The following is a 67,815-nucleotide window of genomic DNA, read 5'->3' as shown; positions in this document are numbered from 1 at the left end:
AGCTTCCAAACATGTAGGCGCGTCCTGCGCCTAACGAAAAAGATTAACATTGGTTAGCCGCTGAAAATTAAACATGTACACGTGTAAATATCCCCGCCCCCCTTTAAAAAGCACCGTCCCGATGCTACGACCACGAAAGTGAAAACAAGACCAGGCGTAATAAAGAAAAATAACAATAACAAAGCAAAAGGGACCTAAGTTCGTCAGCGGGCGTAAAATATCATCAGACACAACAAGTGGATGACTTCAGGTCCAGGCGCGGCGCCGCTGTGATGGCGAAATGCCACCTGGCACGGCCTCATAGTCCAGTGCGCGAATAGGTCGGATGTTATTATAGGGTCAGAAATACGCGTAGCGTCGTAACAGTTTCTCGCTAAGTCCTCGTCGGCGTATGGGAGTCCAGACCCAAAACACGGTCGCCGGGCTGGTACTCGACGTAGCGTCGTCGAATATTGTAGTGTCGGCGGTCGGTCCTTTGCTGGTTCTTGATTCACAGGTGGGCGAGCTGTCGGCCTTCTTCGGCAGGCTGCAAGTTGTCGCAACGTCGACATTGTCTTCGTCGGTGACGCCCGGTAGCACGGCGTAAAGCGTCATTGTCGGGTCCCTTCCGTACACCAGGTTGAACGGCGCCATGTGCGTCATTTTTTTGCACGGCCTTGTTGTATGCGAAGGTCACGTACGGAAGGATAGCATCTCACGTCTTGTGTCTGACGTCGACGTACATTGCCAGCATGTCGGCGATGATCTTATTTAGGGGCTCAGTGAAGGCCATTCGTCTGCGGGTGATAGGCGGTGGTCCGGCGATGGCTTGTCTGGCTGTATTGCATGATGGCTTGAGTTAGATCTGCCGTAAAGGCCGATGAGGACGTCTGCGGCACCGTGACGCAGGAGGATGTTCTCAGCAAAGAATCTGGCCACCTCGGGGGCACTGCCTTTGGGCAAGGCTTTTGTTTCGGCGTAGCGGGTGAGGTAGTCCGTAGCTGCGACGATCCATTTATTTCTGGACGTCGATATCGGGAAAGGCCACAGTAAGTCCATCCCGATCTCCTGGAACGGTCGGCAAGGATGTTCGATCGGCTGTAGAAGTCCGGCTGGCCTTGTCGGCGGTGTTTCGCGTCGCTGAGTCTCGGCATTTCTTTAAGTAAAGGGCGACGTCGGCAGTGAGGCGAAGCAAGTAGTACTTTTCTTGCATACTCGCGAGCATGCGGGAAAAACCGAGGTGTCCAGCCGTTGGGATGTCATGGAGAGCTTGCAGAACCTCTGGGCGCAATGCTGAAGGTACCACGAAGAAGTAGTTGGCTCAGAGTGGCGAGATGTTCTTCTTTAGGAGAATGTCGTTTTGCAAAAAGGCGGCGCCCATCCTGACCTGAACACCTTCGGCGCAACGACAGTCTTGCCTTCCAGGTAGTTCACAAGGCTCCTTAGTTCCTCAGGAAGCCGGGGTGGAACAGGTCCCATGTTGTGAAGGTCGACTGCCTATTCTCTTCCAATAAGAAGAAGATATGGCGCAACTTGTCGTCGCTGTTTCAGTTGTTGAGTACAGCGATCCTTTCATACGTCTCCAGCCAGCTTTCCGGATCCTGAAATGTTGATCCGCGGAGCGTTGGTGGCTCCCGTGGGTGTGGTAACACGATCAATTGGTGTAGGCGGCACTGGTGCTGTCTCTATTGATGCGGTCGCCGCCGAGCACTTCCTGGTCTTCTAGAGAAGAAGTCCGTACATCGGGGGCTGGTTTCGTAGCCTGAGACTAGCTCGATGGTCTGGGACAACGTAGGTAATGTCTTCGAGGTTCGGGCTTGGATCACAGCTTTTCAGGGGCGTCCGGTGCATCAACACAAAAGCTCCTTCACCAGATGTCACATAGAAGTGACGGTGAAGGAAAACAGTCGTAAAACTGTGTATGACGAAACTGGTTCTTTATTGGGCGAACTTGTGCCCACAAAAGCAAACTACACTCCAAACACAACGATAGCGGCGAACACAGTCGGCGATCCTTGAAATCAAAGCAGCGGCGAAACGCGTCGGCTTTTGTACAGGATTCATCGAAGGTTCCAGAGTAATCCCTCCAGAGAGCTCCAGAGGCAAGCTTGCCGTTACGGTGTCCAAAGACGGGCCCTATCACCAGCGTTCAAGTGGGCATCATGGTGGCGGGCATCATAGAAGAGCCGTTGCTTGTCCTGCGAAGCGGTAAGGCGTAGGCGTGCAATTTGGCGTGCCTCTACAGCTCTGAAGGTGGCGTCACGGGCGTATTCTGACAATGAGTTGAGAACGGCGAGAAGAAGGGTGTCAAATGACAGCGTGTGATTTCTTCCGTACAAGAGGCAAAACGGAGAAAAACCAGCAGAGTCATGTAGGGAGGAAATATAAGCAAATGTTACGAAGGGCAGAGGGGGTCCCAGTCATGATGGTCGGCTGAAACAAACATTACAAGCATGTCTTTGATAGTTCTATTAAGACGCTCTGTGAGGCCGTTGTTCTGAGGGTGGTACGCCGTTGTAAACTTGTGCTTTTAGCGCAGGAGTGCAAGATGTCCTGGACAACCTTTGAGATGAAAAAGCGGCGCCGGTATGTGAGGAGCTGTCGAGGAGCGCCGTGGTAAAGTATAACGTCTTCGAGCATGAAGTCGGCTACGTCGGTTGCACAGCTGGTTGCAAGCACCCGAGTGATCGTGTGCAGGGTCGTTTAGTCGCTAGCGACTGCTATCCACCTATTTCGGCAGGCAGATATCGGGAAAGGGCCAATAAGGTCAAGACCAACCATAAAGAATGGCTCCGATGGCACGTCAAGGGGTTGAAGACGGCCAGCTGGGAGTACTGTTGGTTTCTTATGGCGCTGGCACTGCTCACAGGAAGCGACCTAACGGCAGACGGAACGGTAAATACCGGGCCAAAAGAAGCGATGCCGAACATGGCCATACGTCCTAGTGACTCCGAGGGGACCCGCAGCAGGAACATCGTGGAGCTGTGCGAGGACGGTTTGACGCTTATGTGTGGTAATTACCAAGAGCAGCTGAAAAGACCGTCAGGATGTATGCTGTAACGGGGCAAGACGCCATCCTGCAGCACAAACATATGCAGAGACGGGGAAATTGTCTCAGAAGTGAGCCGCAGAATGACTTCTCGCATGTAGGGGTCACGGCGGTGCTGGTCTTCGGTGTACTGAAACGCAGTAGGTGACAGCACGCCGGTATTCTCGCAACTGTCAGGAAGCTCCCGTTGGTCTACTGGATGGCGCGACAAGCAATCAGCATCTTCGTGCAATGGGCCGCTTTCTTGCACAACTGTGTATGAGTACTCCTGGAGTCGTAGAATCCATGGACCGAGATGTCCAGTAGGATTATTTAGGGATGAAAGCCAGCAAAAGGCACGATGGTCGATGATATTTTTGAACAGCCGGCCGTACAAGTAGGGGCAAAATTTACCCGCTGTCCAAACGAGGGCAAGGCACCCGCGTTCAGCAATGGAGTAATTACGCTGCGCTTGGGACAGAAGACTGCTTGCGTACGCAGTAACACGGTCGCAACCTTTCTGGCGCTGAGCCAAAACAGCGCCGATTCCATAACCACTCGCATTGATTCGAACTTCCGTTGGAGCGGTCACGTCAAAATGGCCTAGAACTGGTGGTGAAGTAAGCCGCACGGTATGCTCAGCGAGCGCAGTAGCTTGGTCAGGACCCCAAACAAAAACCGCGTCTTTCTAGAGAAGTTCTGTGAGACGGCGCGCCACGTTAGCGAAATTGCGTACGAGCCGGCGGAAGTATGAGCAGAGACCCACAAAGCTTCGAACGTCGTTGGCACGGGTCGGTACGGGGAAATTCTTGACGGCGCGAACTTTCTCAGGATCGGGGCAGACAAAGGAAGAATCGACGAGGTGTCCGAGCAGAGTAAGGTGCCGACGGCCGAAGCTGAATTCAGCTGAAGCCCAGCCTTGCGGAAAAGAGAAATAATTGTTGAAAGACGCTCTAGGTGCGCGGCGGAAGTTGGTGAAAAGACAATGACATCATCGAGGTAGCACAGGCAGATTGACCACTTAAAACCGTGAAGGAGAGCGTCCATCAAACGTTCAAATGTAGCCGGGGCATTTCATAACCCGCACGGCATCACTTTAAACTGATAGAGGACATCAGGTGTAATAAATGCAGTCTTTTCAGGGTTCATGTCGTCGACTGCAATCTTCCAGTACCTTGAGCGAAGGTCTATCGAAGAAAAATATTTCGCTGCTATGTAAACAATCGAGGGCGTCATCTATCCGCGGCAGGGGATACAAGTCTTTTTGTTACTTTGTTGATATGGCGATAGCCGACACAGAAGCGCCAGCTGTCATCCTTCTTTCTCACGAGCACGACTGGGGAAGAAGGGCTACAAGAAGGCTCAATGATATCTCGGGCAAACATCTTGTCGACTTGCTTCTGTATGACTTGGCGCTCAGTAGGGGAGACGCGGTAGTGCCGTCGGTGGATCAGGCTGGCGTCGCCGGTGTGTGTGCGATTTTTAACAACGGACGTTTGACCCAGTGGCCGGTCATCGAGATCGAAAATGTCCCGGTACGAGGCGAGAATTCAATGAAGTGAATCCGCATGGTGGACCGGAAGGTAAGCAGCGATCATTTTCGAGAAATGTTCTAATACTCGGGTTGTAGTGCCCAAAGCAGCAGAGGTGGAGTACGCAGTATCACCAATCAAGGCAGAAGTATGCTAGTCGGAAGCTGGGGTCAAGGTTGTAAGAGATATGCCCTGAGGTAGCACTTGAGGACAGAAGCCGAAATTCACCACAGGAAGACAGGTGGTATTATCTTTTATGCGGACTGCCGTGTGGGGGAATGCGGCGTTCTTTGATAGGAGGACGGTGGCTTTGGGCGACACGACGTAATCGCCGTCGGTGACAGGTGGATCGGGTGAAATGGCAATATAGGTTACGGCTCGGTGAGGTAGGCGAATGTAATCGGTGTAGCATAGTCGACTCGGCGTAGGATCAGGAGGGTCAACGCGCACGGTAGGGCGAGTTGGACAACACCCCTAGAGCAGTCAATAACAGCCGAATGTACCCACAGAAAATTGATGATTTCGTTTGGGAACTGGTTCAAGACGAAAACAAAACTGAAATATGGTGTCGGCCTACAGTGACATGGGCGACACACATCCCAGTGACAGCTGGAGCTCCACCGTCGGCTACACGGATGACAGTGAGTGGGGCAGAAGTGAGGATTTTCTTTAGGCGTGTACGGAGGTTCGAGTTCATAACCGATATGTGTGCCCCTGTGTCAATCAGTGGTGTCACAGCTATACCGTCCCCGCCCACATTGATAAGGTTGTGATGGCCAGGCAGTGTAAGCAGAGGAATTTCGGGTCGGCTCTTCATGGCAGGCTCACCTCTCGGAGCTGCGCCCATTTTACGAGGAGCGGCGGGAGTAAGGAGACGGCGAGCGACGAGGCAGAGGCGAGAGATAACGACGTGAGCGTGGCGAAGGTGAACGGTTTTGCCGTGCAGGCCGAGATGTTGGAGCGGTGCCTTCTTCAATGCGTGGCGGCGGGCTGGGGCAGCCAGGTGGGCGTCGGGCATTGCGATAGCTCTGCCAAGGCTTCGTGTTCCAAGAGCTGCGACAATGGCGAGAAATATGTCCAACGCGTCCACAGCATAAGCAGATAGGCCTATTATCATAAGTGCACCATTCCTTCGGGTTTCGATAACAAAAAACAATAATGTCCGTGTACAGTGCACTGGGCGTGTGTTAAAGAACCCCAGGTGCTCAAAATAAATCCGGAGTCTCCCACTACGGCGTGCCTCAGAATGAGATTGTGGTTTTGGCACGCAAAAACCGCACAACATATATACTGTGGGCGTTTATTACGCACGTCTTCTTCATCTGTATATTATCATCATCATTATACGTTGCGCGATCCTCATCTTCAGTTATGTGTGAATCATCATCATCGGGTGTGTGCTTTTGCTGGTTCGCTGCCGAGTACTCGGGCCGAATAAACGTCGTGCCAACAGAGACATCATAAGTGGTGGAGTTGCTCTTCGATCCTCAGTCCTCTGCCCGCTCAGTCTACCTCCTGGAGCTACGTTCAGGCTGCCGCTTGGGCGCACTGTCCGCTAGCATGTCTGAGGACGCACCACCTTCCACTTCTACCGCTACCGTTCTGACACCACCAGCCACCCCTTACATCCTCAGCAGCCACCAGCGTGACCCCCATCTCTTCGCTGGTCTTCGTGAAGAAGATGTGGAGGACTGGCTCGACGACTACGAGCGAGTCAGTTCCGCTAATCGTTGGGACGACCTTAACAAGCTCCGCCACGTCTCCTTCTACCTGACGGGTGTGGCGAAGACATGGTTCTTCAACCACGAGATCGACTTTACTGACTGGGCTGCCTTCAAGCAGCGGCTGCGCCAAGTATTTGGTACACCGGCCGTTCGTTCTACCATCGCAAAGAAAACCCTCGATACTCGCCAACAACAGCCAGGCGAGTCTTACACATCGTACATAGAGGATGTTCTTGCGCTTTGCCGCCGTATGAGTTCATCTATGCCAGAGTCAGACAAAGTGCGCGACATTCTGAAAGGCATTAGATCAGTCGCCTTCAATGCCCTTGCCATCAAGAACCCCGCTACAATCGCTGACGTTGTCACAACGTGTCAGCGCCTGGACGAACTCGAGTCTGTTCGCCTTCAGCCGGACGTTGGTGACTATTCTTCTACGGCGGACCCACATCTGCGTGTCATGATACGAGCTATGATACGCGAAGAATTACAATCAATGGGCTTGTCGTCACCGTCCGTGTGCCCCAGCGCGCCTTCTAGCGCAGCCTTGCGTGACATCATCAGGGATGAAGTGGCGTCCTTGACCTGCTCCACGCGCGTGCAACACTCCGTCTCTCGTGCCCTGCCAACGTACGCGGAAGTTGCTGCCACGCCTCCAGGCAACGTCAACTCCACGGTGCCGCTACCCACGTCCGCGTCGGTTGCTGCCGCGCCTCCAGTAAACATTTCGTCGATGCCGCCCGAGCTTTCATCAGCCCATTTGACTGCACTGACTCCCGGATCACCTAGCCCCCTGTACTATCCGCCATGGCGTCCGTCACGTCCCACGTGCTATTACTGCGGCTATCGCGGCCATATTTCACGTTTCTGCCGCAAGTGCCAGCAGGACGAGCGTCGGGGATACGACATCTCCGAACGCAACTTTTCCGGTGGAGTCTCTTCCGAACGCCGGCGTTTCTCTTCACCTCCGCTCCGCTCTACTTCTCCGCCCGCATCGACTGAAGACCGAAGCACTTACCGTTCATGCCAGACGCCGCTCCCCTTCGCCGTTCCGCCGCTCCACGTCACCACTACGGCCCGTCTCCCTCAACTCTAACATTCATCCGGAAAACTAAGCGATGCAGTTTTTGGAGGACAAACTGCATACGACACCAGCACTGATATTGCTCCAGCGCGCCCGTTCAGTATGCTCTCGGTGTTTGTCCAAGGAGTGCCCGTCGATGCTTTGGTGGACACAGGTGCGACAATTTCTGTTATTCACGCTGATTTATGTTCCCGTCTAAGGAAAGTCACGACGCCATACGATGGTCCGACGCTAGTTGCAGCCCAAGGCGACCCTGTTCGACCTTCCGCTCTTTGCACTGCCCGTGTCCTGACCGATGATATCCTGCACCATGTACAATTAGCTTTGCTGTCCCCGTGCGCTCATCAACTTATTTTAGGGTGGGATTTTCTCTCTTCTGCTTCCGCGGCCATGTGTTGTGGCCAACGCGTCGTCCATCTTACGGACACCGACTACTTACTTGGGGAAGACAGGTACACGCCGTTGCGCCTGATCGCTGCGGAAGGTACCGAACTGCCTCCCGGCTGACAGCGCATTATTACCATTATGTCGACCGATATCGACCATGGTGACGCCTTGTTCTTGCCCTCTTCCCGTTGCCTTCATAAAGGCATCGCTTTTGCGCCAGGTGTGGTTCGATTTTACAATAGCTCGGCGCTTGTAACCGCCACGAACGCGACATCGGAGAAAATTCTCCTTCCGCAAAGCACCACAGTGGTTTGCGCGGCCGACCGAGGGCCTGTATGCGTCGTGCCCCTTACGAGTATGTCTTCCAAAGACCCTTCTACTTGTGCTACTGCTTCTCCCTCCGCCCTTACTGCCGCCATAAGCAGTGACTTGCCACCTTCACAAATGCAGCAGCGGCTTGCTTTTTGAACAAGCACGCAAATTTATCTGATGTCCATTCGTCGACTCTGGGCCAAACCAGAGCTGCAGCGCATCGTATCCACACAGACGAAGCGTCGATAGTGCGCCGTCGCCCGTACCGCGTGTCCCTAGCCGAGCGGGAAATCATAGAATAAAATGTCGCGGACATGTTACAACAGAAGGTCATCCGGCCCTCAGCTAGCCCTTGGTCATCTCCGGTTGCTTTGGTGCGAAAAAAAGACGGTTCCGTGCGTTTTTGCGTCGATTACCGGGCCCTCAACAAGATCACGCGAAAGGACGTATACCCTATGCCTCGCATTGACGACGCCCTTGATTCACTACAAGGTGCAGAATACTTTTCGAGCCTCGATCTGCGTTCCGGCTATTGGCAAATTCCCATGCACGAAGACGATAAAGAAAAAACAGCGTTTGCCACCCCTGATGGACTTTACGAATTCAACGTCATGCCTTTCGGGCTATGCAATGCACCTGCGACTTTTGAACGCATGATTGATACCGTGCTGCGTGGCCTGAAATGGAAAACTTGCCTCTGCTACCTGGATGACATTGTCGTCTTTTCATCCACATTTCCTCAGCACCTGCAACGCTTAGATGAAGTTTTGACGTGCCTTGCCGACGCTGGTCTTCAGCTCAACACGAAGAAATGCCATTTCGCCAGCAGATCTATTAAGGTCCTGGGGCATGTCGTGAGCAAGGAGGGCATACGTCCTGACCCTGACAAGATTGCTGCAGTCCTTCGCTTCCCTCGCCCAGAAAAGCCTAAAGACTTGCGAAGCTTCCTTGGCCTCGCTTCTTATTTCCGTCGCTTTATACGGAACTTTGCTTCCATCGCTGCGCCACTACACAGGCTACTTGCTTCCGGTGTACCCTTTCACTGGTCTCAAGATTGTGAAGCAGCCTTTGGCATGTTGAAGGGCGCCCTCACCTCTGAACCTGTGCTTTGCCATTTTGATGAGAGTGCACCGACTCTCTTGCACACAGAAGCCAGCGGCCACGGCATCGGTGCCATTCTTCTGCAACGCAACAACTCTTCGCACGAGAGAGTCGTTGCATACGCCAGCCGCGTACTCACCGATGCCGAGAAGAACTATACAATAACTGAGCAGGAATGCCTGGCGGTTGTTTGGTCCGTACAGAAGTTTCGTCCCTATTTGCACGGGCGTCATTTTACAATTGTTACGGACCACCACGCATTATGCTGGCTCTCCACTCTCAAGAACTTGACTGGACGACTGGGTCGCTGGGTTCTCCGCCTGCAAGAATATGACTTTGACATTATTCATAAGTCAGGCAAAAAACACCAAGATGCTGACGCTCTTTCTCGTTGCCTGGTTCCTGCGCACCCACTTGACACCTCGGCAACTGCGTCGGAAAGCAGCTCTTCGGATGTCACTTCTGCGCCGGTTTCCTCTCTAGCCACCATAGACCGCCTTTCTCCGGACGACGATCAAACATTTGCATTTCGCCAAAGGGCTGACCCATATTGTCGGCGTATGATAGACCACCTCTCTGGCGCTTCTCGCCCACCTAACGCGCGGCTTCGACGCCAACTCGCACAATTCAAGCTGGACAATCACGTGCTGTATCGGCGCATTTACCACCTTGACGGTCAACGCTGGGCGCCCGTTCTACCGCGCTCTCTTCGAGCCCACGTCCTCAGAGCATTCCACGATGACATGACTGCTGGCCATTTCGGTTTCCACAAAACCTACGATCGCATTAGAAGCCGTTACTATTGGCCTGGCCTTTCTACTAGTGTGGCGAGATACGTCGGTTCCTGTTCTCCGTGTCAGCGTCGCAAACTCCCAACCTCTGCTCCTGCCGGCGAATTACTGCCTATTCCATGTCCTGACGCACCATTTGAGGTTCTTGGTATCGACCTTTACGGGCCCCTTCCTGTTACTGCAGCTGGAAATCGGTGGATAGCGACCGCCATCGACCACCTGACGCGCTACGCTGAGACGACATCAGTGATCACTGGCTCAGCTTCGCAGGTTGCCGACTTCGTCCTTCAAGCTATAATTCTGCGCCATGGTGCTCCTCGAGTACTGCTCAGCGACCGTGGAAAGGTCTTTCTCTCGCAACGTTTAAACGAAGTCCTACGTGCCTATGGTACCACCCACAAAACAGCGTCGAGTTACTATCCACAGACTAACGGCTTGACAGAGCGCTTTCATCGCACGCTTGCCGACATGATCGCCGTATATATTCAGCCTGATCACAAGAATTGGGACAAGCTTCTACCGTTCGTCACTTTCGCCTACAACACGGCCGTTCAGCGTACCACCGGCTACTCGCCATTTTACTTAGTTTACGGACGGTCGCCTACTTCCCTTCTAGACGTTTCTTTCTTCGATGCTCCTGTCAATCCATCTGCATCGTCTAGCGAAGAATTCCTTTCACGACTCGCCCAGTGTCGCCAGCGTGCTCGCGTCAACACGGCGGCCAGGCAACATGACCGGAAGATCATTTATGACACCCTCCATCGCGTTGTGTCCTTCCGACCTGGTGACGAAATACTACTATTGACGCCCCTTGGTTTGTGCGACAAGTTCCAGCCGCGTTTCATCGGGCCCTACATCGTCCTGGAGCAGACATCTCCCTTCAATCATCGCGTGACTCCTGTTGTCGCCACCACAGACCGCCGTTGTCGCAGCACCGAGGTCGTTCATGTCTCCCGCATGAAACCCTTCACGCGGCGGTCTTCGTCGCCTTGACTTGCGGCCAGGATGGCCGCTTCCACGTGGGGGGGAAATTAGTGTGGGCGTTTATTACGCACGTCTTCTTCATCTGTATATTATTATCATCATCATCCTACGTTGCGCGATCCTCATCTGCAGTTATGTGTGATCATCATCATCGGGTGTGTGCTTTTGCTGATTCGCTGCCGAGTACTCGGGCCGAATAAACGTCGTGCCAACAGAGAGATCATAATACTTTTATCTACGCTTCTTGTGTCATTTCGTGGAAGTTCTGTCCTTGTATCTCTTCCTATACGACGTCATGCCACCACCGTCGCTTTCTGCGTAGCCTATGGACCTTACCAGCTGCACCTTCAGATTCGTGCTTACCAATTAGGAAGAAAACTATATTTTACATCAACTACAAACAGAGAAAAACGCAGCTTTTTTAATGAAATGCAGAGAATTTTGCCAGAGTATATGTAGGCGCTTACCTGCTACTCTGCAGGCAGAAGGGGATCTTGGGCCAGAAAGGCCCTATGAGGAGCAGGTTGGAAATAAAATAAAGCAACAGAGCATATGAGCGTGGCATGTCCTGGTACAACGAAAGTGATGGTGTTGATCTAAAGACACTTGCACATTAAATAGCCTCGGGTAATCGAAATTTATCCAGTGAGCCCTGCTACTTGCTAATGTTAGTTAAGTATAAAAGAAATAAATTATCTTTTTGACACTATGTGGTCGTCGTCGTATATGTCTCACGCGAATAACTAATGTAAAAATTTACGCCAAATATATTGCTTTTTTCTGAACTGTATTTCTGTACCTTCTTTCTAAAGCTATCGCCTCCTCAAAGCAAAGCACTATTTTCAAGCAGTCGGAGGGCGCCGGCCATCAATGATGTGTTTAAGAACTGGAAGTCAGCCATCGCAAATCAGATTTCAGGACGCACAAATGGCAATGATATTATCATAATACTAACAAGGTAAGTAAGCCATGCAATAATTAGTCCTTAGTTATAATCCAGATGAAGCTTTTTCTAGGTTTCGGCTGGCATACGACACAATGCTAACAGAATGTTCAATTTATTTCGCAGACGTCCCCTTACGGATGCCAGTGGAAATGAAGCGTCTGGTAAGTATTGCATAAATCACTTGTATGAAGCGAGAAGACTAAAGGAAGGTACAGGGTCGGATACTTTTAAAAATGGTGTAGAGAGAGAGAGAGAGAGAGAGAGCAGATTTTAATGAAGAGAAGGGAGGAGAGGTCGGCCTGGAGAGCGTGTCTCTAGCCTGCTACTCCTCACTGGGGTAAGGGGAAGTGGGAAATACAGAGAGGGGTAGGTCGCAGGTGATTATGATATCGTACAATGAGCTACTATTTACACACGTTGTCCAATACGCGGTTGTGCACTTTTCACACACTACACGCAGGAGTAGTGTTGTCCACACAAAACGTCATCGCACAAACACATTTCGCGCACTGCACACTGCACAGGTCCTAGAGACGACCGTCTAAGCCCGTCTCACACATAAAGTTCAAAAGTGATCTTCTGGTGCGTTGGGCATGATAAACGCTCCTCCATGCGCCTAAAACCTTGGCTTCCGAAAAGGGCGGGAGTCCAAACAATCAACACTACGCTTTAGTGGCATATCATCCCTACGCGGCCGCATATTGAGGGCACACGCAAAGGATGTATTCTACTGTCTCGAGAGTGTGACAGACGCTACAATCAGGGTCCCGTTTTCGTCCAATCCAAAATGGTGTAGTTTTAACGAAACCTGCGTCACAAGTACAAACTGTCTGACAGGTTCGCAGAAAGGTAATACATTAAAAACAGTGAAAGAGTTCGCGTAGCAATAATGAAGGCGTCCGCCTCGTAGTTAATGATCCTTGGAGTGACCGATTTCTGCGAGAAACGCTTCAGCAGTCACCGTCTGACTCACCGCTTCCACAATTCCGTCGATTCCTAGACAATCCTTCGGTTGGCTGCATACAACCGACTTCAACGTGAATCAAGACGGTTTCACCAACGGCATCAAATCATCGTTTGTCGAGGCAAGGCATTGAGGCAACACCGAATCGTGGACCCAATATAAAGAGCATCTCGGCAGATCATGGTTAGAATGGTCAGCACCGGTGATCAAGGTTTCCTTCTGCACATGTAAGGACCAATTTATACGTATCCTCGCATGGTGCCAAGCCCATTTGAAGATGTCGTCGCCGATATTTACGCAAAGGTGAAGCTTTAATGCGCATGCAACCTGAAGCGGCCTTCTGCGACTCGGCGGCACGCACCGGAAGGATTCCTCGAAACAATTCATCCTCACATTTTGGCAGTCCGACATTATATAGAACGATTGCTTTACCTTTGCCTAAAAGCTGAAACACGCCAGATCCAACATTTTAGCAAGCACTTAAAGTAGCCCATCAGCAGATACGCCAAATTTGCAGCAGCTTTGATAATATTGCGCATAATGCCCCATCCCGCGTATGCACTAGGCTGATGAGTGCTACTTTTCTATCTGTTCTGCCGTTGTTGTCATTGTATTGTGCATACGTATAACGAGTCTTTCTGCTTCCAGTATTTGGTGCTGAAATGAACACTATGCACTTGCCTTCTTTGAGGTGTCGCGCGAGGCAACGTCTGGCGCTATTGGCGAATGGCAGCGTCGCTGCGGAGATACGAGCCTTTTCTGCGAAGGCAGTCATGACGACGAATGGCAGCGGTGTAGGAGATCGCTTACAGCTGCTGTTTCAGCAATGCTGAGCTCACAGGGTACTCCTAGTGGCCACTGACTTTATTTTTGATAATGTATAGTGGCTACATGGAGCTTTTTCCCTGGTACCATCTGATAACCTCTTAAGGACCCCCGCAGGTCCTTGGAACTTGGCGCTTCTAATTCGCAGTTTGGCGTCAGCATCAGGTGGCTATATCTCATCACGCGCATTTCCAGTGTCTTGTGGATTGCCGGGGCCTCCAACAAATGTTCCGTGTCGGTCTTAGGCGGATTCCAGCGTAAAGCATTTGGTTTACGCCCTGCATCAGGAAATGAACCTTCTTTCCCCTTGATATTGTTAAGCAGCGATACTTTCATGGATGAACGCGACGCTTGGCAGAGCGACGAAGACAAGGACGTAGACGCTTGCACGTGGGACGCTTGCACGTCACACTTTGGTGGTGTTCCGGGGTCCGTCATGCCTCTCAACGGAACTCCGCAGCGACGGTCGTTTCAAACATCTGTCTGCAATGACGGAAGACGCCGCCCCTACATCAGCGCCAGTCATTTCAACGGTCGCGCTTGTACAACTCCAGGATCCTGGCACGTTCTGCGGTTCCGGTGAAGCGGATGTTGAGGACTGGCAGGCGAAGTACAAGCGCGTGAGTGCGAACAACCGATGTGACTCTACCCTGATGTTGGCAAATATAAGGTTATATCTGAAAGGCACTGCGAAAGTATGGTTCGATAACCACGACACTGAGATCGGGAGCTGGGACACCTGCAATGAAAAACTACGACAATTGCTTGCTAAGCTTGTTGGCCGGAAGATCGCCGGGAAATAGATGCTCGCGTTACGTGCGCAGATGGCTACATAATCTTACGTGGCGTACATAGAAGACGTGTTATCTCTATGCCGCAAAGCCGATGCCGAGATGCCGGAGGACGACAAGGTTGGGCACATCTTGAAAGGGATCGCCGACGATGCCTTCAACATTTTAATGCGCAAAAATTTGTCTACAGTAAACGCTATTATAAAGCAGTGCCGGCGCTTTGAGCAAGCTAAAAGCCGGCGAATTGGCCACGTGTTTGCCTGGCTTCCCAACACGGCGGCAACGTCCTCTTGCGAAGACCGCACGGCAGCACAGTGGTCAGTCCCACCAGATCAGCTGGCACGGTTTATGCGGCGCGAACTGGAGGCCATACCCCTGCTCCCGTTTACGCCGGTGACTCAAGCTCAATTACCGCTCCATTTGTCCAAGCGATTGTCCGGCAGGAGATCGCCAACATGGGCATTCACTCTGTGTGCACTGTGGCAAGCCCAACACCAACTTCGTGGCGTCCGTCCTGCTCCTATCAAAGAGGCAATTCCTTACATGATATGCCGACCCTGCTGCATGGCAAACCCCTGACGATCGACCGATATGCTTGAAATGTCACCGTATCGGGCACGTCGCCCGCCACTGCGCCAACCGCTGGTCCTCGGCGCCTCGAACGCCATCTACCCCTTACCGCCGTCCGGAGAGCAACCGCCTCCCACCTTCAACACAGTCGTATTTCGCCAACGCCGATGCTCCCACAAGGATAAATAGCCGTTCCCCGTCGCCGCGTGGTCACCAGTCACACTCGCCTCCAGACCGTTGACCGTCATCTCGCAGACCGCCGTCTCGCCAACCATCGTACCCCTTTAGCCCTACACGTTCCTATCAGGAAAACCAAACTGTGCAGCGCCCGGAGGTGACGCTGCATTGACGGCTGCCACCACAAATCCTCTTCTGACGCTGCCGACGAGACGAAGCTTTTTAGGCATTGATGTTGATGCCGTCACTATTTGTGCGCTCATCGACACTGGGGCGCACACCTCTGTAATGAGTGCAGATGTTCGTCGTCGCCTTCCTGAAGAGCTCACGCCTGCCGCCTCCCGCATCTTCCGCGTCGCTGATAGAGGGACTCCTGCCGTTCTTGGGATGAGCACCGCCCGCGTCTGCATTGCTGGTCACCCCACGTCAGGCCCATTTTCTATTATTAAGCAGTGCGCCCATGATCTAATCCTCGGCTTAGGTATGTCGGCTGCCCCATCTTCCCTAAAGTCCAGCCGACATACCTCCACGCGTATGCTCCCGCCATCACGTTGGTATGTCGCGTGAAGATGCTATATATGTTACTTTGACGTCTTCACGCGATATTCCCGATGACTACGTATTGCCGCTTTGCACCCAGATGTTTCGCCGCCTTCGTGGTCCGCTACCTTCAGCTCCTTCGTCTCGTGACGATATTAACAAGATGATTGCTCCCGATCTGACCTAGGCGCAAGCTCAAGATCTATATCGGTCCCTGGCGTCTTTTCGTGACATCTTTGATTTTGACGGCCGCCCTTGGTGACGTGAAGGCTAGGCCAAACATCTGTCGTGGCTCATCGAATTAACACTGGTGACACCCATCCTATACGCCGACATCCATATCGCGGATCCCAATCACGAACGTCAAGTCATCCAGAACGAGGTAGACAAAATGATTACAAAAGACGTCATCCAACCTCCCTATAGCCCGTGGGCCTGCCCTGTTGTTCTCATGAAAAAGAAGGACGGCATCTGGAGTTTCTGCATTGATTATCGAAATTTGCACAAAGTCACTCGTAAAGACGTGTACCCTTTGCCTCGCATCGATGATGCCCTCGACTGCCTTAGTGGAGCTCAATATAACCGCAAAAATAACAGCAAGACATTTCTGCTCAGTCACCGTGCAGTTACGCTCGTGTTTCCTTAATGACCGACTTGCGTAGGCGATGACGTGTTCTTTGTCATCCAAGCGTTGAACCAGAACAGCACCAAAACCTACACCACTCGCATCGGTGTGGACCTCTTTTGGCGTGGAAGGATTGAAGTGTCGGATGATCGATCGCGACGTCAGCAGAAACTTCAGCTGTGGAAAGGAAGCAGAACAATCAGGCGTCCACTCGAAAGCGGCATTCTTGTGCAGGAGGCTTGTCAAGGGATAAACGACGTCAGCAAATCGAGGGATGAACCGCCTAAATAAGAGCAGAGCCCTAGAAAGCTGCGAAGTGGTTTTACAGACTGAGGTGGTTCAAATGCTTCAACAGCCTCTGCCTTCGCAAGGTCAGGCGTAACGCTGTCTTTGTCCACAAGATGTCCCAACACCAAGGCTTGGCGCTCACCAAAATGGCACTATTTAGAGTTGAGCACAAGACAAGCCTTCGGTATGCTGCTGAGGACAATGCCGAGACGCGTGTTGTGTTCCTGAAATGCGCGCCCAAACATAATAACATCGTCAAGGTAGCCCAGACATATCTCCCACTTTAAACCTCGCAGAATAGTATCCATGAATCGTTCGAAGGTGGCGGGTGCGTTGCACAAGCCGAACGGCATGAGATTGAATTCAAAAAATGTCACAGTTTCGCCCTAAGGGCGAAGCAATGAATGCGATAGCAACACAGTAATGTCATACGAAGCAAGGTGAGCGGCTTTGGTAGCAATATGAATTGTAGTAAACATGAGCTGATTAAGTAAGCAGGTGTGCTGCGGCGTAAGTAGACCGACATGAAGAGAGACTCGATGACCACGAGAAGGCGCGTGTGAAACGGTGGTGTTGATGAGAAGCGCTTCCCGTGGGCAGCGCGTGCGAAGGGACACACCTGTAGCGCTGCACTGCCGACCCGGGCAGCATTGCATGTGTAGCGTGCGTTGGAAAATGTGGCCCGACTATTACTAACTGATTGAACAAGCGTGGTGTGAGCGCCCACAAACAAACACTGAATGACGGCAGACAACGACTGTCAAAACGCTGGCAGCAAGCGCATACGCCGCACCAACGGGCGAAGGTACGTGCGGTCTATCGCTTCAACGGAAACTGAGCGGCGAATGCACGGCACATAAAGGACAGAGCCGTGTGGAGATAAGCGACGGTGCGAGCGAGCGACGAGCGCGGTTGTTGGCAGAGAGGAAGTGCGCCCCCCCCCCCCTCCGCTCCCTCCTGCGCTGGCTTCCCGCTTCCTTGCTTGCGCGTGGGAGATTGAGTGCGTTCGCTCTCCGTGATAGCGCGCGTCCCCGCACGCTTCCGCTCGGGCATACGGCGCGCGGCAAAGATTTTATCTATAGGGAAACTCACGGCGACGGCGACGGCGATGACGACGGCGACGGCAGAAATCCGGTTGAAGTGTCCATATAATTGCTATCGCAATAAAAGTCCATCGGGTGTTAGGAACGCAGTGTTTTCCTTATCCTCGGCATGCATCGAGATTTGCCAGTAGCCGGATCTCAAGTCTATACAAGAAAAGTAAGAAGCCGAATGAAGGCAGTCTAAGGCATCATCTATTCGCTGAAGTGGGTAGACATCTTTCTTGGTAACGCTGTTTAGCCACCGAATAATCCACACAGAATAACCAACTGCCATCTTTCTTTTTCACGAGAATGACATGTGCCGCACAGGGACTCGTGAACTCCTGAATAATCCCCTTGTGCAGGATTTCCTGAAGTAGCTCGCTAATTATCTTGCGCTCAGTCGGGGATACTCTGTACGGCTTCTGTCGTATAGGGTGCGCTCATCAGGTATTTATACGATGGCGTATTCGAGACGTCGGAATTTCGGACGTCTTGTCAGTCTCTGAAAAGACAAACAAGTTGCGAGTGCTTGGATAGAACATCCAATAATGTGTAGCGCTCACTCGTTCCGAGCGACTTGCTCACTATCTGAAGTAGTTTCGAGTCCGATGGGCAGGTATGGAGGGACTCGTCTGCAGCTTAGAGTACAGCCAGTAATGCCAGTGTCTCTTTGAAGAGAGCGAGCGTCATGCCAGAAGGGAAGAAGTATCGGCTGGGCCGCGTAGTTCATTGCCCCTAATCCAGAGTGCCCTGTCAACTGCCGACACTAAACAATGCGGAACCAAAACGCTCTTCTTTACACAGGCCGAATGAAGAGGCTCCGTTGCGGCATCACATGTGGCGGGGTTGGTACCAGTGCAAATGACTGGAACGCATACTGCGCATAGTGGGGGAATGACGATGTCCTCCGAAACACAAAATGCACTTTCTTGACGTGGCGAGTTCTCCATGAGTCCTGTAATAACCTCGTGTTGTGCCGAAAGCTCCCCACATCGACAGTCAACCGTCGCACCACACTGCTGCAAGAAATCGATGCCTAAAATAACATCGATTCGTCGATCGAGGAATAACTGCGAATTTAGTGGTAAATACTTTGCCACACAAACACACATCCGCATTACAAACCTTGACCGGGCACACCGTGTCACCACTAAGACCAGGAAACGTAGAAATATTCTTCCAAGACAACATCACTTTTTGTCCCAGTAGGGCTTTAAAATTTACACTCATCTTGGAAACTGTTGCCCCAGTACCAACAAGAGCCATTGTAGGTATATCGTCAACGAGCACATGAACTTTGTTTTGCAGCATGAAAACTGGCGGAGGAATGTCTGTTGGCAGCGAAGTCGCCTTCATCGGCCGCACTGCCTAGTTTTCCAGTGGTGGGGATAGCAGGTGTAGCCGCGGCGATGGAGACAGCGGAGCACGTGGAGCAGGAGGTGGCGTTAAGCGGTGATCGGAGGCTCGTGCAGGGTTCTGGAAGCTACCTTCACGAATTCCGCGATTGGCTCGCAGGCGTTGAGGCCATGACGTGGGAAAGGCTCAATAATTTGACTGGCACGTCGCTTGTGAAGGTTCTTCTCGGAAAGGTCGGCGGCGGTCGCAAAACCTGGCGATGTGGCCAGGGACACCGCAATTATAGCCCACACTAGAATACCGAAATTCACGGTGCTGCTCAAAGCCTTCAGTTCCGCCAGTGAGCATGGGGTGTCTATCATGTTCATCATATTCTGTGCACCCGGAATAAGTGGTACGGTACCACTGCGCCGGATAAGAAGTGCGGCGCTGCTGCCTGTTGTTGAAGCGAGGCCGGTTCGTGGGTTCAGACTGAAGCACAGCTCTAATAGCCGTCCTCGTTCGCTGCATTAATAGAGAGTTGCCACGACGCAGGTGGTAGTCCGGGCTCGTTGCCTCGCGAGTCGCCGCTACCACAACGCCCGATTTCGTGGCACCGGAGGAGCTCTTCCCGAACTATCTGTAGTATCACCGACGACAGATCGGGTAGTGTGCTCGCGTCAACACAGGCCAATGTCGGCACACTAGCAAAACGGCCCAATTTCGGTGCCACGCGACGCATAATCAGTGCTTCAAGCGTGCGGCAACGTTGGATTACGTCGGCCACATATGTCAGGTTTTCTTTAGCAATCAAGAACTGGTATACATCTTCAACTATGCCCTTAAGATGACCCACTTTATCTTCAGAGGACATGCTGGAATCCACGAGTCTACATAGCTTGAGGACCACTTCTATGTACATAGTACAAGTCTCGCAAGAGAGTTGGGCCCTTTGGGACAGAGTCTGTTCAGCTCGCTTCTTGCTCGCTGCGGAGTCCCGAAAGCACTTCTTCAATTCTTGGACAAACGTATCCCAGGTCGTAAGCGTATTCTCCTGGTTGTCGTACCACATGAGAGCAGTGTTCGTTAACGAGAACACAACATTTGACAGCGGCTGAGTCCCAGCCATTATGTTTGCTCACCCGTCGGTACTGCTTCAGCCACTCGTCCACGTCCTCATTGCCAGTCGTGGCAAAGCTTGGTGGCTCCTTGTACAGCTGCGATGAGCTCGTCAGCCTCGGAGCTTCAGTTTCTCGGGACATGCCTGCTCTTAAGAATGGTGGAAGTCCCGACAGTCGACGACTGCGATGAGATTCAGGTGGTACTGATTCCGTCGTTGGAAGCTTAGATACCTAGCACCTTCCACCACTCTGTTACGGTGTGTGTAGAAGGTGTTTATTTCAGGGAGCCGTAGGGACAAGTGGGTGCCGGTACTGCACGTCGTCCTTCTCTTATTATCATAATTTACTATATTGAGCGTCTTCGGCATGATCGTCAAAGGTCACCCGGCGTTTTGTTTGCGCCCGGCGCGATGGCCGAGTAGTGCGTTTGTTGCTCCAAATCTGACCCATCGTCATAGACTAGCGTATGGGCCACAACGTTCATAGCCGCGGCACATTGCTTGGCTTCGTCAGGATCCTGACCTAAGGATCCTGGAATATGTGGTTAAACGAGCATCCGTCCTATAGTGAGTCCAAAGGGAAACTAGTGATAACAGCGCTAGCGCGATCTCTACGTCACGAGACACAGGGGCACAACGATTGGAGGGACATGCCGCCACCGAGTATCCCAGCACTTGTGAAAGAGGCATCAGCGGTGCCGAGAGGTACAAGAATGTGCCATCCATCATCCGTTTTGACACCTGTGTTAAGGCACAGCTGGCGGCAAACCTCCACGCGCGGCGAGCCAAACCACCACGCACATGGAGCCGGAAATTGGTGATCTACACCCGGTGCATCTATCTACTTCGGTTGCCGGACGCGATCTCCTGGAACCTAGCCTATAACAGCTTCGCTGTAAAAACATCACGGCAAGGAACGTGTCGTAACCTACGCCACTCGCCTTCTTATATTGTCCGAACGGAACTTTTCGATGACTGAACGCAAGTGCCTGGCGTTAGTGCGGACTGTCAACAAATTTAGACGTTACTGGTTGGGCTGAACTTTTTCGGTGATTACAGACCATCATGCCTTCTGCTGGCTCTTGTCGCTGAAGGATCCGTCTGGATGTCTCGGCGCTTGGCACTACGGCTTCAAGAATACTCGTTTGTTGTGCACTACAAGTCTGGACGTCTGCACCAAGAGGTAGATTGCTTGTCACGGCACCCTGTAGAGGCTCCCGACCTCATTGACCCTGAGTCAGACGCCTGCGTACTGTCCATCCTTGCTTTAAATGACATCCGCACCGAACAGCGACGAGACGCGTCTTTGCGGCTCATCATCGACCGTCTAACCTCTCCGTCACCAGAACATTCTGTTCGCCTGTTTGAGCTACACGACAACGTTCGCTATCGTCGTAATCTCAGCTCAGATGGCCCAGAGCTTCTGCTTGTCCTACCTCCCCATATACGCTGCAGTGGTCTTCACCAGCTTCACGACGTACCGAATGCCGGTCACCTAGGTGTATAGCGTCCTTACCCTAGACCGACGTTGGTTTTACTGGCCTGGCATGTACCATTCTGTGCTCCGCTACATCGCTGCTTGCAAACGCCGTCAACGCCGCAAGGGCCCTTCAACGCTGCCTGTAGGCCGGCCAGAACCTATTGACATCCCTGCACAGCCATTCTTCCGCGTCGGCCTCGAGTTTCTAGGCCCTTTCCCTACGTCCATCTCGGGAAACCAATAGCTTGCGGTTGCGACAGACTACGCCACGCCCTTCGCAATCACCAGCCATTGCCTACAAGCTGGGCGATACACGTCTTTGACTTTCTCCTGCACGACGTATTTCTACATAAAAGCGCGCTCAACAGCTGCTCACCGATCACGGGAGGTACTTCCTTTCAAGAGTGGTGGATCGCATCCTTCGTGCCTGTTCCACTGAACATAAGCTCTCCACCGCTTATCATTCATAGAATAATGAATCAACCGAGCGCCTGAACAGAACGCTCATTGAGATGCTGACCATGCGTGTTTCACCAGACCACCGTGACTATAACTGCGCACTATCATTCGTTACCTTTACGTACAATTCGTCGCGGCATAGCACCGCTGCATATTCACCGTTTTATTTACTGTCTAGCCAAAACCATGCATTGGCCTTCGAGACTCTCCTTCCTTCGGCTCCTCACTGGCCTACTGAATAGGCCAGTGACATCGCAGCTCGAGCACGTGCAGCTCGTAAACTTGCCCGCGACCGACTTCTGTTTGGTAAGAGGCCCAACAGTACCGTTGCGACAGCCTACCCAGAAGCGTGCACTCCACGCCTGGCTCTCTGGTCCTCCTTTAGTCGCCAGGCCACCGCGTTGGCCTATCAGAGAAGCTGCCCTCACGTTACATCGGCCCTTTCAAGGTGGCGCGTCAACTCAGTGACGTCAATTACAAGATTGTACCCCTGGGCCCTGCTTCTTTGACCTCCGCGCTACCAACCGATGGTGTTCACGTTTAGCGCCTGAAGCCACATTGCTCTTGTAGCTCCTTGCCTTCCTAGCAAACGCCAGGACGGCGCTTCGGCCGCTGGAGAAGGATGTTATGCAGCGATTCTTAGAAGAACGCGATGCTTGGCAGAGCGACGAAGACGACGACAAAGACGCTTGCACGTGGGCTGGATCAGATATCTTCTTTTGCTGTAGCCCTTCTTTGTGTATATTCTGTAAATATATCCTTCGCCTACATCTCGCTTCTGTCACAATATGTCAAGGTCTGGGGGCTAAATCATCTTGACTAATGAAGATTACGACGCTCTCTTTTCTATATCTGCACATTTGCTTCAGCACAGCATTGAGACTCTCTTCAGATGACACTCGCTAAGGTTCTTACAAAGCTGCTGCGAAACAAATTACGCGTTGTCAGGATGGACTCTTGATTGTCAAACAAAGTACAGATGACGTCTTCGAAGTTTTTGAATAGAAAGTATTTCGAATGTCTCAAGCCAGTTTTGAAGGTTTTCTGGCCGTTGACTTGGCCATGTTTTAACGCAATAGCGTCAGAACGACAGACAACCGCTCAGAACATGAATTTAGATAACCGCGCTGATGGAAAGATTGTCTATCGTATTGGCAGAACGGCCCTGTTGGATTTATATTTTTAATTCTTCATTAAAAGGACTCGCGGCCAGGGGGCCGAGGAGAACAGACGTGTCTCACATGGGCTCCCGCTTTTCGTGCTTCTCACCCCGGAAGAAGGCCAGTGGCGAATGTAAGTTTTGCACCGGTGAAACCGGCAAGACGAGAGAAATCGCCGGACAATAGCCTATTTCGGGTAAGTGCACCGTATTTCAAGATATCAAGTCTACCGCACACCCACCCGGTTAAGCCTAACTCCAAAGCAGCTCCCGCAATCCCATCGGAGGAAACGCCGTCGCGCCGCACGCCGCGTGAGCACGAGCGCACGAGCCCTCACCCACGCCGCGGCTAAGAGCCCCTACGATGAGCCGAGAGGCAGCTGCAGCAAGCGAAATGTCAAATGTGCAGAAAGAAGACGAAGCAAATGCAATGCAAACGGACACTACGATGAGCCGAGAGGATGCTGCAGCAAGCGAAATGTCAGAGAACCAGAAAGAAGAGGAAACAAATGCAATGCAAACGGACCGGAGGGAAGAAAACACCGGGGAACATAGGTGGAACTCTGATGCAGAAAGCGGCAGAACAATCGAAGCGGAAAGCGCCTGGCTCACGAAGGGCAAGAAGGACACCACAAATATAAAGACGCCGGCAACAAAACCAACTAATGAGCAGACCTCCAATCCAGCACCGCCACAGCAACAACGCAGACCTAGAATGCCGCCCCTGCCACTAGACGACTTTAAGATCGTCTACCGCCCGCAAGAAGGTCTCGACCTCGCCAAATGGAACACCGTTGCAGTTATGCACGCCATCGGCCGAGCGAGTGGACTATCGCAGCAAGACTTCAATGGCAAAGTTCGCCTGCAAGTACAGATAATCGAAAATTTAATCATCGCAAGCACGGCCGACAAGGAAGACGCCAAGATGCTGGTCAGCATCAACGAAATACAGCTTGGAGGCACTTATCACAGCGTCATGGGCAACATACGAACCCCTGATGACGTCTCCAGAGGCGTCATCAATGGCCTCATACCAGGAACGAGCACCGCAAAACTCATGGCAGGAATCCGAGCGCCGGCAAGATACACCGTTCTTCACGCCAGAATGCTGGGGCAGTCGACCGCGGCAGTCGTATTCTTCGAAGGACCGCTCGTTCCCTATTACATCATCTTCCAGAGCAGTTGATTTCCGCTGCAGACCATATCGAAAGTCCGTGCAGTACTGCCGCACCTGTGGCACTACCGGACACCGTCAAGACGTCTGCCCAAGACCGGGTCCTGGATTTCTGCTACTAATGCGGCAAGACCGGACAACCACAAAACCACGATTGCAAACCAACCTGCAAGCTCTGCGGAGAAGGGCACGAAACTGCAAGTACAGAGTGCAAGAAGAGACTGAAGCCAAGCCCACCACCCTAAAATATACGGCAACAGCGCCTCAGTAGGCTCCAAGAAAGAGACAACCGCTGGAGCTCCAGCAGTGAAGAGTTCCCGGAGCTGAGCACCTCGGCCACCAGCTCGAGCAGTAACAGTGCGGGCAGCTCCCCAAGGCGCAACAGGTCCAAGTCAATACTGCGAAATGCCTCGCGCTCCCGCTCTCGCTCTCGCTCCCACTCGGTCAAGCGCGCGAGCTACGCCGACGTGGCAAGTGGCTCGAGCGCCTCCAGTGGTACGATCAGCTTGGACTCCTCGTCGACCGAAGCCACAGCCATACGGGTCCTCGAAAACAAACAGCAGAACCAGCAGTGCAAACTGCAGAAGCAGCACAGCCAATTGCAAAGCCAGCAAAACCTCATCGACAAACTACTCCGCAGTCAACAGAGACAGCAAGAGCTCACCGGCAAACTGCTCCAAAAATGCAAGGAACAGCAAGAACTCACAGACAAGCTGCATCAAAAATGCCAGGAGCTCGAAAACATTAACAGACAGTCGGGAACGACGCTGACCAAGGCAGGTGTCGAAGCCATAGTAGATGCAAGGTGCCTGATATTTCAAGAAGACTTTATGTACAACATTCACGCCACGATGGAAAAAATCGTCCAATAAGCAGTCGAAAAAATAGCCGCAACCTTCGAAAAGAAGATTGCCACGCTAAACGCAAAGATCGATGGGATCGCGCCACAGCTAAACAATTTAATTGCGCATGTAAAGAAAAACTACGTCACCAATGCACAGCTGACAATTCGCGCCACACGACTCGGAAGAAAGCTCGGGCGAACAGCCACAGCGACTCTCCCTCCATCTCGCCCACTCGCGATCGCCGACGCGAATTCGAATCCATCGGCAATGGCGACCACTAACCACAAGGCGAAGAACCAGCATTCAACTATACGTATATGGCAATGGAACTGTCGATCGTACCGCCCTCGACACGGAAGCCTGCAAGAATTCATCAAGCTGAATCAACCCGACGTCATAGGACTACAGGAAACCAAGACACGGAATGTCCGACTGCAAGGATACACCACTTATGCGCAAACCCAACACACTGCCATACTGGTCAAGAAAACTCTCACGGCGCAAGAACGCGACATAGAGAACACCCAGACAGAACACACCCTAATCAAGGTTTTACCCGAACGAAAGACGCAGAAAAGCCTATTCGTGGCCAGCATGTACAGCCCCCTCGGGACCAGTTACCGGAATTCGATCATTTCGTACGAAAAATCAAGAAGTCCACGAATGGCCACCAAGTCATAATAGTGGGGGACTTCAATGCCTCGCACACGGCATGGAGCTATCATACCACCACGAGGAAGGGTGCTAGAGTGCACGATGCCGCCCAACACCTACTCACGCTCTGGAATGATCCTCTCCAGACCACGAGAATTGGAAACAGCGTCTCCAGGGACACAAACCCCGATCTTACTTTTACGGCGGACGTCCCCTGGGCAGAGTGGAGTCGACTTCCGGAAACCCTAGGGAGCGATCACGATATCCTCCAATTAGATGTAACACACACCCGTAGACAGAGCAAGACCGGAATTGCACGACCAACTGACTGGAAATCCTTTAGGGACAACCTAGATTCCCGAGCAACTATAACCGACATTGACAAGTGGCTCAAAATGTCCTAGATATAGCAGAACGTCACACCAAGGTCATACAACTCGATGCCGATACGCCCGCGGTCGACGCGCATCTTCTCCACCTCTGGGAAGCCAGAAGTGCCCTCCTCAAGAGATGGAAACGACAAAAGCTCAACAGAAAGCTAAAGACACGCGTCGCTTTCCTTACCAAGCATGCTCAAGAATATGCAGACCAACTCGCCAGGCATAACTGGCATGCTTTCCGTGACAAGCTACAGGGGACTCTGAGCAACAAAAGGACATGGCACCTCCTACGCGCACTCCTAGCTACGGAACCTACCAAAGCGGTACAGAAGCAACATCTCCACAGACTTATCCACAACCACGACGGATCAGAAGAACATCTCCTCCGAGAAATACAAAAGAAGCTCTGCGGAGATGCACCTTCTCGCGCATCAACTAGCAGCAAAGTATACGCTGTGAAACCGAATCCAGAACTCGACCCACCCTTCAAGCAGGCCGAATTCCACGTAGCACTATCCAAGCTGACTAGAAATACCAGCCCCGGCAAAGTCCGGACTGCCAACAAGCATCTACGCAACCTACCGCAGCTGGCCACTGTGGCTCTACTCCGGTACTACAACGAGTGCTGGGAGAAAGGAGAACTGCCTGATGTATGGAAGCACTCGGAGATCACTATGATACCCAAGCCCAACAAACATCTCAGCTTGGAGAACCTACGCCCAATCTCCCTCACCTCGTGCGTGGGAAAGCTCTTCGAACATATGGTGCACTACAGCATTACCCAGTACCTCGAAGATAACGGCCACCTACCGGACACCATGTTCGGCTTCAGGCAGCATCTTTCAACGCAGGATGTACTCTTACATCTGAGAGAAGAGCTCCTGGATCACCTTAACAATCGAAGCAAGTACTGCATACTGGCAGTAGACGTCAAGGGAGCCTTTGATAACGTCAGTCACGACGCGATCCTCAACAACCTCGAAGGCACCGGCTCCGGCACTAGGACCTACGCGTACGTCAGAAACATTCTGACAGACCGCACGGCAACCGTCGGGATCTGTAACATCCGCAGCGGAAGCTTCGAACTTCCAGAGGCACCCCGCAAGGGTCGGTCATCTCACTGCTACCCTTCAACGTGGCTACGATCAAGTTACCCAAACTTCTCGAGACCATACCAGATCTGCATTACGCGATGTACGCTGATGACATCACGCTCTGGACCAGAGCTGAGAACATTGGAAGGCAAGAAAGCGCCCTACAAGAAGCCGTAAACACCATCGAAAGTTATCTCCAAAACTGTGGCCTCCGCTGCGCCCCCGAGAAATCTGAGCATCTCGTCCTCAAATCAAGAACGAGAGGCAGGCCACCCAGCTACGAAGAGCCCGACCCCGGCGTCACCCTCAATGGGACGCCAATCCCGAAAGTCGACAAGTTACGAATACTGGGACTCCTTATTCACAAGGACGGATCCGGAGCGGCCTGCCTACCAAGACTACAACGCACCCTTTCGCAACTCACGCACCTCGTCAAGAGGATCTCAAGCGAAAGAAGCGGCCTCAGGGAGCAGACACCCTCAGAATAACACAAGCGCTGCTCACCAGCCGCATCACATACGGCATGCCGTACCTGGCTTTAAAGAACGCAGAGATCGAAAAGATCAACATCATGATAAGGAAGGCAATCAAAGTCGCCCTGGGACTCCCCCCCCCCCCCCATGGCGTCTACTACACGTCTCCTTAAGATGGGCGTCCACAACACGCGGCAAGATTCGCTGAAGCGCACGAGAACAGCCAACTCGAACGACTCAAGCTTACACCCACCGGGAGATCAGTACTCCGACACCTGAACTACAGTGAGACGTACGTCGCAGACACGGACAAGAAATAACGAATCCCATCGAACTTTCGAGAGTCCCTCTGCATTGCACCCATCCCGCGCAACATGCATCCCATATACCCCAAGAGTAGAAGGCAAGCTAGAGCCAACGCGATCAAACGAAGGTTCAAGCAAGACCCAGACGCCCGCTACACCGACGCGGCCAAGTATCCGCATCGAAACGCGTACGCTCTCAGCGTCGTAGACTCCCGAGGCCGCGAGTTAGCATCGGCAACCGTCAAGGCACGCAACCCGGAAACGGCGGAAGAAGCGGCAATCGCTCTCGCCACCACCACATGCACAGATGCAGCAGTCATTTTCACCGACTCTCAGGCCGCCTGTAGAAATTTCTCGAGGGGCCGCATCTCGGATGATGGACTCAAGTTACTAAAACGACGTAGCACTCCGCTCCCGTACACCTGCGTAACGTGGGTACCCGGACACGAGGGACTAGAGGGGAACGAAGCGGCCCACGCCGCTGCCCGCGAGCACATCAGCCGGGCTCCCCTCGCCCCACACGCCCTCCAACCCGCGGCAGAAGAGGTGGAAGCCGTACCCAACAACTATTCGGCGATATTGCAACACTACAGGCTCGAGCGCCGCGTGTACCCTCCACCGCACCCAAACCTCGGCAAAGAAGAAAGCGTGTTCGTCAGACGCCTACAAAGTAGTACTTACACTCACGGAACTATAATGAACCGCCTCTACCCGACGCTCCACAGCTACCTCTGCCCACTCTGCAACGTTCCCGACACCCTGGCACACTTGCTCTTGGAATGCCCGTGGCATGAAGATAGCGAAATGCAGCCGGAAATGGACGCTAACCGAGCACCACAAGCAAACGAAGACCACCTATTCGAAACGTAGGAGGTCAAGCTTGCCCTCGGGGACCTGCAATACCAACGACAACTCGTCGCCAGGGCCAAGAGGGCAGCCGAAGCCAGAGGGTTCCTGGACTAAGGAACCTTCCCACCTCAGGGTGATACCGGACCTCGCTCGGGACACTGTTTCACTAATAAACGTTTCTCTCTCTCTCACACACACACACACTAAAAGTCGCGGGAAATGACATTTGATGCCCCATGTGACAGGACATGAACGTATTTATGAGGTCTAACACGTGACCTACTACTGTACGCTGTTCCTGGTCTTTATATTAATATTGAAATGCAGTAACATCCTTTCTATTATAACATTTTTCTAACTTAAAATGTGCAGATAAGCCTTCGTTTGTGAGTAGAAAAGTGGCGCTGCCTTCGCCTTGGATGACTTGGCTTGGCTCGTCTATCGACGGAATAACGACGACGGGGGCTAGCCAGCCATGACGTAGGCGTGTACTTGGAAAAACAACGCGGTACAACTATAAGAAAGGTCTTTACAACAACTCAAACGCATTGTACCAGTGTATTTACCTTTAAAAATGGGTGGAAAGGTGACAATATAGGTGGTTAACCTCAGTTGCACTCACTCCAGTGAAAGCACGGCGATGGGCGGCTTTTTTTTACAATTTGCGAGACGGACAATCGGCATCACTATCACTTCTCAGCGTTGTGGGAGGAGGGACTCTTATTTTCTTAGAGGCTGCTGAGATAGAAAAAAAATAGTATAACGTGGCATGAAGACGCCGAAATGCAGACGGAAATGGACACGAACCGAGCATCACATGCAAACGAAGACCATGTATTCGAAACGTGGGAGGCCAAGCTCGCCCTCGAGGAACTGGAAGACCAACGACAACTCGTCGCCAGGGCCAAGAGGGCAATCGAAGCTAGAGGGTACCTTGAATCAGGAACGTTCACACCTCAGGGTGATGCCGGGCCTCGCTCGGCACACTGTTTCACCAATAAACGTTTCTTTCTCTCTATCTTGCACTGGAGGCGCTATGCTAAAGAGACAGCGGAAGCTGATGGGCACCTAGCTACTCGTGGCTTTTGGGCTAGGCTTAAGTACTGCGAAGTCATCCGGAGCATTTTCAGGAATTGAATGATTATTGATCGATTATCGATTAGCTATTGATTGTCTATCGCAAGATATTGGCCATGTATTTGGGCTAGGCTAAGCACTAACAAGTCATCCCCAGCATTCCCCGGAATGTATTGCTTATTGATCGATTATTAATTAGCTATTGATTGGATATCAATGACTGACTAAGCTTAAGTAGAACCAACCATGCTTAGCTAGACCTACCCAGGCTCAGCTTCGCTAGTTCGCAGGGGTATGTGCCATTGCGCTTGCACCCTATCTGCAGTACCACCAGGATCTGCCAAGATTTTTTTGTGGACAACTAACGGCCGGTTTAAACAGCTCCGCTGTTGAAATTCCGCTTACAAAATATACACGCACTTTTGGAAGTACCCGCTGCAGGTGTAAACACTGCCGAGGGTGAGCTTTTCGAGGCGTCATCATAAACTGGGTTCATAAATATCGGTTGTCAGTACCATTAAGGGCCCCGTGCCGCAGTAAATCCGGCTTTGGCGTAAGCATCGGCGTCCATGCTATCCGTGGCGTACAAATTTCTCCTGAACCACCCCGACCACACAGGTCCTCCACGTGGCGCAAGGGGTTAGCGAACAAAAATTGAACTTGTCAAAGTAAAATCCGCGAGAGAAATCCAAAAGTACAACCTCACTACGACCTAAATACATACATACCTAAATACATCGAATTTTATTTGAATATATGAGTAATAATCCTGATAAGCAGCTAGAGATCTTTGAATGCTATCGCATTCCACTCTTAAAGGCGAAGCTTAAGCGTTCGACAATTCTGATTGTGCGCGGATCAAGCAAGCAACGCTCACGCAATTGTTGTCCTCGTAATGGGGAGGCCGCGTTTAGGGGGTATTTGCCATTCATTGTCTTACGTGAGGCACATATGTTCTTGAAGCAATTTAATTTTGAATAATCGCAAGCGACAATGCGACAACGGCGGACCTTGGGCATACCATCAGTGACGTCGTTTCCTCCGTCGCAGTCGAACGTGTCTGTAACCTCATTAAGAAAGACAAAGACGTAACCAATAGTTGAGAAAGACCTTAATGTAGCGTCCGCATTAACCCAGTGATAAACACCGGGGCCGCACATTTCAGCTTCACTGGTTAAGCATCTGCGCGGAGTGCTTAGACAGTGACTTTTTCTTGGTGTTGTCGCGTAGGGTTCCTTATTCCGGTAGTAGGCCTTGATGGCTGATGCAAACTCTTCGGCCCGTGATGACGTTAATCATTTTTTTACTGCTAGGGCTTCGTTCACGGCTTGGCGGTAGCGTGTTGTACACAACAAAGTAGCACCTTCACGAGATGTCACGTTTTGCCGGTGAAAAAGCAAACGCTGCCTCAATTATGCGTAACTCCTTAGTTAGATCAGCTACTCAAATTGATCACTACTAACCGGTAATTTTCTTGAGCGAAATTGTGATTTTTGGTGCACCTTTTGTAATCTGACACTTGCACATATTGGCGGAAATTTTCGAGGCAGTGAAGCATGCCGAGTGAAGCCCTTCGCCGAGTGAAGAAAAAGACCGTACCACTCGTGATAACGGTTGATCAACAACGGAAATTTTTATGAGAGCACCATCAGCATGTCACCGTTCAAAATTACATGGCATTCTGAAGGATGAGCGTTAAAAGAAAATTGTGTCACTCTCCATTGGTATGATTTAAAGTTTGTATGGCTTTGTTTCTCAGAAACGCAGTGAAAAAGGTCTTCCGTCAGTTTTACTTGCAAGGCATAACCTCTTATTTTCATGATGCCTAAAACAATATGTTTTTTATATCTGCGGTGGGAACGTCTCCAGTGGTGCTACATTGAGCAGCCATTTTTCAGTATTGAACTAGTCTCACAGCTGCTGGGTGCTTGAGAGTGATCACGAGTCACAACATAAATATTGGTATTGCCGCAAGAGTGGATTTGAAAACTATGCTACTGCGTTAGGCTTGATGGTAGTTTTTCTAGAACAGTTCTCATTTGAATGTGGCATTTGTATTGCAGGCTTTGCGATTAAAGGAAGTATATGTACAAAAAACAATGTTGTCCTCGTGACAGATGACGGAGTGTACTCAGCTGTGAACAAGCTTGCCAAGGTCATTGTGCACGCGTAAGCCTCCCTTTGTGTTTTCTCACCAGTACTGTGCCCTTAAAATTTTCGAAAAGTATTCTCGCACTATTGGTGCGGTTCAATTTACACTCGTTTCAGCCTTTGTGATATTTGTACACTAATATGAATACAGGAGAAGAGAACAGCAGTTAGCGTGTCTCAACCAGAGCAGCTCAGGCGATCTCGAGCTCGCGCCTCCCGGACGACTGGCGATGTGGCTGCAGCGCTGGGTATTCCTCTTCACTACAATCGCCCCCCATCGGAAAAGGAGCCATCCTGGCGACTTATGGTGAACATAGAATCATTGGGTCGTAATACGTCTTCAGGCGTTGTACGTGGACGGTTTCACGCCCACGACAGCATTGGTCCGTAGGTGGCCTGACATGCTCGACATATAGTTCGCAGACAATGTCTGTGCTACAACACAGTAGGGTCCTTGATGTTTGGAAACAAGCTTGGATGAGAGTCCAGCAGGAACGGCAGGAACCCAAAGCCACACAAGGTAGTCCGGAAGAAAGTGACAACGCGGGTGACCATCGTCACGTCGAGATTATTGATGCCGTTGGTCGACGGCTGTAAAAGAACGGCCGAGATGACGGTATTCTTCTGCGCGGCGGGCAGCTTCAGAGATGGGCGTACATTCGGATGAGTCGGGTCTGTACGGAAGAATGGTGTCGAGGGTAGTCGAAGGTTCGCGGCCATATAAGAGGAAGAATGGGGAGAAGTTTGTGGTCGCCTGTGGTGCAGAGTTGTAGGCGAACGTGATGAATGGCAAAAAGAGGTCCCAATCAGTGTGATCAGAGGCGACGTACTTGGAGAGCATGTCGCCAAGGGTGCAGTTAAATCTTTCCGTCAAACCATTAGTTTGAGGATGGTAGGCGGTGGTGGTGCGATGAACGATGCGACATTCAGCAAGGAGCGCGTTTACGACTTCGGAGAGGAAGACACGTCCTCTATCACTCAAAAGCTCGCGAGGTGCACCGTGACGGAGAATAAAGTTTTTCAAGACGAAGCATGCTATTTCACGAGCGGTGGCAGCAGGCAGAGCGGCTGTTTCTGCGTAGCGCGTCAAATGGTCGATGGCGACGACTATCCAGCAGTTTCCTGAAGCCGTGCTCATAAGGGGTCCATACAGGTCAATGCCAATGCGATCGAAGGGCCTGGCCGGACACGGGATTGGCTGGAGCGGACCAGAGGCATGCTGAGCAGGAACTTTGTGGCGTTGGCACTGAGGGCACGACCGAATGTACTTGCACACAAAGGTGTAAATGCCGCGCCAATAAAACCTGGAGCGAAGCCGGGTGTACGTCTTGAAGACACCCGCATGTGCACACTGCGGGTCAGTATGGAAGGCAGAACATATTTTACCACGAAGATGTCGAGGTATTACCAGCAACCACTTGCGGACCTCAGAGGCGTAATTCCGGCGATAGAGAAGTCCATCCCGAATTTCGAAGTGAGAGGCTTGACGGCGCAAAGCTCGAGAAGGTGCAGGAACAGTCAAAGGGTTTGAAAGCAAGCGGATAAGAGCACTAATCCAGGTATCCTTGCTTTCCTCCGGAGCCATGTCGCAGCCTGCTGGGAACGAAAGCACCTGGTCAACGGCAGAGAGGCAGCTATCGCTTTCGGTTGACACGGGCGAACGGGAAAGCGCGTCGGCATCGGTGTGGCGGCGGCCAGACCTGTAGACAACGCGCACGTCGAAATCTTGCAACCGCAAAGCCCAGCGAGTTAATCGTCCTGAGGGGTCCTTCAACGTGGACAGCCAACAAAGTGCATGGGGATCTGTAATCACGTAGAAGGGGTGGCCATAAAGGTAGGGTCGAAATTTACCAAGCGCCCAGATTATGGCCAAACGTTCCTGCTCCGTAACGGAATAATTCTTCTCGGCTTTGGAGAGGGTGCGGCTTGCGTATGCAACGACGTACTCGTCGAATCCAGATTTGCGCTGCGCGAGCACACCGCCGAGTCCAACACCGCTGGCGTCGGTGTCTACTTCGGTCGGAGCTGTCGGGTCGAAGTGACGCAGTATAGGCGGCGAGGTCAGAGAACGACGCAACTCTTGGAAGGCATCGTCACAAGCGGACGACCAGGCGTAATCGTTCAAGTCGCTCCGTAGAAGCTGATTCAAGGGAGCGGTGATGGATGCAAAATACATAAAGAAGCGGCGAAAGTAAGAACGCAGGCGAAGGAAGCTGCGAAGTTCTCGTACGGAGGAAGGTTTGGGAAAATCAGCAACCGCACGGAGCTTGGCGGCGTCAGGAAGAATGCCGTGTTTAGATACCACATGGCCAAGGATGGTGAGCTGACTTGCGCCAAAGTGGCATTTCTTCATGTTGAGCTGAACACCAGCTGAAGTTAGGCACCGTAACACTTCCTCCAACCTACAGACATGGGTGGGAAATCGGGCGAAAAAATAACCACATCATCTAAGTAGCACAGGCACGTTTTCTACTTGAGACCACGCAAAAGGTTATCCATCATACGCTCAAATGTTGCGGGGGCGTTGCAAAGCCCTAAAGGCCATCTGGTGTTACAAAGGCCGTTTTATGTTGGTCTTCGGGTGCCATGGGGACTTGACAATAGCCGCTGCGTAAGTCTATAGAAGAGAAGAACTCCGCGCCTTGGAGACAGTCACGGACGTCGTCAATTCTCGGAAGAGGGTAAACATCGTTATGAGTTATTTTGATAAGACGACGGTAATCAACACATAATCGAATGGATCCATCCTTCCTCTTAACAAGAACAACGGCAGATGCCCAGGGACAATCCGAAGGCTGAATGACGCCGCGCTTGAGCATGTCAGCTACTCGGTCATCGATAACACGGCGCTCTGTCGCGGATACACGATATGGTCTTTGTCGCAGTGGCGCACTAGTACCCGTGTCGATGCGATGACAAACAGTTGACGTGCGGCCCAAGGGAACATGCTGGCAGTCAAAAGACGAACGGAACTTGTAGAGAAGGTGTAGAAGCTTGGCGCGTTGGGAAACAGTCAACGCGTCGGCGATGGAGCCATGTAAAAAATCGTATGAAGTCGGCTCCTGCGCGGAGTTACAGGTCACTCCGGCGACCTCATGAGTGGCGATGGAACCAGTTGGCATGTCAATGATGGCAGCAGAGTCGACACACTCGACGCGGCCAACGCACTCCCCACGAAGCAACCTGAGAGGACAGGACAATCGCTTGGCGACGAGCAGTCTGCTGACGCCGGCATGAACGTCCAAAAGAGCGAAAGGCAGCGGGGAACATTTGCGACGAGCGAAAATGGCAGATGGCGTAAAAAGTGCCGTGGCCCCATCAACAATGTTGCGTGACACTGTGGCAAGGGCAGATGAGTGCGGTGGAATTGTAACGTCTTCGGCAACAAATACTTTATCTTCAGGTTCACAAGCGTCAAGGAGTGGGGCATGACACAGCGTTTGAAATTCCACTTCAGTACGAGAACAGTCGATGACGGCCTTACTAGCGGAAAGGAAGTCCCAGCCCAAAATAAGATCGTGGGAACAAGAACACAGCACCAAAAATTCGACGATGTAGAGGAGGCTGTTGATCACAACGCGAGCAGTACACGCAGCTGCAGGCGTGATGCGTTCCGCGCTTGCAGTACGAAGTGAATAGTTCGACAGGGGCGTCGTAACTTTACTGAGCGAACGGCAAAGTTTGGCACTAATAATTGAAACTCCGGCACCAGTGTCAACGAGAGCGAGTGCAGCGACGCCGTCGATATATACGTCAATAACATCAGTCGGAGAAGAGAGACGCCTTGGTCTGTTCGTGGGTGACGGAGTTCTTGCCTCTGGAACTGCGGCGATTAGTTTTCCCGTTCAGGCATAGAAGGACAACGACGCATCGGCGAAAGCGAGCGGCGTCGAGGTGATGGCGAACGGCCGTCAACAAGAGGGCGGTGGTCGGAATAGGAAGACATCGGGCCAAGGTTCTCAGATGGGGAGGATGACGGGTATAGGGAAATGTGTGGTTCGGTGGCGAAGCGACGGCGGTAGGATGGTGCGCGGCGACAGCAAAATCGTGCAATGTGGCCAGGTAGACCACACTCAAAACATATTGGTCGGTTGTCAGGAGTGCGCCATTGTCCACTGCTGTGTGGATACCGCGGCTGAACGAATTCAGGAGCTGGACGCAGTGGCACGGCTGATGGGAATGGCTCAAAGGCCTGAGGTGGGGGGCGCGCGAGAGCCTCGGCATATCTGAGAGCTGCAGTCACCTCGGGAAAAGCAACGGGAGTGGGCACCGGCGGAGTCTCGCGGGCAGAAGGGAGAGCTGCGCAAACTTGCTCTTGGAAGACCTGGTGAAGGTTGGCCGGCAGAGGCGAGGGTGGTGACGTGGCTGAGGACAACAGCGAAAGCTGGTGAGCGACCTCAGCACGGACGAACTCTTCAATCTGGCAAAGCGGGGAGTCCATGTCAGGAGCCACGGCCACGCTCGCGAGGTTTTCATCGGACGCAGGTGGGCGCCGTGTGAGAAGACGCTGTCTGCAAAGCTCGTCGAAACTCTGGCAAAGCTCAATAACCTGAGAAACAGTGCCTGGATTTTTGGACAGCAGCATATGAAAGGCATCGTCGGAAATGCCCTTCATGATGTCACGTACCTTGTCCGCCTCCGCCATCGTCGGGTTGACACGCCGGCAAAGGTGGACGATGTCCTCAATGTAGCTGGTGAACGTTTCACCAGTTGGCTGGGATCGGCTTCGTAGGCGTTGTTCAGCGCGAAGTTTGCGCATGCCAGGGCGACCGATAACGTCCGCGATGCTGGTTTTTAATCTAGCCCACGTGCGGAGATCGGCTTCGTGCTTTTTGAACCAGAGCTTGGCGACGCCCGATAAATAGAACATCGCGTTGCTGAGCTTGAAGGGATCGTCCCATTTGTTGGTGTTGCTGGCACGTTCGTATGATTCCAGCCAATATTCAACGTCTTTCTCATCGGTGCCGCACAAGATGTCAGGATCCCGCTGACGCTGGGCACCAGCACATATGATGGCTGGAGTAACCGGCAGGCATGTCGGGCTGGGGTCGTCAGGCATGACGCACGGCAGAATTCGGGTGCGTAATTCCAGGTTGGGGGAAACCCGCAAGACCTCCAGAATCTCCAGCACCTTCACCAGAATCTAATATGAATACAGGACAAGACAACAGCAGGCAGCGTGTCTCAACCAGAGCAGCTCAGGCAATCTCGAGCTCGCGCCTCTCAGACGACTGGCGATGTGGCTGCAGCGCCGGTATCCCTCTTCACTACAATCCACATGTTCACATGATTATTAATCACGTACATTTTAATACAAATGCCGAAAAAACGGACGTAACTGCACAGTTAGTCCTAATATGAACACTTTCGTCCCGCAAGAGAGTAACCGCAGGAGCACGGTGTAAGAATATAGATGCTCCGACGGCGCTCCCGCGCTGGGGCGTGAGAGCGGCCACTTCGTGTGACCGGAAGTGAGCGCCGCCGCAAGGGGCAGCACGTGTTCAGCGGGCCTTGGAGAAGCGGCACAACAGTGGATAATTTACGACCTCCGTCAGCATTTAAACACCCATACCCAAAGATATGCAATTTTTCGTTATTTAGACTCCAAATCGTGAGCAGGTAGAAGGTTTCATGCCACTTACAGTCAAAATACCGTCATTTCGAACACGAGAGAGACGCGTCGTCTGCTCGAGCAGACGGCGCGCTGCGCGTACCGCTGCTCGCCGCGTTGGAGTCAATCGGAATGTCGGCAGAAATATAAAGGGACGTTCCTCCAACGAAGTAGAGTCGTTTTAAGCAGGCGAACGACATACAGGGTGTTTCAGCGAACACTTTCAAAAAATCCTAAAGCTAGGTTTTTTGAGAAAAATAGGAAATACTTTAAGGAGCAAGATTTCAGGTTCGGCGGACGTCAGAAATTATGAGAAACATGCGAATTACATAGTAATTAACTAAAATTGCCTAACGAACTTTTTAATTAGCGACGTTTGGTGTTTATTGCCAATGGCGAGTTTGTAGCTACGGAGACGACGATGCCGTACAAGTTTTTAAAGCAAAGAAAAAGTCATTCTGTAAAGCCCTACAGTCCGCGAAAATCAAGTATTTTTTCCCTCGTGAAACCGAAACGCGGCGAACATGGTGCGCCGGAAATCGAGTGCAAACGCAACGTCCGCTGATGACGTGTTGCGGTGACTGCGGCGCCCAATTCGAAATGTCTGTGATGATTCCCCAGGCTAGGGAGCCTCAACGCTCAGCTTAGACCACGGCTGGCGTTATCTTTTATTTCGTTGGTAGGCGCAAGAAAACGAAAGAAAAGATAACGCCAGCCGTGGTCTAAGCTGAGCGTTGAGGCTCCCTAGCCTGGGGAATCATCACAGACATTTCGAATTGGGCGCCGCAGTCACCGCAACACGTCATCAGCGGACGTTGCGTTTGCACTCGATTTCCGGCGCACCATGTTCGCCGCGTTTCGGTTTCACGAGGGAAAAAATACTTGATTTTCGCGGACTGTAGGGCTTTACAGAGTGACTTTTTCTTTGCTTTAAAAACTTGTACGGCATCGTCGTCTCCGTAGCTACAAACTCGCCATTGGCAATAAACACCAAACGTCGCTAATTAAAAAGTTCGTTAGGTAATTTTAGTTAATTACCATGTAATTCGCATGTTTCTCATAATTTCTGACGTCCGCCGAACCTGAAATCTTGCTCCTTAAAGTATTTCCTATTTTTCTCAAAAAACCAAGCTTTAGGATTTTTTGAAAGTGTTCGCTGAAACACCCTGTATATTCATCGAAATAAAGTACTTCTGCCACTCGTGCCCATAAAAGCGCCAGCAAAGCGAGCGAAAAAGTGTCCCCCAGAACAGGTGCGGCCCCTTGCGGCAGCGGCGTGCGTAGAGTCACACTAAGTGGCCGCGCCTCGCGCCGCCGTCGGATCACCTTTCTTTTTACACCGTGCCCAGGAGTATACACGCCGTGTGTAAATATGGCAAGGTAAGTGTTTATCCTGTGGCCATAAAGAGAGCAATGAATGCATGAACGGCAACGGGTAGCCCCCATGCTCTCCGCTGTTTTAACCGGTGTCGACGAATGAAACGGCGGAAATCAGGTTGTCGTTTTAAATAAATAAAAACACGTAAATAAGTTCAAGTTTAGGGCCAGTCTATTGAAATATATGCAGGGCAGCACTTAATATCTTCGGGAGAAATTTCGTGGGATTTAAAAGGCGGAATAAGACGCGCGATGCCATTCTTGTTCAAAGTGAAATAAATGGACAATACCCATTAAACCCGCAAGTCATTGAGGCAGTGACAGAAGTTATTGGTCAAGGTTCTGTTCTGAGATTGCAGACTTAAGTGAAGGCAGTACCGCGCAAACGTGGTACGTTTACCAAACGATAAGTTGGCCTCTTCTGTCGTCTTGCATGCCATGTTTGCACTACATGCACATCACGCCAGGTGTCTGAGGTTTATACATCATAATATGAATCAGTCATCTTTCTTTTTGTAGTCACATATGGTTGCCAGTAGACGCTTCCCGCATAGCATACGCATCGTGATGCGTCTATCGGTTTAGTTCACGCAGTTACACTTTTAATAAATATTTAGTAATGACCACATAAGCGACACTGAAAACGTGCACTGAATTACACAGAGCAAACTTATCAGTTGATAGCCATGGTAGCCATGTATTGTACGGTCAGTGGTTCTGTTGTAAGGTGGTATGGAGTAAAATGTGGGTTGGGGAGCAATTTGCCAATTACATGTCAAGCCCCCCGCCCCCGATGCAGTCTACAATAAATCAATAATGGTCGTAACATTGGAGCAAAAAGAGTAATGTGAAATGGTAAAGAGGAATAAAACTCCCTTGAAATTCGCGTTTTATTCCGGAATCCGTTTCAGGGAGCTGCAGAGGTGCGGCTCGGTGAAATAAAGAAGGAATCTCGGTTATTCATGGTAGCAAAAAGTGTGAATCACGAAACTACCCAGAAAATAGGCGACACGCAAAGCACAACGGTCGTTGAAAATCTGTATCGCACGTCAAGCGCGTTGGCTTTCGTACATGACTCGGCGAAGGTTGCAGCGTAGTCATTGGTGCCCGCGTGTCACCCATAAAGCACTGAACAATTCGCGTCGCGCATACAATCTGGTTACACAAGGTTCGGTGACATAGCGGACTCTAGAGATAGATTCAACGACAACCGTCGAGTAAGTTCCTGGTCATGCGGGTGCGTCTTGTGCTGAGCGGTAATTTCAAGTTGTTAGCGGGTGATATGCAGCCCCGGGGAAAAAGGCCAATATAGTGGAATTAAGATGTTGTGGTTGATGTACAGGCGATGCTCGAACAGTAGGGGTCAATTATGACTTTTTCAATAAATTACGTATGCAAACGCTACTGAGCCGTATGCTTGTGTTTTGCGACGGACGCAGCATTTGGTTCATTCCCCTGGGAAAATTGTAACTGCCATAAAAGCGATCTGGACTTTGCGCGCTGGAAGTTGAATGTGTGTGAATGATATACGGTATAGGCGTGGGCAAAAATGGTCTTCAGTAACTGCTTGAAAGCGTTGCGCGGCCAGTATGCGCTGTTTTCGAGTGTACTATGTTTTGTGAAAATTGAAGGCTTGTTAAGTGTAATATCCCCACGATTTAACGCCATTGGCCTCATGTACATCTTTGCAAATTATAATTGAATGTCGGTTTTCTCCCCATTTTATCGTTTCAAATGACACGCCGTCGTTAGTATTTCTTGGAAATGTGGGTAGAATATGGAATATATATAAGAAATGTTGAGAGTAGGTGGCTTAATTAGAGGTATCTTTAATCAATCACTTATTCAAGGTTTCAGGGATATATAAATGTGTTTTACAAACGGCATAGCGTTTCACCAGTTGTACTAGAATGAGGGTGACATTATGGTGCATCGGAATACGTGGTTACAATTTAGTGAGCGAAGTACAGCCTTTGCTGAAAATTATTTAAATATGTCCTGGAAGCGTTTTATGGGGGCTACATTTCAAATGGGCGAGACATATGGGGCCAACGTTTCAAGTTTGTAATTTATTTTAGGGACAACTGAAAGTAATAATACAACTGTTCGAAACATCATCGCTCAAATTTGGGCTTTCGTACTGCGAGTCATGCGTTTCAGTGCCTCGAGCGGCCAGTCGCGCGGCAATTTTTCGTGTACTCACGGCCACCTTTCACGCTCGGAAAAACTTTTATCTAGCACGCATTGAGCAACAGAAAGCTGTATCGGGGGTTTCTCATGTTGCTCTACAATTTCCTTATTGACACTTCTCATCTAATTATAATTATTGCGAAGTTGATTCTAATTGTGCAATTAAGCGGGACGCAAAAAATAATCTGAGCATCTCCAAGCGACAGCAAACAACATTACCTTGGCTCCGTCGAGCAAGGTAACATTTGCATATATTTAAAGTTTGCTCTATGTTAACCGAAACACCCTGTATATGTGCTGTATTCTTTTTTCATCATTCACATTCGATTACATTGTGAAGAGTTCGTTCCTTGCGAGCTTTTTGTTCCAGCTTTTGATTCTGCTAATGCCCTTGGCAGTCTTGCATAACCGAAAGCTTTGACAAATATTTAACTTCTGCCATCTACAAATTTTATTTATTTGACAAACACTGAAATCAGCGAACGCTTTCCTAACCAATACTACTTCTGACAAGGAATTTAAGAAATGCTTTGTGGCAGGTTCTTTCAAATGAACGTGCCACACACACATATTGACACCATATTCTACTGGGAGCCTCACTACTGGGAGCCTCACGCTCATACATGTCTGCTGCGGATGCGTGATACAAGTGCAAGCAGAAACTTGTTTTATCCTGACAAAATACAGGATATTATGCAAATACAAGCTATTTGTGTCCCAGCTTGCGTGTCTGCCTATCTCAAGCCGATTGCTTGCTTGAGGCCATCCTAACAGATGTCTTTTTTTTTTCAAAATACATTTCCTCCTTTAATGTTTGCACCAAAGAATTTTCGCCTGTATTGTAGATGTGTTTCGACTTAACCATACTGCTTCGGATACCTAATATAATGAGACCATGTATTCGAAACCTCTTTTACAGAATTGGCGTAGATGTCGACGGCTCTGGCGCCGCTATCGGGTGTCCAGCCCATGATGGACACCTCATGGGGAAAGGAAACCTGAAGCTTCCTTTGGACTTTTCAAGATGTACCAAGAACCTTTTCGCTGGAGCTTTAAGGTGACATATATGGAAAGCATGCTCAATCTAGATCATAGAGGAAAAAAAGTACGCTTTATCCACTTTATCGTTGTAAAAAAGTGGTCTTTGTCAAGCTGAGCTGCGCTAGTGCTCGCCACGTCCACCTTCATAGTGATTATAATCCCGCTGTATGCGTTGTTGGCCACGCAATCAGTGTTAGGCGATAACCAACAGGCTATACTCTCAAGGCAAGTGCGTCTTAGACCATCTTGCAGACGGAAAGCTTACGATAGATTTCCGTGGGCTTCGAATACAGCTGCATTTTGTCCCTGTATCTCCCTGTCAAAACAAAACGAGATTCTCAGTGTACCGAGAGGCATGAGCGATCATAAAAAATAGGTTAGTTTTTTTTTCTTATCAGTTACTTGCGCAGCGTAAGACAAGAATATGGTGCCGCTTTTGTACATTGTTGAGTTTATAGCAAACGAATCCAGATAATCAGATATTCAGCTTAATTTTATATTCCCTATTCAATTATGTAGTTTACTAGATGCCCTGACTCTGCCACATGCAAGACAACTGAAGTCAAGCATGCTGACCACATGTAGCTATAACAATTTGCGTCGCAGCTTGCGTGTATGCCATTTTGACCACCAGGGGATCTTTAACGTGTCCCCAATGGACGGGACACGGGCGTTTTTGAACTTCGCCCCCATGGAAATGCGGCCGCCGCGGCCGGGATATGGTGGCTTAGCAGCGCACCACCATAAGCTCTAAGCTACCGCAGCGGGAATGGCTATAGTCATGCATGTGTAAATGTGTATGCACTCGTGTATATTTGTTCGTACACGATTGTGCTGCCAAAATAAATATTACTTACACTGCTATCATTACTATTACGATGTGTTGCACATAAATAATTCGTTATGTAAAGCTCGGTGAGAGGGCAGTCAAGTGAAAATAACTACAATAAATAGTTTAGTTCTGTTCTGGCCGAAATAAATTGTGAATTTGCAAACTTTTAATCGTTGCGCAACCTTTCTTTTCCACAGTTGCTTGTAGAAGCACCTTCATATGAAAATGAATCCTTAAATAATATACGGGAAGAGCTATGTGCAGAGTTATGCACTGATAGACTTTCAGAACAATTTTTGCCAGTATCATGCTTCGCGTAAATGCTAAATTTTTTGTGGCACGACGTGTGACGAGAACATTCAAATCGGACAATATGTTTTGGGAAATGACTGTGCAAGCCAGTGAGCAGCCTTTTTTCATCCAAAAAATATGGGATGGCCATAGCGCCATCTCACGTGGGTGAATCTTCCTGCGCACTATTGCTAGGTTGTGTAAAACGGAGAATACGTTGTCCACAATAACATCCAGAAATCACCAGATTTTATGTTTTCTCGGACACTTGAGGAAGAGCTGCCTAGACAGATGGGCTACTACGCAAATGAGCAGCACGAAGGAAACCTCTACGCCAAATGCTTTCATTTATACCTACATTTGCCATCCGCTTGAGTTGTGTCACTCACAATGAAGGAAACATACATATGAGCTGTGACATATAAGAATATATCTGTCGCATGCCCGGCCTGCGTCACAAAACACCTCACTCCCTGGAACACATTGACTTTGAACCAACGGTGAACATTCGGTAGGTGTCAGCCTGGTTGGGGACAATTCAGTAAAAGAGAAGGAAAACCTAAACCAATACTTATTTTAAAAACCCGACGTTTCAGAGCCAGACCGGCTCTTTCTTCAAGGGTAAGATGGCGTGAGGCGTAGCAATGCTTATTTGCGTTTTTGGCGCTTTGACAGCTACACAGAAGGTCTACGAAGAAGGTCTGCGACGTTTGTAAATTTTTAGAGACACTGTGGTTATTCGGACACGAAAGAATAGAAAGCTTCAAAAATGTGTAATAGATTCAGTCAAAACTTGATTTGAACTGCCAGACCTGTCTTCAAGAACGATACTCGCCCGGTTATCTGTCTTTCATAAAATGAATTCCACGAACTCTAAATTAAAACATGACTTCCTTATACCGCCTCATTGCCTATCGCCACGAGTCGACCACAAGGCACAATGTCAAGTTGCCATACAAGCCTTTTCCACCGTTCATTCTTGCCGAAGACATCTGAGTGAATGATTGCCCACCAACAAATGTCATGAAACACAACAGCGACAGTACATGTCTTTTATGTTAAATCTTCTCAGACTGAAATATTAAACATGCTAAACAATGACAGAAATCTGAAAATGGTGCAACTTTTATGGCGTGACTGTGCACTACCTCAGGGATCAGCCCACGTAAGAGCCAGTGTTTTATACCAGAAAACTCGCATTCGTGCGTAGCCTTCGCCGCCAGCGTCTCCCGGTGAACATAACGATTACATAAGCTGCAGTTGCCCGGAAGCGTGAGAGGCAATCAGGGATCTTTGAATGTTATGGCGTTCCACTCTTATAGTCAAGCGGTTTTCAAGATTTTTTTTGCTATTAGCGATTTTCAAGTTTTTTTTTTCTATTAGTTTCCTTCCTTTTTGTGAGAGCCCTTATTGCGGCCTTGTGCACCTGGTCCGCAATAGTCTTCTTCTTTCTGGGGTTTTACGTGCCGAAACCAGTTATGATTATGAGGCACGCCGTAGTGGAGGGCTCCGGATTGATTTTGACCACCTGGGGTTCTTGAACAGTGCACTACAATGCAAGCACACGGGCGTTTTTGCATTTCGCCTTCATCGAAATGCGGCCGCCGCGGCCTGGATTCGAATCCCACTGACCTCGTGCTCAGCAGCGCAACGCCTTAGCTGACTGAGCTACGCCGGCGGGTTGCGCAATTAGTCACTTATGTATTCACGACATGCAAACCCCGACAAATGAGATTCTTTGGGTTATTGATATGGCGATAGCAATTATAATGCGTGATGGAGGAGGCTAGGGAGGGTGGAGGCCACGTACTGCGCCGCGCGCTCTCGCCCGGTTGGCTGTATCTTGAAAGCCATCTGTGGCGGGGGCAGAGTCATTCCTCCCTGCGCTGTGCTTTCCCCGCTTAGGTCGCATTCATGTGAGCGGTGGACGAAACTAAATTCACTCCCTGCTGCTGCGGCGCTTACTCATTACAGCGTTTTGACAGCGAGTTTCCACGGTCATCGAGTGCGATGCGTTCATGTTTGCTTGTGCGGGCGTGACACCATGCTTGTTGATTTAGTCAGTATGCCTATGTTTACAAGTTTATACGGCCGATAAAACTAGTGTCCTCACATCGTATAGCTGTCCTCTAGTTTGCTATCGCAGTCAATGCTTCCCTTTCGGGCGAAACTTCGACTTTTTATTGGCGTATTCATTATTCAACTATGAATTAATAACAGTAGTTAGTTAAAGATCGAATATTATAGTGTGCCCTGTTAAACTTACTTTCATCCATGCATTCTGTTCAATGAAGGAGGGCAAATGTAGCGAGGAGTGCACTGCTTTATCTGGCTCTTTCTTATTAAGTTACAGACCAAATTACCTGGTTGAAAATTGCAGCTTACGCTTGCGTCTGCGCAAGCACAAAACATTATGCTAATATGTATGTGGTTTGCCACAATTGTGCTAGAATTTATCATTTTTTTATCTTTCAGGAAGCTCCACTGTCTGAAAAGCAGGATCGCCCACAAGGCGGGAAAGAACATACCGATGCCAGCAAAGATTAAACGATCAGCCTATTGCTCAGCGTTCGGCTCAACTGACTGTGACGTAAGCCGATGCTAAGCCAGCTCAGTTTATTTGCAACTGAGCAAAACCGTCTCAATGTCCTATGCTGTAGTGAAATTTCAAATACAGGATATATTTAAGGTCATTGGTGTTTGTAAATTTCGTAGAACCCGACGACGTAAATTGTGCGTGCCCCCTACCGAATATGCTACTTGTATTTCACCACCAGGAATCATAAAATAATGTTTCGACACGAGACTTGACGTTTTACGCGATTAGACTTCTCGATTGCCTAAAAACAAGTGGTGCCGAATTCGCCATCACTATTTGTATACCAATATATATATATATATATATATACTTCACAAAATAGAAGCTGGTAGGAAAAACATAAAAAGACTTTACGGACGTTTCGGCCGGGGTCCGGCCTTCATCAAGACCCCGGCCGAAACGTCAGTAAAGTCTTATGTTTTTCCTACGTGCTTCTATTTTTTGAACTACTTCTGTGCCGGCTCCGGTTACTCTTTACTTCACTGATATATATATATATATATATATATATATATATATCATCGCATCAGAAACCAACAAACAATGACACCAAGGACGAAAGTGGAAGGAGAAAGTGAACAGGATAACAGCTCCGCGGTAGCTCAATGGTGAGAGCATCGCACGCGTAATGCGAAGGCGTGGGATCGTTCCCCACCTGCGGACAGTTGTTTTTTCATCCATTTTCATTTCAATTATTGTATCATTTCTTTAATTCAATTAGTAAGTACAAGTAATTTCCCCTATGTTATCCTTGGTGTCATTGTTTCTTGGCTTCTTATGATATGATTAATAGTATTCGGGCCCCTTGGTTCCCTTTCTTCTCGTTAACGTTAGCTCAATGGTGAGAAGATCGCACGTGTAATGCGAAGACGTGGGATCGTTCCCCACCTGTGGATCATTTTCATTTATTTATCATTCTTTAATGCAATTAGTAAGTACAAGTAATTTCTCCTATGTTGTCCTTAGTGTCATTGTGTGTTGGCTTCTTATGGTATGATTAAGAATAATCTGGCCCCTCGGTTCCCTTTCTTCTCGTCCATATATATATATATATATATATATATATACAGAAATTCTGCACATCCAATGCGCATAGTTGGAGCCAATGTTTGGGAAAGCTTCGCGTAGCGTTTCCTTAATAATAGAGAACGATGGGCGATGCGCAGGCTTTCCTTCATTGAAATTCTCATGTAATATTTGTGCTCAGAATAGGTCACATTATTCTCATGCTTATTTATTATTTCAACACTGCTTCATTCAGATAACTGCTTGCGGTAGTAAATTTAAGCGGGAAAAACCTCACATCAACAGAATGGTTTTGTATTAGCTATTGATGCGCCAATCAACAATCAGAACTAGCATGCTGAACAACAGCAAGGTACGTCACATCTCGCTCATGCGATAAGAAGATATCCGTAAAACTGCAGTATAGCCGCTAGCTCTCCAAATTACATGGAACAGACTATCGTAAATTTGTAAATGTGAGTCAGCTGTATACTGTTCAGAATGGTGTACCTATCAAGGCTGCTGAGTGCGGTATTGTGTTAGAAATAGAAATGATGATTTTTTTTTCATATATATACTGGTGGAGAGGCTCATATTCAGTCTGCGCAAACTATTCTATGTCTGACTTTCTAGGTTGTCGCGCGAAACCAGAAAAACAGAAAACCACCAGTTGTTGTTTTCGGTGGACGGTTCCGAAATGAAATAACTTAACAATTTTACTAGAATATTGTGTGTGAATTTCGAGTTTTTAATACTTAGGCCACAGTGACTAGCCACTCATGACTGTTCTTGGTGCAGTCCAAATTTGGACTTTACCACGCTGCCATTTGTGGCGTAAACAGGAGAGTAGACGACATAGCCACAGATTATAAATTCCATAATACTCAGATAGGAAGCTACGCTCTAATTGAGGTGGCGTCTAAAATATGCATTTTCTTTCGGCAAAATTATGCACACTTTGTGTGTGTGTCTGTGTTTTTGGATGCGTGTGCATTTACAATATTAGGAAAATATTATAAAAATCTAGTCGGGTGTCCAGAATATATAGCTTCGGACTCTCGACACCTTATAATATATCAATCGCCCTTCAACTAAAGCAACTGTATTTGTTGCTACACTTAAGCTGCACAACCCATTTTATCTTACAGGATCAGGGAACCGGGAGCTTGGAGCACAAGCGGCCGAAAGTAAGTATGACAGTACAATCTCTACTGCTCAATAGGTGCTGTTACCCTGGCGTTTTTGTACCAGCATATACAATTAAGTAAACAAGGCAAGCATGGTAAAAGCACTATTGAAGTGGGTAACAGAAATATTTCAAATTCATGCGCAGTCTTATTCGATGCGTTAGTTCGCTAGTTTCACAGCGCATAAGACTGCGCCTTATGTGTTTCTATACAACTCCTCAGAACGGCTTACAACCGCAGTGTCATTTGGTCACATTGACGATTAACTAAAAAAGTCACAGTTTCGGCCAAGAGGCGAAGCATGGATTGTGATTGGAAAATGTTAGACAGCTATACGCGTAGTAAGATTAGTCATTATATCAGCTGCATAAACTGCTGTAAACATTCACTTACTAATTTAACAGGCATTTTGTCACGCTACACAGGCAAACTTAACACATATCACTCGATGACCGCTGACACACGCTGTGAAAACGATGGCGTGGTGAAGAGCTGCAGCAGCGGCGAGCGAATTCCGCTTCGTGTTGTCTCTCGCTTTAACGCGAACGGTGCGCCCGAAAACAAAGCGCACACGAAGCCATCAACTATATCCGGTCGGCTAGCTATCGAACCCAATGCAGATTAAGCGACCTAAACCCAACGCAGATACGACGCGCCGTGACCGGGACTCCGCCTGCCGCCGCAGGAGTGGAAAAGCTAATGTGCATTAAACTGGCTACTCCTCCCCTCCCTTCTAGGGCACACACATCTCCCCACACAAACCGTCCCCATCCTTCGTGCAAGCGACCGTCCCCGCCTAGCATCTTAAGCCAGCGTGTAACGACAACGCCGCATCAAACAACTGTACTTCTTAACTCACCCTCAGAAGGTTTAGGTCGCACCTACAGCATATAGCGTGTGGCCGCGATGTTATCGCACTTGAGACTTTATGCGAAACATCACGCGACGCCGATGGCAAAGCGACAAATTTGCCTGAAGTGTTCATATAATTGCTATCACAATAAATGGTGTGCCCGTGTAACCTTAGGCAAGCGATGCGTTCATAACCAACGCATATATTCCTTCGCTTGAAAAGCACCATTCAGTGTAGACATCATTTACTGTATGGTTCCTGTAGCAAAGGCGCTACCCTTGAAACTCCACACATGCTGCAATAAGGACACACTTTCTGAGTTCGAATAATTTCAAATTCGGTGATCATTTGTAGCGATTTCACCCAAGTTGGTAATGATCATCCAGGGGGAACTTCCCCCTTCAGTACTACGAAGGCGCTTGCAAGCTGCCCAATTGAGATGCATGGAAGCCTGCGTAACTAGCGGAATGGATCAACAAAGCCTACCGGCTGCTGACGAACAAGAGAATGCGAAGGCTGTAGCGGGGGCAGCAGGGCACGCGCGCGAGCCGGAATTGGACCGTTCACCTCCATGTTTCAATAAACGGACGTCTCTCTTTCATGCCTAGGGCACCAGTCGTTTCGCTACAGTTTGTTGCTTAAAAATAATTTGGGCATTTTTTAGGAAGGAGCCACTTAAACCCATCACAAATAATATTGTGATAACACAGCATACAACGTGCTATCGACAGCTTTTATTCTATGTATTAACAAGGGGCTTGTGATCTGATTTGGGTTGGAAACGGCGACAACGAGATGAAAAACATCACAAGAAGCAACTCAGATCAGATGACTAGTTTTGTACTTGCCTCTATCTTGCTGCTGATAGCGCCGAGTGCAAGGCTTCCGATGTCGGTGAGACTATAGAACACCTACCGTGCTACTGTCCATCTTTTTCAAAATGAAAGATATGACCTATGCACAGCTCTAAATCAGTTGAAATGAAAAACGTTGACCTTGAACAAGATCTTGGGATCATGGCCTCGCATATCGCAGCTGCAAAAGGTCACAAAAACGCAGTTGCGGTTTTTAAAAACTACCGGATTGAGTGACCGTCTGTGATCCAGTCTGAGTCACTGTCAATAAAATGGAGCAAGAAACGGTTACCACGTCAACGATATCTACCTTGTATTTTCTCTTCCACTCCTAATCTTTCCCTCACCTGTTTCTTTTCTTCCACTCTAGGGTAGCCAACCAGGCTCCGTGCTGGTTAACCTCCCTGCCTTTCATTTTTTTCTCTCTCTATATGTCTGCCATATTTTTTATTGTTATTCTACTTTGTATAGCTTTGTATAGACTTTTGTTTTTGACCACCCTTACACATACCTCCGTTGAGGCCTGTAAGCTATATGTACGAAAATTACACAGGACTGACGCTTTCCAGTGTGCGCCCTCTAGTCTCTTTAGTTTCATTTTCGCTGTTCTAAACATGAACGTTAACAAACATGGCCAACTCTCTACTGTCAAGCGATGTGACTATGAAAATAGATTATAGCGTCAGAAAAATGCTCGCTAAATGCTTGCGTAAGTCAACCATTATTAAAGCATTTCGTTGTGTCAAAGATAAATATTTAAAATCTAATTGATAGTGTTAAGGGCAAAAATTTTTTTTCAGAAGCTAATATTGTGTAATATATTTACCTTTCTACACGATATGTTATTGTACAAAAGGAGGAAAGTGGTAGTTCAAGTTTTGTTTAAGTATCTAGCAGCAGAAATAGCGTTATTTACTATTGAAAGAACATGCTTGATTGCAAAGAAAAATATGGTACTGCCCTAATTTTGAACCAACTGTTCGTTTTTGTCTGCCGCAGAAATACGAATGCTTTGTTCACTGCTGCAAGGGTCTTACACGCATGGATCGAAAGGTCGCACCTGATGGGCTTGAATGCGGCGACGATGGGTTCAAGGTTTACGATAAAGTAAGTGTTGCAGCTATGGGATGGAATAGCTGCACCTGGAACGGAATTTTTTCCCACGCAAAAAAAAAAAGAAAGCTGTCCTTAAGGACAGGGCTTCCATCACGTGTATTCAAACAAGTTAATCTCAGTTCACCCAAATTCCGCAATTCTAAGTGCTTTTTTCCGAACAATTCAATAAAAGCGCAGCTGCTTCATGGGCCATTAATATTCTTTGATGGGTATTACATTCTCGCAGACCAACACATTGTGTGCTGTAATCTGGTAAGGTTGATTTTAGTCTATCGTTCCTTTTCCCTGCTAGCTGATTTTACTGCATGGCGTAATATAGCGAGTCGTTCAAAAACTTCCATGTGATGTCACAAAACTACAGTTGATAGAGTCCGCAGTTGATAGATGCCATCGGGAGTACAGGGACACACGACCCATTTCCCGCGATTACAATATGTGCGACGGCGCAAAACAACAAGCCCATGCGCTTTCGCTATTTCCCGTACGTCATGCGTAGAAAGGAAGCGTTAAACCTTGGCAAGAAATGCGTCAAAATGGCGATAGAAAGCGGTAGGAAAACGCCCTGGTAAAGTCCCGACCATTGTTGGATGGAAGGTGACCAAAGGGGACCCAAAACTATATAATGCGCCACTCGTGCAATATTTGCGTATGCACATGCATCCTGCATGCGCCAATATTCCTTGCTGCCTATAATGGCATTCACGCGTCCGTTAGGCTGCGCCGGGCATCGTGCAAATAAATTAAGCGTAACACCCTGAACCGGAACTGTGGAAGATATGCGTAGTAATATATGGCGGTTGGGATGGCGCAGAATATACCGGGTGTCCCTGCTAACTTGAACTATTATTAATAACAAAAGACAAATGCTCCAGAGAAATCGTACCGATTGCATATTAGCGGTTGTATTGTGTGCTTACCAGTATTTTTTTTCATCACTAAATATTATTTATTATTTGTGTTTATTTCGTCAAATTTTTATTATTGCCTGAATATGTAACGCGTCAATTCAAAAGTTGTACACGACCTAAAATAACCTAGAATTCTTTTCATGCTAAAATTTGCCTGGTTGTTATTGCCGAGAAAAAAAATCCCGCGAAATACGAAAAAAAAAGAAACACGTGATGGGTCTCTTGCGCGACTGCTCTTTTGGTGCACTCAAGCGTGAAGTGTGTGAAGAAGCAGCCACTACAAGCACAATAGCAGCCAGCTCAATCATCGCTCGTCGAAATCTGTGCTATACCGGCCAAATGCCCTCGGCTGACCATACATTCAAATCTACTCGTGCTTGTCCGCAGTGAGGTGGATGGTCTTTGTGTACTCGGTAACCAAGTCCATGACGTTCTTGGTCCACTCCCTCTACCACTGAGGGAGAAGAACATGGTGGCGAGAGTACAAGCTCTAGGTAAGGCTTACGAAGGCCAACAAAAAAGTCAGATGCACCGACGCGACAACGTACGAGAACAGAGCGGTGCACGCTATCAGCGTGATCAATGGCCAGGGAGAAGAGGTAGTACGGCCCCGGTAAACACTCCAGACATCGACTGCTCGGAAGAAACGACGATATCCTTGGCTGCCACTACGGGCAAGCGAGAGAAAGATCATATCAGAGCCATCACAAACTCAGACACAGCACGTAGAAATCACCAAAAGGGCTGCATTTCCAAGCAAACCCTAAGCATCCTCGAAAAACTAGACAATTTTCAAGAACTGTACATTGTCTGGGCCCCGGACACGAGTCTCTGGCGGGTAATGTAGCGGCTAACGCCGCTGCCCTAGATCACATTATCCGGGCTATCCCACCGGGTAACCCCGGTAGACCAACGCGATAGCATCCCGAAAAGATACGCCGACATCCTGAGTCACTACTGACTCGGTAGGAGGATCTACCCACCCTCGCATCCCAAGATGACAAGAGAAGAGGCGGTGATGTTCCGCAAACTACAGATCGGCACATTCACGCATGGCACCCTCCTACACGCCATCTTTCCTATGAGCTATACTTACAAGTGTGCGTTGTGCTTTGCAACCAATACCCTCTACCACATGGTATGGGAATGTGGGCAAAACCCATCGACACCACGCATCACCGGACCAACCGTCGAGCAGTGGGAGGCCCAGCTGACAAACCCGAGCCCTGAAGACAAGCATCGCCTGGTGAGCAGGGCCAACTATCGACTGAGGGCCACGGTATCCTGGACTAAGGATGCCGGCCACCTCGGACGATTTCACCGTCAGCTCACATCTGTATGGTATGGTATGATAAAACTTTATTACGGTCCCTCCGAACGCGCGTCAGCACGTAGCAGGCCGCTCCCACGTTGGCACAGAAAGGCCGAGCCTCTCTGCTGCGTCACGGGATGACACCGTCCTCACTTGTCCGTAGAGTGATGTCAACGTCCTCTACAGGCTTCCAACGCTTCGGTTTGGGGCCCCTTCGCCTGGGCCTGTAAATGAGCGGTTCTGATTTCCGAGGGGAACACCGAAGGCCGGTCGGCTTAAGATATTCCTCCGTGATCTCGATGGCTGCCTGCAACGCAGCCTCCACCCGTCCGTCACTGCCTCCGGTACACCAAATGGTGACGTCGTCTGCATATATTGTGTGGTTAATACCCTCGACTTAGGAGAATCTCCTTGACAGACCGATCATGGTTAGGTTAAACAGGGTCGGGGATATGACAGACCCCTGTGGCGTCCCTCTGAAACCCAGCCTAACCGAGTCCGAAACGTGGTCTCCCGCCCTGAGAGTGGCTTCTCTGTCCGCAAGGAATGATCCTGTGTAGTCGTGGAAGTGCTTGCCCAACCCGAGGCTAGATATCTGGCTCAAGACAAAGGAGTGCAAGACGCTATAAAAGGCCTTCTCCAGGTGTAATCCAAGTATGGCTCGTGTCCCTCGTGTTATGGTCAATGACTTGGCATTTTATCAGCTTCATGACATCCTGCGTTGACAGTCCTGCCCTGAAGCCTATCATATTGTGTGGGTATATATTCCGGTCTTCCAAGTATCGCGAGACCCTGTTTAAGATAGCATGTTCGGCCACCTTGCCAACGCACGAAGTGAGTGAAATCGGTCGGAGGTTATCGAGACTAGGGCGCTTGCCCGGCTTGGGGATGAGGATGGTGGCAGCCCTCCTCCACATCTCCGGTACTTTTCCGTCGTTCCACATCTGGTTGATAACGACCGTCGGTACTCCACCAACTTGTCGTCCAAGTTGCTCAGTGCCGTGTTTGTGACTCTATTCGGACCCGGGGCCGACCTGCCGTTTAAATCGTGCAGGGCCCGCCGGATCTCCTCGACACCAAACTCCGCATCCAGCTCCGGGTTCGCGACGCCCCTATATTCTGGGACGGGGGACGCCGGACCGGAGGCTACCGGCAAGTACTTCTCGATCAACCTTTCCACCACCTCCTCGTCCGAGGATTCTTGCCTGGCCCAGTGCTGCGCTCTTCCCGGCGTGCTCCACTGGTTCGAATTGGTGTTGGTCTCGTCCAGCAGATGTTTTAGGACGTTCCAGGACCCCCCGCTCCGCATCTGGCCGTCAATAGAGTTGCAAACTTCATCCCATTGCTGTCTGGAAAGGACCTTGCAGTGCTCTTCAATGCTTCTGTTGACCTCGGCAATCTTCTTGCGGAGCCTTCGATTGAGCCGCTGACCCTTCCATCTGGTCAGAAGGGACTGCTTGGCCTCGAGTAGGTGCGCCAGCCTGCTGTCCATCTTCTCTACCGGGAGGTCTGTGCTAACCACTTTGGTCGCGCTCTCAATGTCCTCGCGAATATCTGCAATCCATCGCTCTAGGCCGGGCATCTCTTCCCCGGTCCACTCCTCTCTCAGCTTGCGGAACTTGTCCCAGTCGGTGAACCGGAACTTGCGCTGTTTGTTCTGCTCAATCCGAAGGACGGTGGCCAAGACATAGTGGTCGCTGCCAAAGTCCACGTTAAGGTTTGTCCATTTAACCTCTGCCACTCCTCTGACGAAAATGAGGTCCGGAGTCGTGTCCCTGCTGGATGACGTACCGCACCTGGTAGGGAAGGCAGGGTCCGTGACCAACATAAGGTCCAAATTTATTGCCTCTCTCCATAGGTCCTCCCCTTTACGGGTGTAATACGGCTAACCCAACGTATGATACGGAGCGTTGAAGTCACCCGCCACGACCAGGGGAGGCCCTCTGGCGAGCTGTGCAGCTTTGGAGACAAGGGCACTGAAGCGTTGCCTCAGATCCCGGGGACTACTGTACACATTCAAAGCAAAGATGCTGTCTCTGTTCGCCGGGCCGGGAATGATCTCTATCATGACGTGTTCGACCTTGCTCGACGCCAGCCTGAGATCATCAACGACGTGGGTAAGCTTGTTGCTTATCAGGCTGCATTTCGATGGGGGCGAAATGCGAAAACACCCGTGTACTTAGATTTAGGTGCACGTTAAAGAACCCCAGGTGGTCCAAATTTCCGGAGTCCCCCACTACGGCGTGCCTCATAATCAGAACTGGTTTTGGCACGTAAAACCCCATAATTTTTTAGTACACCCGCTCCTCTTCCTTCTTCGTGCTTTGCGACAGACCGGTAGCCGGGCAGCGCGACGCTGTTAGTTGGTGTTTCCTGCAGGAGTACTACGTGAGGCTTCTCCGAGTGCGAGCGAATAAATTGCTGCAAGGGGGCCCTTTTGTGCAGAACCCCCCTGCAGTTCCACTGCCGTATTCTGAATGAATTAGTTTGCACAGCCATCGTGTGGCTGTTGCAGCTGCGTTGCTGAATTGGTCCTATGAGGAACCCTCACGTTCTGACCGGCCGAAGCCATCGACGGGAGTGACAGCGCCCTCTTCCCCATGGTTGGAGCTACCACGTTCTCTAAGAATGCCTCAATCTTGCCAAATCGCTGGTTATATCTCTCCTCCATCGTCAACATACTGCCCTGAATGTGCGAGACCGTCTCGCTTAGCTGCTTCATGCTCTCGCTAAAGGAAGAGAGCATCACGCGAATTTCCGATTTAGCCCTACCCGAAGGAGTGTCCTGCTCTCTAACTATGGCCCTCTTTCTGGCGGGCCTCTCCGTCTTGCATTCCTCACCCATAGGCGTATGCGCCGGCTGTGGCGTCTGCCTATCTTCAGCGGCAGGTTGTTTATCCCCTACCTTCTTAAATTCCGCGATCTCAGCCATGAGGCTAGCTATCGTGTCTCTCATATTCCCATTTTCACGCTCGAGTTGTGCAAGCCTCTCGCTTTCTTTGCTGCGCTCTGGCGGCGAACCCCGCGTTACCTGTTCTGTAGCGCCTTTGCGAACTCGATCGTCCCAGGTTGGCTGGCCCACAGCTTGGCGATCCCAAGACCGGGACTTGTCGAACCAGACACGTCCTCCGCCTCGGCGCCGGGAGCTGGAGCGCCCCCTAGACCGGGATCTGGATCCGGTTCTGGAACAGGAGCGTCCCCTAGAGTGGGAGCGCCCCCTACTTTCTTGTGCCGAAGGCTGGCTGTCTCGCATAATTTCTGTAGATAAAATTTATTCCCCCTCCTCGCGTACGTTACAGAATGTGCAGCATCATCCACGCCACGTACGCAGTCTGATTAAGCAAGACTGTTTTGCTAAAGCATCAAGAACAACATTCTAAACAATTCAAATACATATAGGCTTGTCATACGCTAAGTGATAATTTTGTAACCCTGATTGACAGGTAAATACCGGTCATCTGAAAAAGATACACAGTGTACGCGCCTCCATAACACCTCTTAAAAAACATCTTCTTGATGCTGCAAACTGAATATAAAGCGAGAACGTACGCATAGAAAAAGAAACTAACAAAAAAAAAAGGAACAATAAAAGTTTGCAGCGGGCCGTTGCGTTACTGATTGGTTACACTAACATACAAACTGGATTAAGAAAAGGCCTTGTAACAACTTTTCTAGCCATGTGCGCATGTGTATTTGATCTTCGCACTTTGATAAATGCATCATGAGACTCTTAACAGGGGTAAAACCTACACCGGGTGAAAACATGGGAGCTACGTTGTAATCGTTAGTGCCGAAATTGTGTTGCTGGGCAACGAATGATCGCGTGTAGATCCTCATTGTTAACATCCGCATCAGATAAAGCTTTCATACTTAAACGCTACAACATGGCAGTGATAGTGTTTCTGGCACCCACGCCTTTCATATAGGCCGTGAGCCGTGATCACTTGCATACAACAAAACATTTAACTAATCTATTACAGCTTGATATTGCACTCGATGCAAGCATGAAACCTAGTTGGGGCCCGAGACGCTGCGACTCGGCCCGGCATATCTTCCCAGCCTGTGCTGAATGTTCAGTAGTCATATTTACATGCAGGCGTAAAAATCAGGCACGGAAGATTGTGTAGTCGGAAGTGAAGTGCTGCTAATAACCTTCAAAGGAGACCCTATCACCAAAAACTTCGCCGACGATTAGGATACTCTTTAATGTGAAATTTGAGCGGCGCTCAATGCCCGTTTTTATTTCTTGATGTATTGGCGGGCGCTGACAATCTGCCTGTAGCGGCACGTTGCAAACGGAGCGAAGTGTGGCACGACTACCTCACTGGTCGGGAGATCGCGAGCGGCAGCGCGTAGGTGACGCGTGGGCGTGATTCACAGCAGCCGCCGGAGAGAGACCTCCGCTCATGCAGCGCTTTGTTTCCATAACTCTGACGCGCCCTACTCTGGCGCCATCTCGTAGCCATCGTCCCCACAGCACCCGTCTTGCGCGGCACTACGTTTGTCTTCCCACGCTTTCGCTCTCTTCGTCAGCTTGCCGCCACATGGTTCCGCGGCACGCTCCCTCCGCTGTAGCTCAGTCAGTTCAAGCGTTACGCTGCTGAGCACGAGATCGCAGGATCTAATCCCGGCCGCAGCGGCCGCCTTTCGATGGACGCGAAATGAAAAAAAAAATGCCCGTGTGCTTGCGTCGTAGTGCACGTTAAAGAACGCCAGGCGGTCAAAATTCTTCCGGTGACCTCCACTACGGTGTGCCTCATAATCAGAACTGGTTTTCGCACGTAAACCCTAGAATCAATCTATCAGTTCCGCCGCATGCTCCTCCTCCGCTTTCCTCCTCGCACTCTCCGCTATCGCCGCCTTTCATCTGCTGGTGCGCTCCGCATTCGGTCTTTCCGCCTTCGCTGTGCTCGATCACTCGGTTACGCCAAGGACGCCGCCGCCGTCAATGCTCGCCGCAGGAACATGCGCATATGAGATGTGCTGTAAAACAACTTAGCTGCATACGCAGATGTGTATCCTGGGCGTGCGGGAAGCGGTTTGCCGGTGTAACTTTGGTGCCTAAAATGGAGCATCTTAACGTTACTCTGGCTCTCTACAGAAGCCATACACTGACACCTAAGCAAGCCATAAACCGTCATACCAGCCGTTAGCATACACTTGCCGCATGTAGGTGACAGGGAGGGGCTTCCAGAGGGGGTAAATCTACGCTTTAACATTTGCAGAAAAGAAAACGACTACAGCACGCCTGTGTGCTGCGTAGATCTTGCGACACAATCAAGCCTACACCCACATGCATATACACACAAGCACACAGACACACGCACAAACTGATTCTTAGTATTAAGGAATGGTCCAACAGTGGGGATATAAATGCGGACCTGCCTGTTTTCAGTCCACCACTAAACTGTTGACTAGGCACTAGCTGCTCAGCCGTTAATAGGATCAGTCGCCTGTTTGTAGGAGACCCGTTGCCTTCAGCAATTTGACGACGCAATAGCCATACGTACCTCGCACTCGAATTTTCTTGGATGTCCTTGATACATTTGTCAAAGCCTATTGTGAAAATAATGCTGACCATACGGAGAAACGTTTAGGGGCACATTAGCAGCTTTGTATTGCTCAAACGTATTGCACTCGCTCACGGCGCAGAATAAAACACAATGGAAACGCACCAACTGGCCTGCTAAGGTATGACATCACATGTGCCTGTGTCTTTTGTTTTCTGAACTGAACATGAGGACTGCGAAACATGCTATCGTTTCCATCGACTTCAGACGGCAGTAGAAAAAAAATTTCCTTCTTCCTTTACACTTATCCCTTTCTCTTTTGCACATGCTGTTTTTAGGACACCGGTATCTCTTTATTAGAGAACTTAGAGCGCAAGCAAGACACCTGACAATTATGGATTTTTTTACTTTGTAAGCTTTACCAATTATCAACTAGCCGACCCTATCTATCCTATTCCGTGACCTCTTTTCTGGTGTCGGTCACGGAGAAATGAACTAGAGACCAAAGAATGAACACTTAGAAAAAATGAATAAAACACGTTTCTAATAAACGATGAATAGCAACTCTGGTACTATACAACCATTCGCTTCAGGCGACATACCGAGTTATACACATGGTAAAGTATTCGCAGAACCGCTGACAGCAGTGCGCTGATACGCGCAGTCTACACTGAAAATCGAATATGCGAGTGAATATACCGAGTTATACACCGAATGTTCCTAGTACATCTGCCCCTTTGTTAAAACCCAAATATGTAAACTCATTACTGCTCTGGCGTCATTGGAGTACCCCCAGGGCAGCTTTTCAAGTTAGTTTTCTGTAGCAGGGTGTACTGTTGGCACGTTCTGTTACTATAGCCTCAACAGTAATAGGAAGCTCACCACATTATTTACATTTGAGTTTTCAAGCGAAGCTTCTATATCCTCAGAAGTGTCGGTGGCGGTCGTGTCACGCTAAAACCCAATAAAAATGTCGCAGTTTCACCCGAAAGGCGAAGCATCAATTGCGATAGCAAATTAGTAGAGAGCTATTTGCAGTAGGGATAGTAGTTTTATCGGCTGCAGAAAGTTGGACACAATCGCTTACTAACTGAATTACCAAGCGTGGTGTCAGCGCGCACAAGCAAACATGAATAGATCACACTCAATGACCGCCGACAACGACTGTCAAAACGCTGTCAGCAAGCGCAGCCACCGCAGCGGGCGAAGGTTCGTGCAGTCTATCGCTTCAACGGAAACTGAGCAGCTAATGCACAGCGCATACAAAGGTCAGAGCCGTGTGGATATAAGAGACAGTGCGAGCGATCGCCACAGCCGGGCAAAGTACAAACGCAGTTGGCAGAGTAGAAGCTGCCCCCCCTCCTCCCACGCTGCCTTCCCGCTTTCTTGCTTTCACGGAGGGAGATTGAGTGGCCAGTTCCCTTTGCGCCCGGTTGCAAGATACGCATTTCATGCCGCAGCACAGCGTCGCCCCGCCTCCCTCCCTCCCCTACCCCCCAAGGCCTTTCGCGCGACGGTCGCGTTTGCTTTCCGCCATGCGTTCGCTCTCCGTGATAGCGCGCGGGGGAATACGGCGCGCGGCGACAATTTTATCTCCCTTGGACTTTATACGGAACCTCACGGCGACGACGACGGCGACGCCCACGGCAGAAATCCGGTTGAAGTGCCCATATAATTGCTATCGCAATAAAACCTGTCGAAGACTCCCGTTTTATTCACTTGGTATATATCAAATTGGCATAGAAGGGTACGAATGTTACGACTGACAGGTTATGGCCGGATCTTTATGCATTAAAAAAGCGCATTTTAGGCGCCAGAAATAGGCAGGCTAAGCAACGTTTTACGCATCCAACGTCGTAAATATAGGCAAAATAAATGTTTACATAAATGCATATAATTTCAAACGAAGACATGCGCGACGTGCATCTACGACAGGAATGAAAGAAATGTTATTGTTTATGATGGCACAAAGGCGCCAACAGTTAAACATAGCCGTGCAATTGTACCATAAAACTGCCTGACTAATGACGATCAATTGGCTTAATTCAACAAGCAGACTGCTCATATTGATGTTCAATGGCCACTGTACTCGAGCGTCTCATATAGTGAAACAGGCATGAAAAAGAATACATGAAAGCCGGGACTACCGATTAAAAAGAGCGCTACTTTATGTCTGCCTTACGCAATTAAATTAAGAGACACCAAAAACAGACAAATAATAAATGCAAGAGAGACTACGATTTATTAAGAAATTAACATGCTCTTACATTAGGACTGTTAGGTACAACTCTGGCAATTTTCTCATATACAATGACATTATCCGAATTTTACAGGCAGCACGTCCAACACTGCCAAATACACTTCCGCCCATTTGAAGTGCACATGATTGAAGAAATCTGTTTGGAGAGCACGCGGAACGTAGTCTAAGAATCACTGTGAAGGTTGTGCAAACAATAACAAACTACCACCATCTCTAGATTTTTGGATTCAAAATGGTGCCTCTTGTCACTGAGAATGATCTTGCACGCTGAGAAGGAACACTCGATGGCAGTGAATACCTTACAAAGCAAATAACAAACAAAACAAAAGCCGCGTGCACATCACATTTTTCTTTCTTCGTTTGTTGTTCTCTCTCCTTTCCCGTGATGGCCCTCCGCGGTTTCGCATTCGCCAACCGCTCGGGCCATGTCAGCGCGGCGGCGTATATTAGCCGGCGCGTCCCATTCCACGGCGGCTAGCAGTTGTTTTCCGGGAGTTGGTTGAACTAGAGGACTAGGTTAAACGCCGTAGATTTCAGAACAATGTTGCCCGGTAACATAAAATAAAGATCTCGAAGTGCACTCGAAAGCGAAACTTGAGGCTAAATCGTGTTCATATAGGCGCTGATTTTTAAAATAGGCATTTATAGGTGATTATAGGCATTTAGGCAAAACGAAAAAACATGCTTTTATAGGCACTATAAAAACACTATAAAAGTCCTTCTTAACCTCTAATTCATGCTCATATATCAAAGTGGGGCGATAGGAGTGCAAGGAACAAAAAAGGCACTTGCCTAAATTCCGGTCTCTAGTCATGACATCAATGACATCACATCCTCGTCAGTTACGTCACGATTAGCGATAATAAAATCACGTGTGGCGCATACCCCCTGGGATATGCGGGTATGAGCCAGCGACAGGAAAGAAAGAAAGAAAGAAGGCATGAACTAAAGGAAAGAAAGAGAGAAGGAAACAAATTACATCTGGCGCATACCTGCATCGGATATGCGGGTATGCGCATATCCCTGGCTCATGCCAGGGATATGCGCCTATGAGCTGGGACAAGAAAGAAAGAAAGAAAGAAAGACAGAAGGAAAGAAAGAAATCCCGGCTGCTCGCAGAGTAGAGCAGGTGCGGGGAAAGCTGGGCCTGCGCCGGATCACATGACGCGCGCGACCAATCAGGGTCGTTTGGTGTGTCACGGAGAAGAAAAGGGGGTTGGCGCGCGCTCCGCCTGCCTTCCCTCGCCTCAGATCACTTTCGGCGACTGGATGGGAAGGCTGCGCGTGGTGCGTTCCGCCGAGGAGCAGGCTTCGTTTGAGCAATGGAGCCGCGAACTCGCTCGGGAAGGGGCTCGTCGTCGACGTGCCGATTCGAGCATCAGGGCTTCGAAAGTCCAGGCGAAATGTCATCGAAGAGCCGCGGACCCCGAGTTGCGGGAGCGCGATGTTGAGGCCAAACGAAACCGAAGGCGCGCCGACCCTGAGTTTAAGGCAAACGAAGCGGAACACCTGCGACAGCGTCATCGTGGCACAAGCTTCGTTTACCCCTGTTATCTCGACAGGGTAAGGGCTCTGAATTTTTTAAGCGAAGCTTTCTATGTCTCACTGATTCGTGCATGAGCGCCGAAAACGCACTGCAGGAAAGCCAACTTACACAATAGAACTATCTGCGCATCTGCGCACACAATAGAACAACGCCAAACGGCCATAGCTATCATAGAACACTACACTTTACATTCGCAGTTGTACTGATAAGAGCAGTGGGAATCACTGCAACGCCAGGCTACGCAGATGAACTGTATATATCTGCATTGCATTACGCGCGTCACGCAATGCATTCCCGGCGGTCACCATAAGTAGGGCGCGAGTGCAGCGCACGGCAGAAGAGAAGAAGCGGCCGTACGCGCACGTAAGCGTGAGCATGATCGTGCCCGCAAGGCCGATCCCGTGTATCGGCGACGGCATTGCTTGTGACCGTCTACCACAGCGATCACAAGGCAGCACTGTGCACGTGTAGAGTCGTCCGTGAAGTGTGAGTGTGTGCGTGTAATCAACGGCTACATGATCTAAAATGAAGGCTATGCAACCTAACGAAATGTGTCCTCATTTGACTTCGACGTTCAAAAAATACAATCCTAAACGAGGAATAAAATAACATATGCATCGCATCGTATCGCTAAATATTTATTTTATTTTATATTTATTTTTTATGATACCATCAGGGTCAACAGACATTACAGAGGGGAGTGGTATAAATTACAGACAGACAACAAAATTTTAACTACTAGAACCAGCACAATGTTTCTAGTTATCCGATAATAGTTATGAGGAGGCAGAATACATGTTACAAAAAATACTATAAATACAAACAAGCAGTGCAGTGTTTCTAATTATACAATTATTGCTATAGAGAGGCAAAATACAAGATGTTACAATACATTAGTTAATAAAGTCACAAAATTGTCATGATCTGAGATTGTCACTACCAATTTGGGAAGACAATTCCAATCACTTTATGTGCGTGGTATGTACGATTGTAGGAATGATTCTGTTTTACACAGAATTTCTTGGGTTCGTTGCGTTGTCGTTGGCTTTGGACTTTGATTCAGTTTGCATGGGAGAAAGCTTCGTGTTCCAACATCTTTCTTTAAGAAAGGGGCTTTGATTTTTTTTTACAGCGCACCTGTATATGCTTAGGTGAAACGTCCGTCCGTGCCCCCTCGGCGGAACCGCGCGAACGCGCTCGTGCCACTGCTCACGCATTCGTCGTCGTCGTCTTCTTCCACAGGTGGCTCCATTGCCGCTCATCATTCCACCGTAGAATTTCACTTCTCATCTGTCGTCGTAATGGGGAGGCCGCGTTTACGGGGGTATGAGCCATTGCTTACGTGTAGGAGCCCGTCATTGCTTTACGTAACGGTCAGATTTAATAAGAGCGGGGATAAGCGATTGTTTGTTCGTACCTACAGTCACGATGATCACCGATCAGGACAATAAACATGTTCGTACCTTTGTTCAAAATTCAAATTCAAAATTCCGCAGGAACCAGTGCGCATGCGTGAAAAAAATCTAGTTCGAAAGGAGTTAGGAGCAAGAAGAGAAGCAATGTCTGGGTCTTTCACCTCGGAGAAACACCTGTTGGTGACGTACTTACACCACCGCAGCGTCGCCATGGAGTGTACACGCGCAAAGTCTGAGGGAGCAAGAGGAAAGGGGACGTCTGGTTCCTTCGCAGCGTGGGTGTGATGTAGCGCAGCCAGCGAGGAGTGCGCACGCGCAAAGTGTAAACACGCGAAACCCTGTGCTGTATAAACATATATAGAAACCCCCTATATAAACACGCGAAACCCTCTGCGCAGTATGCCGATTGACAACCCATTCAGTGTCATTTCGTATCATTGTGACCCCAGCAGTGCAGCTAGCCCATCGCTGAATTTTAATTTATTCGATGGTTCTTCTTAGCCGCAAAGGCAGGGTTTTTAGTCAAACAATGTTTGTGACGATGCTGAAAATTCTATCCGGATACCCTCTCACCATTAACATATATGATTTGGCGAGCAAATGGGACAACACAAATAAGAAAATTTCGTTGCTATGTAAATAATTACGCTTAGTTTACTCTTGTATATCACCTATGAAATGTATAAAAGAGCGCCAACGGCATTATTCACATTGCTGTTATTTTCCATGCAATGACCAATATATTCCCTATATAAATTATGTCGACCAACATCAACTACGCCGAACCGTGCTATTGTTGTTGTTAAGGCGCTCCATCTTTTTTCTCGTTTCAGAGATGTGTAAACGGAGCATGCGTGCAAATAAGATGAGCACAAATTTCCTCCAGGCGTTTCAAGCGTACTACCTTTTCAGTTCAACCTACAGATTCCTAATGAACAGCTAATAAAGGCTCTAAATACGCTTTTAAGACCCCATAGAACCCTTTAGCACATTTGTCTTGGGCCTGTGGTCATTCTTGCATGGGCCCTTTGTTTCACCTCCGTTCCTCTTTCGAACCCAGCAGGGACTTTTCAATAAAGATGTTTTATGGATATCTCGCTTTGTTTTTACATGTATTACAGGTACCTCATGGATGTTTTCTCGTGGAAATAAGTATGGCGTGCGTGCGTTTTGCTTCGTAATGTTTCATCTGAGCATACGTCAGATGTACGGTCCCAGCGGAAAAAGATTAGCGCAAGTGACTAGCGGCCGGAGCGGCAAAATCGCGACACGCTTTCTGACGGCCACACCTGCTTTGGAAAATGGAAAATGCCGCTCCGGCAGCCAGTCACTAGTGCCGCTTGTCGCGATTTTGCCGTTCCGGCCACCAGTCACTTATGCTAATTTTTTTTCGCCGGGACTGTACGCGCTCGCTCATATTCGTTGAAGTTTGCTCGGTGCGATGGGAATATTTTTTGCAAAAGCACAACAGCAGTACTCCTGTTATTTCAGAATGTATATGAATATATATATATATATATATATATATATATATATATATATGTGTGTGTGTGTGTGTGTGTGTGTGTGTGTGTGTGTGTGTGTGTGTGTGTGTGTGTGTGTGTGTGTGTGTGTGTGTGTGTTTTCTGCACGTTCTGCATCTGTCAGCGTTTTATTTTATTCCCCGACTGTCTTGTGGCGATAGAAAGGTACGAAACGTATGGCGACACCACTACTACTGACAACAGTTGAGCGTAAGGACACAGTACGTGAGATTTTGACGCTATGCGAGCGCAACTCCGCAACTTCAATCACAAGCTGTAACATCTGCTATCAATTGCCGGTGTAGAATTGGATCTGCTATCAATTGCTCCATGCGTTCTATATATATGGTGTTGCCGAATAAAGGTGTGCATTCATTCGGTCAACTAGGCTCTGAGTCACTTGGGTAGACGCGGCTAGCGTCTGTCAGAACCCTTCATCGTACTTACATGGTGTCAGAAGTGGCCGCCGTTCGCTCCCTCTAATGGGAAACAAGCCTGACGCTACGTTTGCCGGAGTACCTGGACTTCAACAGCCATCGAGCTTCGACTTCGCCGACCCAAGTACATGGTCTACCTGGATTGAGCAGTTCGAGGACTATGCCTACGCTACAGGATTGCACCAAGCTACCGACGAGGTTCGGGTACGAACGCTTCTTTATTGCATGGGTGTTCAAGCTCGACGCGTGCTGGTCCCTTTCAACTTGTCGGCCGAAGAAGTTCAGTCATACAGCGTTGTTAAAAGCAAGTTCACCTCGCATTTCGTGAACCCGCTAAACGAAGTTCACGAGAGTTATCGTTTTCACAAGCGGAAGCAGCAAGGAGACGAAAGCGCCGATGCTTTTTATTCGGCGTTGCGAGACATGGTTAAAAGATGCAACTCGATAAAACAGGTTCGCCGACCAGAACCGTCGTCAGGACGCCAAGCACGGAAGCCATCAAAGGAACGTAGACTCAAGAGCAAATACAGGTGGTTCGAGCCGGAGGAAGAAGAGCAAGGGTATACCCCGAAAGGATCTATTCCCTTCGACCAGGAAAATTTCCCGGAAGTACACCGTCAAGAAACCGGGCGGGGACCAGAGAAGTGCAAGCTGAAGAGCGCAACACCTCAACACCCTCAGTCAAGGGAAACCATTGGCCAACCACAAATGGCGGCACCAAGCTTAGCGCAAGTTGCAGCTCCCACTGCAGAGCATCAGACCAATCACAAACCGGTAGCGGATCAGAAACTCATAGAAGAAAATAGATCACTAAAAGCCAGTCTGGCAGAATTGAAGAAAGAGATGGCTGCCCTTAAGCAAACAATACAGGACCTCGCAAACAAAACAAAACAAGCATCTACAACACCATGTTATTAAACCCACACCAACACCAGAAGAGCCCATGGGCAAGCAGCTGGAAACAATCACACATCAAGTACAGATAATGTTCGCAGAATTGCATGCTCTTAAGAGGCACGTAGACGGTCCCTAAGTTCCATCAAAGTAACCACAGGAAAACGCCTTAATGATTGCCCAGGAGTTCCTAGCCGTCGCCCTAAAGTGATAGAGACGACGGGTAGCGATAGTACCACTCATGGCTAACACGGCACAAAGAAACACTGAAAACCTTGAGGTATAGTTTTTCAGTAATCTATGAAAGCCATTTAGAGAAGTTGAGTGTACTCTGTGGAATTCTCTATTACCGGATTTATGACATGGATATGATCCATCGTATAATATCCCTTCCGGAAGCCAGCCTGTTCTCTTGGTTGGCTGAAGTCAAGTGTTGCCCTGACTGTATTGGAAATTATCTTGGTTAATATTTTATACAATACTGAGAGCAAGCTAATGGGTGTATAATTCTTAAATTCTTTAGCGTCTCCCTTCCTATGGATGAGTATAATGTTGGCGTTGTTCTGGCTTTCTGGTACACTTGAAGTCGTGAGGCATTGCGTATAAAGGGCACCAAGCTTTTCAAGCATGATATCTCCTCCATCTTTGATAAAATCAACTTTATTGCATCTTCTCCAGCAGCTTTTCCCCTGGTCATGTCTTTTAAGGCCCTTCTAACTCCATCGCTAGTTAAAAGAAGGATCCTCTGTATCCTGTTCATCACTACTTC

General features: G+C 49.5%; 1 protein-coding gene across 1 annotated transcript; it reads left to right on the top strand.

Moving 5' to 3' along the window:
• Window positions 1–11,723: 11,723 nt before the first annotated feature.
• LOC125946563 (uncharacterized) lies at window positions 11,724–65,284 on the top strand. Its single transcript, XM_049670058.1, has 8 exons — window positions 11,724–11,877; window positions 11,989–12,026; window positions 32,198–32,303; window positions 42,383–42,520; window positions 46,103–46,217; window positions 48,380–48,418; window positions 51,125–51,232; window positions 65,026–65,284. Exons 4-8 carry the CDS (start codon window positions 42,447–42,449, stop codon window positions 65,059–65,061), a joined length of 372 nt encoding a protein of 123 aa, XP_049526015.1. The 5' UTR covers window positions 11,724–11,877; window positions 11,989–12,026; window positions 32,198–32,303; window positions 42,383–42,446; the 3' UTR covers window positions 65,062–65,284.
• The last annotated feature ends 2,531 nt before the right edge of the window (window positions 65,285–67,815 follow it).

This window comes from Dermacentor silvarum, chromosome 7, assembly GCF_013339745.2.
Source record: "Dermacentor silvarum isolate Dsil-2018 chromosome 7, BIME_Dsil_1.4, whole genome shotgun sequence".
Lineage (NCBI taxonomy): Eukaryota > Metazoa > Arthropoda > Arachnida > Ixodida > Ixodidae > Dermacentor > Dermacentor silvarum.
This window is presented reverse-complemented; position numbering and strand designations above follow the sequence as displayed.

What these genes read in the sequence shown, in the direction of transcription:
- LOC125946563 (XM_049670058.1), top strand. Translation starts at nt 42,447, where the DNA reads ATGGGGAAAGGAAACCTGAAGCTTCCTTTGGACTTTTCAAGATGTACC. An exon ending in TGGAGCACAAGCGGCCGAAA is followed by an intron (nt 48,419 to 51,124) that starts GTAAGTATGACA and finishes TGTCTGCCGCAG; the next exon opens with AAATACGAATGCTTTGTTCA. An exon ending in GGTTCAAGGTTTACGATAAA is followed by an intron (nt 51,233 to 65,025) that starts GTAAGTGTTGCA and finishes TTCTCGTTTCAG; the next exon opens with AGATGTGTAAACGGAGCATG.